The sequence below is a fragment of the Hetaerina americana genome, unplaced genomic scaffold (assembly GCF_022747635.1).
Source record: "Hetaerina americana unplaced genomic scaffold, ioHetAmer1.1.p SCAF_9, whole genome shotgun sequence".
In the NCBI taxonomy this organism is placed as follows: Eukaryota; Metazoa; Arthropoda; class Insecta; order Odonata; family Calopterygidae; genus Hetaerina; species Hetaerina americana.
The window spans coordinates 80,007,506-80,079,594 of record NW_027287538.1 but is presented as its reverse complement, the minus strand read 5'-3'; positions in this window follow the sequence as shown (position 1 = coordinate 80,079,594).

The following is a 72,089-nucleotide window of genomic DNA, read 5'->3' as shown; positions in this document are numbered from 1 at the left end:
GCGCTAGTACTCATCAGAATTGATTGTGTAACTTTTGTTCGGTGATTCATAAGTATTTAATTCGATTTTTTATTCATCAAATTCGGTGTCCTCACCAGTTTACCAGTTCATACAGGTCTCTAATATATCAAAGCATTTAAATTATTCAATTAATGCGTATTAAGGTCGCCCCTCCCCATGGACTAAAAACTTAGCGTGGTGGAAGAAATTGTGCATTCTAGTGACTCCTAGAGCTGCGCTGGTAGCAACAGTATTTGCACCTGGCAACATCACTCATTCCATTAGGAATACCGGTTTATACAGGCCTCTAATATATTAAAGCATTTGAACCAGCAGGGAGCAGCAGGAGAAATGTGACTCGTTTCCAGAAGCTTAAAGCTTGAGAATTGTAGGTTAGCCTTCATTTGTTTGGGCTAAAAAGTACAAGTTATTGGTGACTTGGTGTAGATCGCCCGTGACTTTACTAAAATGCGGTAAATTTGCGGCTCTTAGGGTCCGTGTTGCCGTGTTTTACAGGATAACGTAGGGTCTCTGATACAGGATGGAGGGCATCTCCCTAGGGCGATAGGGCTCGGAGCGGAAATTCGAAATCCCGCTATGCCAACGGGACTGCACGGCTTTGCTTGAATGCAAGAAGTGACTGGCGGATTGCAAACATGCCTGGGATACCGCCCCACAATGAAGGAACGTCGCATCCGACGACTGCAGTCTCACGGCGTAAAGGGAAGGTTACGCTGCCTCGGGGATTAGAATCTACGCAGGCAGATCCCACCCCCGTCTTCAAATGGTACCAAGCACCCAGCAATGGTGCAGCACCCAGCCATACTCTTAGGCCGCTGCCTAGGCAAAGCCGTCGGGGAAGGAGGGAATCAAATGATGCGTAGTCTAACGGGAGGGAGAGAAACGTGATCCTCTTGGTTCCCCAAATGACACGAGCGGTAAATCCACTCGCTGGGGGTGTAGAGTGTCCCAAACTGCGCAGTGTAGTACAGGGAGGGACTGCCGAGACCTCGTACCGCAGGCCCGAAGAAATTGTTCGTTCTTTCGCAAATCTGAATTTGTAGGTGAAACGGACCGAAGCTCAGTTAAAAATCCCAGTGCATTTAACCATTTGAACTATCGTCCCGCGGGTTGCCATGAGAGCGCCATTGAAGAGTTAAGCAGTTGTTGGAGGAATTTGTATGGGGATGTTGGAGCATATTTTATTGATCTGAGGCCTGTACGGTACATACTTAAGGAGCCTCTCGATCGTTTGAGAGCTCTTTTTACAAACGAGGCGTCGCAGAAGATACACAACCACACTTTAATGTAGTTGGTAGATCGGAGCGTCGGTTTTCCTCTGGCTAATTAAATATGAATAAACGTTTTGCAAGAATAATCAAAGTGTGTAATTACAGCTTTTTGAAAAATTTTGTAACGGCATACAAAATACGGGAGGGAGGTTTTTCGAAATTGTTTCAACATCTACAGAAAAAACCGGCATGCAGTGTCAGTCCCAAAAAGTAAGTAAAACGATTTTTCCTGGCGAAGCGGACAACTGGAGTGGGATGTTTTCAGGCGGGAGAAAGGCAGAGAGTTCTCGGAAAAGCACACGACCCGCGTCAGTTGTCTACGGGCCGTTACAGAATTCCTATCGCTGCTGGACTGAAGCCCTGTTCGAGGGTCGCGTCACAAATGCAGAATGTCACTCTCCATGAAGCGATGATAATTGATAAAATGTTGTGTTAAATTCGAGGAATCGGGTTCGCAGACCATGACCATAATTGAGGATGCTTACGGAGGTGGAAAAATGTTCCAAGCAATGGATATCTTCTTGCACTTGATGTTCTGGGAGGGTAGAGAGGAGGTTGGCGATGAGGAATGCCCTGGACACCTGCCATCGATACGGTGTGATGAAAATGCACAAAAAGTGAGAGCCATGCTCAATTTTGATTGACATCCAATGGGCAGGATGTTAGCAGAAGAGGGCAATATTCAGAAAACCACATTGCATTGCATTCTTACAGAAGATTTAGCCATGAGAAGGTTGCGTGCCAAGATGGTCCCCGAGGTGCTGTCGGAAGACTGCTTGTGTGACAATCTTGCCTTGGACCTCTTGGACCACCGTGAAAGATGCCTGAATTTTTTAGGAAAGGCGGTCATTGGTGATGAGACATGGGTCTTTGAGTATGACTCAAGTAAAATACCTTCGAGTGCTATTTTTGACCACTGAATTATGCCAAAGAGGCCATGACGAGGTGCCTGAACGAGATTCCCGTCGGCGCCTTCCAGGAAGTGTATCGAGACTGGCAGAGGCGCCGGCATTGGTGGTATAGACGCACGGAGGTGCTGTTTTGAAGATTTTTAGCAATATTTTCTTTAACCCGCAATACAATTGTTCCCAAACGCATCCTACTTATCTTTTCTATGAAAATTTATGACCAAATTTCTTAATTCCACGCCTAGTTTGTCACCTTCTTATTCACCATCAGTATAACTGCGGTTTCCTGTGACTTTAGCAATACAAAATTAATTAGGACATCTATTATAAGAAGAAAGCTACAAGCAATAGTGATTCCAGGAAAACACTTGTATATATTGGGAACATTCTCCGTAAAACCAAGTTAATTGCCAAAGCAATTTAACAGTAAAATCGACATATTTTCTAACAAATTACTATAAAGATTATTACCACCATGAAAAATAATGAGGGAATCAGCGATCGCAAAGCCATGTTAGAGAAAATGAGAAGCTCGTGAAAGTGATTAAGGAAAAGCATACGAAATACCTTTATTCGGCAAAGGTAACTTGCCGTTAATTAAATAAATAGTAATAATTAAATAATAATTGCCGTTAAGTTAATAATAATTAAACCGGTTAATGGCGTACGAAATCCCTAACTCTCTTGAGGAGCTGATGAGTTACACATTATTGTCCTAGGAAGTAATGGAAAACAAATCCAAAATATAAAACTAAATGAAGCCATATGGCCGGAGAGAGTCCTCATACTAAAGGAACTGGCGGAAAAAGTCACTAAAGCTAAATCTTTTTGGATGTTGGGAACATACTTTTCTGTAACCTGCAGGGGTTTAGGCCCGTTAGAAAGCAGATCATGCGAAACACAATTGGGTCCTTTTCTTTATGATTCTGTGAATTCATTTAAAGTGGATACCCAAGTAGATACTGTGTATTTAGACAAGGTAACTAATGATAAATTGATACATAATCTAAGATTTTATGGCATTAACGAAAGTGGCATATTGGATTTAGGACTTCTTATTCACTAGTTTGCAAGAAGTAGTCGTCGATAGTTTGAGTTTGTTAGAGGCAGACATAATTTAAGGATTACCACAGAAGAGTTATAGAGCTCCTTCCTACTCTTTACGCAAGGGATCGGGGTGGTCCAGTGGCTAAATTACAAGCTTCAAATTCCCCAAAGACCAGGTTCGGATCCTAGCGGTGGCTGGATTTTCCAGGGGCTTCCCGATCCCTACTTGGGGTGCTTTGTGAAGAACACTTTAGGTAAGTACACCGTCCGTCAGATGGGACGCGACAATCCGGACCCCTTGGTATTTTTCATTAAGAGTTGGCTAATACATCGACACCCAGGATTCTCTCCATCCTTTCTTCATTACCTAGAAACATCCTACAACTGCCGCATTACCAACGTATCCCTTCTGGTGCATATAACCTCTGCTGCCCTTAATAATGGCTGCTTCAACGGATACCCGCTGCACAGTGTACGGAGAAGAGTTATCAGACCAAACATAGCGCAGCAACAAGTCCAAGCCAGTGACGGAACCAGGGCAGTAACTATACGGGATGGTCAGAACACGCCCGCCGGAATATTGACGGAACTGTTGCCTATTCAAGCCGATAAACACGGTGAAAACCAGAATAAATATGCGGAGCCAGAGGCTAGACTATGGGGAAATTCTTTTTAAAACGTGCTCACATCTCATTTTAATGAGCATAAATTATTTATTGTACTGAACGTGTTATGTAAGAGTTTTCCATATGCATGACACTGGTTCTCTAGTTCTTTAAGAGCCTAAACGTGCGGTGCTCTAATGACAGATATGTAAATACACTTTTGATTTCATTCCTCCCTAATTGGCCTACAGTACATGCAACAGAATCAATTTGCTTGTTTTAAAAAAGATGGTAATTCACAGAACTACTGAGGATACGTGGAATCACTTGGCATCACGCGCTCAGCCATCAAAAAGTTCATTCCCAGTTAATTAATAAAAGATTTATAAAAGAATACGGAACCTAAATGGTACAACCTAACTGGATGTTAGGCATGCATTGCGACGTCAAAGGCTACGTCACGCAAGTATGAAAAATATTACAGATGATAACCCTAGCGACAAAGAGAATGAGATCTCTTCTGATTACAAGATATCGAGGGTAATGCCAATAGGATTTTTGGAACTCATAGACGGAATTCCAAAGGAAAGGATTAGCGGAAAATTTGAAAGAGAATCTAAAAGCACTTTGGTCATGGGTCAGAGAATTTCAGGAAAATATGCAGACTGTTGGTTCAAACAAAAATGATAAAAATGAAAGAGTAACTAGCAGTTTGGAAAAGGTTAAATTATTAAATTACTTTTTTCAAATCATTTTCACTAATATATCACAGAATACCCCAGGTACCTTACCAAATCGTGCCGGTCAACCGATGCCTAAAATTGAAATATCATGCAATGGAATACAAGGTTTGCTGAAAAATATTAAGCCTAATGAATTCTCTGGGCCCGATGAAATGCCCGCTGGTTTATTTGAGAATCTAGATTCGGAAATCACGCTTGTAGATCATAAGGTTCCCAGGTATTGGGAAACGGCCAGCGAAACACCAATATTAAAAAACAGAGACGGAAAAAAGAGAGAAAGGAGGAACCGAGCAATTACCGACTCATTTCCCTCACTTCCATTTCGTGCAAGGTTATGGCACATATAGTTGCTATTGCGATCGATCGTGAGGCACCTCGATAATTAGTATCCATCGATAAAAAATCAGCACGGATTCCGAAAAAGTAAATCCTGCGAGACACCACTTGCGCTTTTTGTTCACGATATTCTTACTCCGGGAGAGAGCGATGTTCAAGTGGACGCGATATTTCTAAATTTTAATAAAGCCTTGGACTTGGTAGTTCATAGTAAACTACTCGCAAAACTATAATAATATGTTTTGGACAAAAATATCCGGGGTTAGGTTAAAGGCTTTTTGAATGGTCGGCTAGAAAGAGTAGTCATGGATTGAGTTTGCTCAAATGTAGTGGAAGTTACTTCAGGTGTTCCTCAGGGAAGTGTAATCGGACCTTTTTTATTCCTACATTACGTTAGGGACAATCACTCCGTAGTTACTATTAACATATGGTTAATTTCCGACGATACCGTGGTTTACCGTGATACCCGTGATCCTGAAAACAAAATAGCTTTTTCATATGACCTTAATGCTATATACCACTGCTGCGACTTTTCGCAATCAGCATGACCTTAAAAAAATGCGTTGTCATAAATTTTTGGAAAAAAAGCAATTCCCTCCCGAACTCCTACTGCATTGGGGACACCAAAATGAAATGAGTAGACTCAATTAATAACCTAAGTTTTCCCCGCACTCGCGATCTCTCCTGGGTGAAACATACTAGGGGGAATATGTGGGCAAGCCAACAAAAAATTAGGATTTATCAGAAAAGTACTTGGTTAATGTGATGAATAGGTCAAAAAACGTTTTCTGTCGGTGGTTTGGCTCCTTTTGGAATATGCTTTTACTATTAATGGAATCCTCACGAAATTAAATTTATTTCCGATTTGGATCGAAAGCAGCGCAGAGGTGCTAGATTTGTATAACGTTGTTATGATAAACATAGTAGCGTATCCAAAAGAATAGAGCAGCTGGGCTGGGAATCACTCACGGAGCGAAGGTTTAATTACAGATTGAAGTACTTGCATAAATTAGAAGGAGATCTCTATAGCCCTGAAAGCCACCTAGTGGTGGCTTTCAGGATATTTATAAATAAATAATTTATTATTCATTCATTTTTAAATTCTGAATGTGGGTAACTAATGGTATGGTGATGAGAGAATATGGTTAGTCTGAAGGTAGGTTTACCATAATATTTCATTTTTGGACAGGGGCAAGATATTTTTTTCGAGTACGTAATTCAAAAGGAATGGGGGGGGGGGGAGAGATTTGGGTGGATAATTTTGTAAGGAACGGAATAAGAAAATCGAGAGGCATTTTTGGAAGGGTTGAATGCCTATGTCTTAATTTCTAATAGTAAATGTCTTTATGTATGTTTTTCGCCTGCGGACATCAGTGGGCTTGCCCGCGTGCATTGAGGGAAGGAACTTGTCGTGATTCTCCCGCTCTCCTTCTCTGCTCGCCCCACTTCCCCCCCCACCCCCTTCACTCGGAGGGACTTCCTCCACAACGGCCCTTACACCGCGAAGGAAGGAGGCAGCCGGGGGCTCCGGGGGAGGGGGTGTGCCGAGGATCAAGAGGAGCAAGACGACTTTGCCAAAGACGCAGTGGAGGGCGAGGGGTGACCTCTGCCCCCCCCCGCCCCCTCCAGTCCCTCCCCTCCTCGCGATGCGAGGGGAGGGGGGTGGATGGCGGTAACGAGGGTCAGCGGGGGCGCGGTGTCGCCTCTTCTTGCGGGGGTCCCTGGGAGGGGGGGCACCTCTGCAGAGTGGAGTTTATAAGGGTTCGCTCCCATTGACCCTCTTGGAGAGGAGGGGCGCAACTGGTATTAAAGGTGAAGTCGCGACTCTGTGACGCAATTCATGGAAAGTTTCGCGCCGCTCCGAAAGTCTCCCTCCCGCTCGTCCCAGCCAGAACAGCGGGACGAGACGGCGACGGCTGAGGTCATTCCAGTTTCATAATTGTTTCCTCTGTCGCGGCGTGTGTGACGGAGTATGAGGGCGGGGGAGGGTTGGAGTGAGGTTTCCTTCCAGGGCCTTTGGGAGCCCCTCATTCCGCCACCCCTGGCCTCTCCGTCCCACCCCCTTGGGGCCACTTGCGGTGCTGTTGCCTCGCATTACGGGGAAAGTTTTCTGGGCGGTGGGGGTTGACCGGGAGAATGCCGGCGGGGGTAGGTGGACCTCCTCCCCCATTCGGTTAGAGCGCGCGCGCCCGCCCACCGTCGCAGCTGTCTTGGCTTCTTCTTCTCACTGTGTGGTGGGACCCACTTCTGGGACTCCCAAGGCGGCCAGAGAGAACTTCCCGTTTCCTGCAGCTCCGACATCGCCCAGAGGCCTTCACTTTGCGCTGCCTCCCTCCCGGCCGCTGAGTCATATCTGCGCATGCTAATGGCCGCCAATGAGCGAGCACCGGGCAAATGACCAAACAGCATTCGGAATGACATGCCGCCGCTCTGGAAAACCGTTTGAATCTAGCTAGGCTCAAGTTTAGGGCGCGGCACTTGGCAATTATATGTTAAATAATAGAAGTGCGTAGTCATTAATGTTTGGTAAAAGAGCAATTCCCTCGCGAACGCCTACTGCATTGGGAACACCGAAATGGAATATGTAAACTCAATACCCTAGTGTTACACTCACTCACAATCTCTCCTGAGTGAAACACACACGGGAAATATGTGACCAAGCCAATAAAAAATGAGTATTTATTAGAAGTAGAGTACTGGGTAAATGTGATGAAAAGGTCAAAGAGAAATATTATCTGTCGTCGGTTAGGCCTCTTTTGGAATAAGATCCCAGTATTAATGGGATCCTCACGAAGTTGGATTAATTGCCGATTTGGATCGCGTGATGTGCAGAGGAGTTAGATTTGTAAGACGTTGTTATGATAAACTGAGTGGCTTATCAAAATATGAGAGCAGCTGGGCTGGGAACCACTAACGGAGCGAAAGTTAAATTATAGATTGAAGCTCTTGCATAAATTGAAATTGAGGTTTCTTTGGCAGTAATTTGGAAAATGTTATATAACACCCATCGCACTACGATAGGAGAGATCATGTCAATAAAGTTAGAGAGATCTTTCGTAAAAATTCTAAATAACTGATTGTATTTAATCTGATCTTCTCCAAATAAAATTCCTTAACTATTTAAGGGTGTCGTGACATTAATTTATTTTCAAAAATATATAGAATTTGTATTAAATGCAAAAAGAATTTGGGGCGTTAGCTCTATTCTCAACTGTCCAAACCAGCTTGAGGGTTGATCATTGTGGTGGTTGGTGATTTAATTATCAATTCATTATTTTGACATTGCGGACAGCACTAGAGGTCCCCCGCACTATTTTTTCCAACACCCAAAGCTCGGAAGTGTGATCATCACTCAATGTTGTCGCGCCCCGTCAGACGCAGACGCCTGTGGTACCCATGGACGGCGAGCGAACGTTCTCGGCCTTAACCTGACTCTGAATAAAATACTCATTTTCTCAGTAAGCCTTCTGTCGAATGGGCGTCAAACCCGCCTACAGAGTAAATGTCGCTATGAAAATGTAAACGTTATGTATTTCCTCCTCTCCTACTCAGAGATATTACTGCAATACTCGTGACCAGTTCGATGCTTGAGCTATCATAATATCGTTTTATCCTGAATGGAGTACTCGAGAATCGCACCCGAGCCCTCCTTTCAACAGCCCAAAAATCAACCCACTAGACTGCCCAATCCTCATTTTACATTATCGAAGTACTATAATTAGCTCCTATATTTGTACCTGTATTCTTTTCTGATGAGAGTTGCAGATTGATCACGTGAATCCCAGTGATCTCTCCAGACAATCAATGTGTTCGGGATGTAATTTGTTCCCCAGAAGTACATTGCGTCGCTCGTTGGATTGAACCGTGGGTTCCTTGGCGCCCTCCAACGAGAGCAAGCCAATGCAGAAACCTGGCTCCTCCGCCGCCCACTTCCCCGTAAATCCAACCTCGACAAATATCATCCATTTATTCCCAATGGCGCAGAAATATTGCCGCCGACCCGTCGACCACCTCCTACACTACCAGAGGAGGGAGACAGATTTCTAATTTAATTCTTATAATTTACTTTGCGCGCAAAGACGAAGTAGCTTCATCGCATCCCTTGACGGACACTAAGTACGATTCGAGCGGCTCAGGTGGGCCAAGAATTATTCGTGATTCACGCATTTCAGCCGAGCGGTGGAACGAGGCATCGCCTCCTCGCCGATCGGGCGTGACCAAGAGTACGAAAATGGCGAGAGTTGGAGGAGCGGTTAGGCGTGGGGGGTGTGGGGGTGCGAGGGGGCGCCAAGAGGACGCACCCCGGTCTCAGCGAACCCGCCCACCATCCATCGGAACATCGCCTCTCTCCACGGGGACAGACACACAATGGGCCATACGCTGACATATATTCGCTATAAAAGGCCTTCGGTCGGAGGGAGGGCCAGTTCCCCGCCACCCAGCAATAACCCCCACTGCATCTTCATATCGTCCCCACCCCCGCCGTACATACTCTATACGCACGCCCCTTTACTGCGATGACCTGACCTGACAACTTCTTTCTCCAATGCACGAGACCAACAGGCAGAGGAACATTTCCTAGGAAGTAATGCCAGAGGGGGGCGGGGAAGGTAGCATGCGATACTGGGGCATACACGCGCGCTCATGACTTGTAGGGGTGGATGTGGGTTTAAGGGCGGGAGAGGAGGAATGGGAAATGGATCGTCGCGAGAGGCGTGGGAGAGTGAGGCGAGGCATACGAGGATTCTATGGCCATCATCACCTCTATATCATTCCCACGATTAAATACTCTATTTCTTGTTTACTATTCTTCCATATCTCACCTATTAATCCATCAAAGTAAGGGTTCAACAAAATAAAATAATGCATAATATGTATATAGAAAAGCTATGTGATTTTTCGGGCACCAGATCTTCCCGGGAAACCATAACCGGCACAGGAAAAGGATTTGGCCCCCTTCCCTTGGTGTGTGCATTTCACATTGGCTCCGTATAGGGCTTACTATTGGGTGAACTCGCGATAACCTAACCTTCCTTCTAACCAACTCACCTACCTAACCGGCCTTCGGGGTAATAATTGTGTTTATAAATCCATCATCCTACTTTATATCAGGTCCCTCTTCATCTCTGAGTACTTCCTTCCTCCCTTCATCGCGTCCAACATCCCTATCCTGTTCCTTCCCTTTCCTCGTTTGCCCAACATTCTCCCCTCTATCACAGTCTTCAACATCCCACTGCCGGTCAATACCCCCTTCATCCACTTTTCCTGCCTCCATAGGATTTCTCCCAACAAACCCCTCTCTTCGCCCACCATACCAAGTACTTCCTCATATGTTTTTCTCTTTGTCCATTTCACCTTCTCCATTCTTCTGCACACCCACATTTCAAAAGCCTCCAATCTACGCCCATCCTCCTGCTCCAATAACCACGTTTCCGCGCCGTACAGAGCTAAGCTCCATATCAAAGTTTTTACGAGTCTTTTCTTAACATCCTTACTCAACGTCCTTGTCATCAACTCCCTCCTCCTTGTGAAAGCCTCTTTGCCTAGCGCAATTCTTCTCCTTACGTCCCTACTACTTTGACTGTGTTAGTCCAAGACACTAGCGAGATACGTAAACTGTTCTACCTGCTCTAGTGTTTGCCCTCCTATTTTAATGTTTAGTTTAGCCTTTTTCTGTCTAGAAAATCGCATAACCTTTGTTTTATGAATATTGATTTTCATCCCATACCTGTCGCACTGAATTTACAATTCACTGAGCAGTGCTTGCAACCCTTTGGCTGACACAAACTAAAACTTGGTCATCAGCGAACCTAACTGATTCCCCGCCCACTTTCATTCCTACCGTACAGTTCTTCCCATGCTTCTTTCATCATTTCCTCTGACTACAGGTTGAATAGCAAAGGTGATAATGGGCAACCCTGCCTTACACCTGCCCATCCGGATTCCCCGTTCCCCACTCGCACCTGAGCAGTCTGAGACATGTAAAGGTTGCGGATTAGCCTCCTTTCCCTCCAATCGATTCCTATTTTCTGCAATATACTCATTAGTTTCTCCCAATTGACTCTAGCATACGTTCTATAAAGGTTATCAAAATAATATAGCATAATAATAATAATTTCATCTGGCCCATTTAAGTTAAGTTGCCATTAATTACGACTTAAGTGCTAGTCCACGGATGCAACGGTGAAATCCTTCATTTGCAAATACCACAGCTATACAAATTCTGCCTCTTCTATGGAATTATTACTTATCCTGACGAAGTTCGGTGTGGATTGAAAAATTTATTGCAGTTTAGGATGCCTCAAAGCGCAGGAAAAGCACTGCGGTGACGAGATACCAAAATTATTCCTTATGGACGATAAACTTTCGACCAAATCGGGATTCTGGAGTGCCTGGGAGTATCGACTCCTTTAACGTGCCAAAATTATTCCGCTTCATTTACTGCGAGGCGATACTCCCGTTTTTCCTCTTTGAAATTTTTATGAGGGTGACAAATCGGTAAAACTTGGGATCAATTGTGCGTAAAAACCAAGAATTTCAAGAAGCGGGAACTATTCTTGGGAAGCTATTGGGAATCACTTTAGTTCTTTATGGATTGATCCAGATTCCTTTGAACAACACAATATGAATATCAAAAATTACGTAGCTATAGTAAATCTGGTTTCCTTTTTTCCGGGATTTACTGTAATATTTTAGTCTTTCACATCCGCGATGATATATTTAATAGATGATGTATTATATTTTCCAAATTTTAAGTGGTAATTAGGTTTTCTATGTATGTAGCTACTTTCTTACAAATAACGTAGTTTTCTGCGGAATTGGGTAGAATTGGATGATATCAATGGCCAAATGATTGGAATATTCCATTTGTAAAAAATTGACTGTCGACCAGGTTAAATGTGCGGCATCAACTTCAAGTGCTGAGCGGTGCAGCGCGGAGAGATCTAGCATCTAGAGATTTATACTCTTTTTTGTCATTTTATTTACACTTACGTGCGTATTGCACGGATTTTGTGCTTTTTCCGCACCTTAAGATCATGCAGAGCATTTAATACTGGTAGTCAATGCTAAAATCATTTGAAAATGACCCAAATAATCACTAATAACTAAATTTTACTTCTTCAAATGCTGACTAAAAATCGAGGATGCATTTTTTACATAACTGACCCAAACTCTTACATGTACTGATTTTTTAAAAATAATTTTAACTCCAAGGATCCGTTCCTGCCCTAACAAAATTACTGAACGGTAGTTTTTTCACTGCGAGAGGAAATTTTGTCCATGACTGGGTGTAAATCTTTTAGGCGTATTAAGTGTTTAATTTCCATAGTATAAATGAAAGAAACTATTCCCCACCAACAGCAATGGAAATACATTCAGGGCATCATTTTAATTCTCATCGCAAAAGTCCATCGACCCAAAATATTCTTTTCCAGGGTATTATTACATGCAAACTAGTGTAAATTCTCCATTCACACACTGTTACTTGCTCTTGTTCGTACATTAATTTCCTTAAACGATCTTAATTAAAACGATTTCAACATGGATTTATTACAATTCTATCGGGATGAATGGTGCTCCTTGTGTTCCCTATATAATTACTAAATACCTATTCTCTTAATAATATCAGCAATCATCATTGTTAGTTGTCGATCTATTTAAAATTGGTTGGTGATGACTGCTCTGTTGAGTAAAGACTCACCAAACAACAATTGCTTCAGAATGTCCCTGGCCTGCCAGAACTTGGTCTAAAGGATTCATTATTTCTTTGGGATGGAAAATACTTGCAACAGAACGAAAGTTCTGCGCTCGCCATTCTTCCCAGGGGCAGCTAACATAGAGAAATGTTGAAACAAAAGGCCATAGAGACAAACCTGAGGAAACCTTCTAGTTACGTTGCATAGATAATGTCATTTGGTCGCACGGTAGCTAGGAGCTTGGAATATTCCTCGACCATCTAAACATAAACCACAAGGCCATTAATATGGAAATGGAAGATTAACCATTTCTGAATATCATTATTATTTTTATTTATACAATGGTTACATGTCGACCATTTGGCCGGGCGGTAACATGTGGCGGCAAAAAAGAAGCGATACAAATAATGCAGGAAATATAAAAAATGCGTACCGCAGCATAAATGAGATACTCTCACAGAAGAAAAATGCATCAATTATTCCTCAGCCGAGGCCTAAACGTCCCAGGGTCACTCGGGACAAGAGCTCGGAACTAGGGTACTCTAGGCTAGAGCATTCCAATTTCCTATCACGCAATATACAGAAGGGGTATGTCTGCCTGTTTTGGAAAAATGCCTTCGCCGCTTTACCTTGAGACTATGGTCTTTTCTCCCCAAATAAATGGACTTTTCCGAACCTTCTGAAGTACCTTTCCACGCAGCATCTCCATGGTGAGCGGTCCGGCAGATACGAGGGTCATCCGGAAAGTAGTACCCGTTCGTGAAATAAAGACACAAAAGTAAATATTAACAAACATAAAAAATTTTATTTGAAAGAGGATACTTTAAACTACTTCTCAACATAATCTCCAAGCAAATTAAGGCATTTGTCATAACGTGTGACAAGTTTCTGTATTCCTGCTGCATAGTCCTTCGCCGCCAGCTCATTGAGATACGCGAGGGACCCATCTTGCACAAATTTTTGCATAATGCAGATGGTGTTTAACAATTTCATGAACAATTGTTCGAGAAACATTGGGAAAATGCTCACAGATGTCATCAATTGTGACGCGCCGATCGTTCCTCACGAATTCGTCAACTGAGCTCACCAGTTGGTCTGTAATGACAGACGGTCTCCCCGAACGCTCATCGTCGTGTGTGTTCCCCCTCCCCATGTTGAAGTTGCGACACCACCGCCGAACAGACGACTCGTCCATTACATTGTCTCCATACACCTCCTTTAATTGGCGATGAATATCACATGGGCGAACGTTTCTTGCATTGAGGAATTTAATCACTGCCCTCACTTCACAACTGGCGGCGTTCTCAATTTTTTTAAACATTGTAAACAATCACAGAAACAACACAGGCAATGCTAGCGTCACGCAACTTGGCTCAGAGAAGGCAGACAAGCCACTGAAGCTATCTGACCTCGTCCAGCGGCTACTCGCGTCGTCAGCACTTCATGCGGCACGAACGGGTACTACTTTCCGGATGACCCTCGTACTTACCGCAAGGAAACTTACGCGGACCGATATTTGGGTACACTTTTCTCAGGAGGCCTCATTAATGAATGCATAAATAAATCGGCTCTTGCGGTATTTCAGAGGTCAAATGACTTCACTTTGAGAAACAGCAACGCACATCCGTCCTTCAGAAAGTCGGATATACAAAATACTTCATAAAAACGATAAAGAAAAGTCGATGGAGACCCATAGACCAGAGAAGGAGAAATAAGAGGAAAGAGGCCGTACATCGGAGGCCACCAGCACCCTCCATGCAGCCGGGACGGAGGAAGAGATGAATAAACGTGACCAACGGAAGTACGACGTGACTATTAGATTCTCCATGACGACGAAAGTGGGCGAAAAGATGCTCAGTCCGAAGCACCGTTGTTAGGATCTCAAACGCAAGTGGGTGGGTGTTGCAGATAACGTTGAATTGTGTGCAAAATGAGGAATGATAGAGCGTCGAATGGCCGTCGAAGATATTTTTAACCTTAACCAGTCGGCATCCGGCCAGCCGTCAGGGCCGCTGGATGTGCATAATTGCGTCCTCAAGACCAAATTATTTCCAAGATACAGCACCATTCCCGTATTTAAGAATAAATTGTTTGGATAAGACTAGAAAATCTCCCCCATACTTATCGGACGAGCCGAAAAAACATTAAACAAAAAAGTGCAACTTAAAGTGGGAAGACGGATACCAACTGGCCTCGGTCTGAAAAATGAATCGTACAGCCGTCAGCCTATCAGAACTTCCGGTTAGGGCCGATACGGCTAACAGCCAATCAGATTGTCCATAGTCGACGAAATATGAGCACCGACCAAGTACCCTGAAAACCACTTCTACCTGAAGAAGCTTCCACGAGAGGGAGCGAAACTGTTGTAACCTGTAACAACCTACCGGACGGCAGTCTCCGAAAAAGGAAATTATCGGGAGGTTTTAATATCCTAACAATGTGTCAGAGCCTTGCCTATTTTCCGCAAACATACAGGCCAAATAATTGCTCTCATCCACCTTATACAACCTTCAGCCTCAATGATGTACTTTGGCTTTCGTACTTTTCGAGAATTTAATAGCATTTATTTTCATCTGAAACGCCTTTCCAAGAAACCTCTCCCAGAATTACAACGAGTAGTTTGGGGCCTAGTCGTTTGCGCTACAGAAGAATACTTGATAACCCGTAATTGTTTCAACCTTTTCTTACTAGAGGTAGTGCTTTAAAAAAGAACCAATGGAAGAGTTTATTGCTCGAGTCCTTGCAGCTCAAAGAGCTCCGTGCCCAGGTTTATTGATTTTTAACGAGTATTTTGCTTAGCCAGAGCTTCAAAAAGAATATACGACAATTGGGAAAAAAACAAACAACTAATTCCTATGAAATTATTATTAAGTCAAGATGCATTGAAAGTCTAACAACTTAATCCATGAGAGAAGAGAAAAGCATATCGAATTCACTGCCGTACCGTCCCAGTTCTTGCATTGACACTCAGCGACGGGTAGCTCTAATCGGGATTATCCATCACTTCTTTACTCGATGGATTTATTGAAACTACATTAATATACTAGATTTTAAGCTTCAATTTGTCTTTTATAATTTCCTTAATTTCTTCTGTTGAAGAAATAAAATTTCCCGTCGACGAAATATTGAAAAGTATTTTGTTTTTCTTTTCATTTATGGAAGGTCTCACGAAATTATGGCTAAAAAAAGTCGGTGATATAATCAGTTTATGAAAACGAGATAGCCGAGACCGTAAACTTGATTGACCCTAGGTTTGCTCAGGGGGAGAGGTGAAACAAAGTCACAAGTAAGGAGAAAGTTAAGGAACACAAACTAGGTCACTTTTATGTGTGTGGGCAACAGGGACCCACGCATGCCTCAGTCATACACAAAAAAAAACAATTGATAAAAACCTGAGAATTGAAAAAGCCTATGTGAATCACACACACTCGTTCGTGGTTTGCAAGGATTCCTCCTGTGCCAGGGACCCGTCAATCACACAAATTCCAGACAGAAAGGACATACGTAAACGCGCAATCACTAGCCAGACGGAATTCACGAACCAGACCTTTGTGAATCTTGCTCACTCACTCATTCAGGGTTTACAAGAATTCCTGCCATGCCAGTGACCTGTCAATCACACAAATATAAACAAAAACAAGGAATTAAGTAGCGGGCGTAGGTAAATGCCTAGAGAACACCTGATACCAGGTCAATGCACCAATTTAAGGGTGTAAACATCATTCGCCTTCCGGTCAAGGCGAATGATTCTCACACTCTGAAATTGTTGCATTGGAATGCATATTAGCGGAGGACTCCGTTAAAAGTTGCTGTTGCGTAGTTTCGTAGAGTCTTGGAATCTGACACCAGGTGTTTCGACTTCCAAGCTGGCCACTTCAGGGAAGAAGAAAAAATCCGTTAGGGAGGCATGAAAAAATGGATTAGTGTTAGGGGAAGGCGGGGAATGGGTATCTCGTTTTTGGGCAACGGAATAGGGGAGGGGAGAAGAGAGGGTCCAATACGTATTATAGGTTCATAGGGGTAGGCGAGGAAGAGTACAGCGAAGCATAACGGTGGATAAGGATAGGGGGGAACAATGTTTCCGTTAAATTATACTCATACCGTGAAGTATTATTCCTTAAAAGTTTTAAAATAATTGTTTCTTCGTCTTTAAACAGGTTCTGTTCCATATATACCAAGAAGTAGTTTTGCACTTCCATATTTCGGTAACGATAAAGTAAGATTGCAATCAGTTTAGGTTGCTATTGGAGACTGATGAAGATTTAATCAATATCTCAACCTAATTCCAACCTTAGCCGATGAATGTTGCGAACACAATTTTTTGTGCTAAATGCTCTCGGTTGCATGAAAAAATGCGAATGTTTCCACTCTTCGTGAGCACTTGAAGCACGATAGGTTGGTGAAGGCAATTGTGGAAGGCAGACTGAACGGGAAGAACTTCAGAGAAAGGCTCGTCGGATAAGATACATGAAAGAGATAAGGGCCGACGTGGGGAGAAATATGAAGGGACGATAGCAAAATTGAGGAGATAGCTACGTTCATCCAATCCCAAGAGAGGTGATCGTTAAGAATTGTAAGAACCTGCAGAAAAGTTAATAGGTACCTGTAATTAAACCATGGATATCGTAAATCCAAACATTCTCGCATATTCTTACCTTATTTGTATTAATTATTGGAATGTCAATCCCCTTGGAAGCGAAATCCCCACCAATATCTTGCCCGCTGCTGCTGATAATTGTACACCCTAAATAACTCCCGAGTATCTTCTTAGTTGCAGCCCATTGCCGTGACCTTCGGTTGTAGCTTAGCCAAAAACCTTTCGTGATATTTTCGCCCCTATCTGAGATATGTTTCTTTTATATTCGATGTTTTCAGGCTAAAATACTTATCAACTACTGGCTAATTAGGCACCTACCGAAGACGCCTAATCATCTTAACTAGTTGTTGGCAATTAAATTGATTGGAAAGATGCATAGGTATTTTTAATTCAGGGAACGTTGCTTTTATTGATTTTACGAAGCAGAGATTAGCACAGAAAATTAAATGAAAACTGTGCATAGAGCTTCCAACAGTGAATAATGATAAAGTTTAATTTTCATCATTAACGGTTACTTTTTTCTTTTGATCGTAAAAAATTTGTAGATAGTTCTAAATACCAATTTTCTTTCAAATGGGTTTTTCAGCATTTAAATTGAAAATTATGCCGACAAATGAATAACTAATCGCAGCACTTTTCTACTTTATAGGATCAGGGCCTGATAATGATGTAAAATCGAAACCGGATCGTAAAATAAAAATGTTATCAAGTGGAAAAGTGCTTTTATCAGTTATTCATTACGTTCGACTTCCACCACATCACACCTGAAGCTACTACTCTTGATCAGGCAGACTATTTGATATTTCTAATTTCTTTATTAATAAAGAACACATTTAGAAAATGAACACCAGTTAGAGTATTAATTGATGCCTAGTAAAGGGATTGGTATTTTTAAATGTGATATTTTTGTGAATTGTTTGTAAATATAAATGTTTCATGTATAATAACCCACCTATGGACTACAAACTCGACGTGTCCGAAGGGCTTATGCGTTCCGATGACCCCTAGAGCTGTGCTGGCGATAGTAATAATAATTGCTCCTGGTAGGGTCACCCATGCCAGAGAGGTCGAAGGTTAGGAGCCAGACGGAAGGTAGTCCGCGCAGCGCCTGTTCCTCAGTGAGGCGGCTGCAACGGCGTCTGACCCCAGTGGGGCGGCCAGTCAGTGATGGTGTCACCTTAAAAACACTATTAAGAAATGCAACGGAATAACACCTTGATTATCATTCCCAAGATTTATATTGTGGACACTACAGAGATTTTGAGTCCTGGCAACCACGGGGCTCGGCCCAAACGCCGTGTGTCGTGCCCCGCAGCGAGGGAGGCACGACTTCCGCGGTCATCATCCCACAAAACCCTTGCAAGGGAAAACCGGAAGCAGCAAGACAGAAGACGCCGAAGAAGAAGACCCATTTAGTTAGAATAGGAACAGTGAATATTTGGACAATGATGAGGACGGGGAAATTAGAAAATATTAAGCGAGAGATGGAAAGGGGAAAAATAGATATTTTAGGTCTATATGAGGTGAGATGGAAGGATAGCGGGGATTACTGGAGTGATAATTTTAGAATAATATACAACGGTGGGGATGTGAGCCAACGAGGGGTGCCGCAGTATTAAATGAAGAGGTAGGAAGAAGCGTAGTCCACGTAAAACAAGCAACGGATAGAATATTACTGGTAAAGATAAAAGCAGAACCGACGAACTTGGTTATTATTCAGGTGTACATGCCACCGAGCAACCATAAGGAAGAAGAGGTTGATAGGATATACGATCAGTTAGAGGACATAATCGCGTGTGTTCCTGCAGGGAAACATTTGATAGTAATGGGAGATTGGAATGTGACGGTAGGTGTAGGAAGAGTAAGTGCTGAGGTGGGGGACTACGTTTTAGGCTTAAAAAACGCTGCGGGGAGAAAGCAGTTCTGCAGGAGACTGGGGCTAGTCATCACCAACACTTGGTTTAGACACCACAAAAGGCGCAGGTATGCATGGAAAATGCCAGGTGACTCAGAGGGTATCAGCTAGATTAAATTCTGTTTCGGTACAGGTTTAGGAATTGTGCGACAAATTCGCACAGCTTCCCGGGAGCGGATGCGGACTCTGGCCACAGTTTAGTTGCTATTAAAAGTAGCATCCGTTTCAAAAATATAAGGCAGTGGCGGCGGGTTAGAAAATGGAATGTAGAAGCATTAAATGGATTAAAAAGGAAGGAGTACAAACAAGCGGTAGAAGAAATCATGGAGGATGGTAAAGAGCTTAGTACTATCGAAGGGAAATGGCAAATTATCAAGAAATGGTCGTGGAAAGCCGAAAAGGCACTATTGGAACCGTTAACGGAAAAATAGCAAGGAAACTGTGGATCACGGATGCGATAATTACAGAGTAGGATCAAAGAAGAAAATGGTAGAATGTTTACACAGAGTTAAGAAAAATAAGGTACGAGGAGTTAAATAATAAATTGAGGTGGGCAAAACAAATAAACAAAAGAAGAATGGCGGTACACGCAGTGAAGATATGGAATGTTTGCAGAAGGGTGAAATTCGTGCACTGTATAAAGGAAGGTTAAATAACTATCGGGAAGTAAGAAGGGAAGATCTATGCTAACATTTATATATAAGTCGGGTAAGATAATAGTTGACACTGGAAAGATCTAAGAGAGATTGAAGAAATATGTAGAAGAAATGTATAGTGAAGAACTTCGACCAACAAAGTTACAAATAGGCAAGGAACATGTCGTTGAGAAAGATAGCTTAGGTCCAGGCATAATAGAAGGCGCTATAGAAAAGGCATTAAGGGAGATGAAATCAAATAAGGCCATGGGGGTAGACAATATTCCTACGGCCTGCTTAAAGTTTTTCAAAAAGGTGGTAAAAAGTGACTATATGGACTGATTCGTAGAATCTATGAGAAAGGAATCTGGCCGGAAGACTGTGAGATCAGCGTTAGTTCCTATCCCGAAAAGGATAAATGCTACATTATGTGAAAACTACAGAAAAATAAGTTTGATTTTTGGAAGGCCAGGCATTTGATTACTTAGGGTCGATTAGTTTGTGTTCAGGAAGGAGAGAGGCACAATGCCATTTCAATAATGACCTCACTAATCGAGAGAAATATAAAATACAATCAGGACGTATTTGCCTGTTTTGTAGGTTTCGAAAGGCGTTGGATATAGTTGGGAAAACTCTTGAGTATATTGCAGAAAATAGGAATAGATTGGAGGGAGAGGAGGCTAATCCACAACCTGTAAATGTCACAGACTGCTAAGGTGAGAGTGGGGAACGGGGAGTCCGGTTGGGCAGTGGGTTGCCCATCATCACCGTCGCTTTTCAACGTGTATGTGGAAGAAATTATTAAAGATGCATGGGAAAAACTGGAAGGAGGGAAGAAATTGGGTTTGGAATTCGTAAAATCAGTTGGTATTGCTGATGGCCAAGCTTTAGTTTGTTAGTCAGCCAGTCAGGAGTTGTAAGCATTGCCGAGTGAATTTGAAATTCAGTGCGACAGGTATGGGTTGAGAATGAATATTAATAAAACAAAGGTTATGCGATTTTTTAAAAAGAAAAAGCCTCAGCTAAACTTTAAAATAGGACGGCAAAACTACAGCTGGTAGAACAGTTTACGTATCTCGGAAGTTTTTTGGGCCAACATAGTGGTCAAAGTAGTAGGGACATAAGGAGAAGAATTGCGCTAGGCAAAGAGGCTTTCATAACGAGGAGGGAGTTGATGACAGGGACTTTGATTTAGGATATTTAGAAAACACTCGTAAAAACTTTGATATGGAGCGTAGCTATGTACGGTGCGGGAACGTGGTCATTGAAGCAGGAGGATAGACTTAGATTGGAGGCTTTTGAAATGTGGGTGTGGAGAAGAATGGAGAAGGTGAAATGGACAGAGAAGAAAACAAATGAGGAAGAAATTGGAATGGTGGGCGAATAGAGGGATTTTTGGGAGGAAGTCTATGGAGGTGGAAAAATGGATGAAGGGCTTATTGATCAGCAGTGGGATGCTAAATATAATGTTATAGAATATTAGGCAAACGAGGAAAGAGCAGGAAAAGGTTTGGGATATTTGACTGGATGAATGGGGGAAGGATGTGCACAGGGATGAGGAAGGACTTGATGCAGACTAGGATGCTGGATAGTGTTTTCTTAGGAGTAACATAATATTTATTTAGCAGTAGTGTTGATGCAAAAACTTCCTCAACCGATACATTACTTAATAATATATAATCATTTGGTGGAATATATATTGTTCATAAGTTTTTTTCAAGAATACTGGACCAAATCACACAAAAATTCTTTTCAAATGGTATGGTCACATATTTATATTGACTTTGGTGGGCACGAAAATGCTATATTTTTAATTCATAATAATTAAACACCGAAACCCATTGATTTATTTAAATTATTTTCAAGATTAGAAAAAGGTATTGGACAACAACCGTACTAATCGAGTGATCTTTGGTGACCATTTGTCGTAAAATTGGTTTCCGATGGGAGGTCTTTTTGAACATCTCTTTTACTTCTCAATGGCATCAAAAACGTTCGTACAGCCATTTTTTTAATTATGACTTAGACGAAATTCACTCTTGCTTAGTGAATGCAAAATAACGGATACAAGTAACTTTAATCAAGCATCTAGAAACAATTATATGAATAACAATTATGGCCTATAATCTATATTGCCATAAAAATATTTCAGAAGTATCTCGTTTTTTCCGACGAAAGAGGACGGAATAGTATGCATTTTTTATGAAGCTTGGCGAAATGTGATAAAAAAACGTTTTGATCAATCTAATAGACTATAATCTCCTGTACACATTGAAGGGTACGAAAAGGTGGATTTCGAAGCACGGTATGGATGTGATTGTCGGCGAAAGCACAATATTAATTTTTCGATGGAACCAGAGAGTTAACACCTAACATTGGTCTGGGATTGGAAGCCTGTCAGATGTGAATAGAGGAATGGCATTGGATGAGAGAAGTATCGAAGAGATTTTGGTAACTGTGTGAATGCTAGTCGAAGAACGACATTGAATTATTATTAAATTTGATGGCTAAGGATAAAGAGATTCATATTAATGAATAGCGATTTCATGAACTGCAAAGTTGGTGCTTTAGAGGAGGAAAAAGAGATAACGAGAGGGATGGCGATAGAAGGAGAATAAAGTAGTAATTGACGTCTGGGAGAGGCTGAGTAATTGGGATTTCTTGGAAAGAGAAACGCATTCAGCGGAAGTCATTGTATTTAGAATTTGGAAATATTAGAATATCTCTATTAGCAAACCTTTTAAATGGTTTTGAATTCTTTACAACATAAAATCGATAAGTTGCTTGAAATTAAACTGCAATGAACATACGTGGAGGGGTACAAGGACGGTAAAGGGAGAGAAGAGGCAAAAAAACTATACATTATTCCACTCTGATTATATGCGTCCAACAGGAGCTGGATTACACAAATTATTCTTGTTTTTCTTAATTAATATAGATCTGAAGATGGAAAATCACAAATTATTTCAACATATTTGTATAAACAATTTTCCAAGCAGAAATAGTAAAGGATTAGCATGGATAACTTCTAATGGCTATTTTTTTTATTAGGTAATCTACCGGTTAAGGTAGGTTTTTGGATGGACGCAATTACTAATTAAATAATTTGTGGTCCGCAGTTAAACACAACCTCCTACTCTACATCTGATCCCTCTTCAGCTCTGAGTACTTTCTTCCTCCCTTCATCCCGTCCAACATCCCTATCCCGTTCCTGCCCTTTCCTCGTTTGCCTAACATTCTCCCCTCTATCACAGTCTTCAACATCCCACTGCCGGTCAATACCCCCTTCATCCACTTTTCCTGCCTCCATAGGATTGCTCCCAACAAACCCCTCTCTTCGCCCACCATACCAAGTACTTCCTCGTTTGTTTTCTTCTATATATATCTATTCATTTGAGCATAGTTTGCCGAATTTCAACGCGATTCCCGCCTGTATTGGATGGAGTAAATTTTTCAGACAACTTTGATCTTAAAACATGTTTCTTAATCAATGGTTTAAAGATATTTAAGTTGAAATATTCAGCGCAAATGAGAGTTTTCAAATATTTCACAGAATTTGCACCTAATCAAATTTCCCCATCTACTTCCTCTTTACTCGGTTTATGATTGCAGCATTTATTTAAAGTAATCAATTTGAAAATCTGTCGTAATTGAATTATATCAACTATATCTAAGTGAACAATTAGCAAATATTGACGTTGCGTGTGTGCTCCTCGGTGAAATGCCAGCTGGAGTGTGCTGAACGGAAAAATAAAAGGATTAGTTTCGAAGGAAAATGTTCTGATTTATTAGGTACAGCCGTCAACATTTTACTATCTGGGGAATAAAGGTATTCTGTAATGAAACCATGGTATACTTGCTGCAATGTTAGCATCACTCTGCGGCGTTCTATTAAAAGTAAAACAGATTCGATATCATCTATACCTGAAATTAGTTCTTTTTTCTGAATTTAATCAACGATATGACATAACTCATTATCTCTTAAAATGCTAAACTTTAGCACAATAGACCTTTATTTTTGGAAGACATGCCAATGACGTGATTCCATTATTATAGATATCGTCATCTAAATACTTACAAGGCATTTCCTACAGCTGAAAAATCAATTTGCACCTATTTTGACTTATCTAGATTGGGGAAATAAGTTCAAGAAAAATGGAAAATTAGTCTGATTTGGAATTAATATATTTTATTCGGGTAGAAAATTATAATTTCGGCAAAGGAGGGCTTAATGACTATAAACTAAGGTATTAGTGCACCCACGATAAGAATTAGTTTATCCTACACCCGCAGGTGAGTGTTGTTTGCGCTGTTTTTGTCATAATTTCTGCTACCAAAACCATCCTTTTGCGCTATTGACTAATGAATACCAATTAATAAAAGTCTTAATTGCAACGTATACGTACGGCTTACGATAATATTTAGTTGCCGTCCAATATTCAATTGATTTGGTAGAATACCTAGAATGGATTTGTAGTTCTAACTACATTCAGAGCTTCAATGAATCTAAATTCTCCCCTTCCCCCTGGCTCGACATATGTACGTTCCCAAGAGAAGGATTAGTTGTGAGTGCATGCATGAATCTGGAATTCTGCATGAGAATTATGAAGAGATAATTTCTGAAAATGCAATGGCATACTGAATGCATTAGTCAAAACCTCCGCGTCTGAAAGATAACGACGCGTCGACAGATGGGCTGCCGTCACATCTTCCAAGAGTATGGTTTATACAAAGTTTTCGTGGAACGCTATTTTACAAAGGAGCCCCGTGCGCCTCGCTACGGAACTCAGTCCGATAAATATCGATCAAAGCAGCACACACTCTTGTCTCATGTCTACCTGCAGGTTAATAGGCTCCTTAAGTCAAAGGCCGTGAGTTCCACGACACCGAATTCCTTTCCCTCCGTGACGCACATCGGAAGGCTCCGTAATGAAGAGCCTGGGAAAGTAGAGCACGCGTGTTCAGTTCTTCGGTGCGACATCACTTTTAGCGCTCAATTTCTCCAGGCGATAGCTCCAGCATATTCATCCGCCCCCGGGAATCCGCGCGGCCTCGATCGAGGCACCTGGGAAGGGGAGTCCGGAAAGACGCGGAGGGAGTGGGCCGCCCAACGAGGACCGGGGGCAAGAAAGGGGCGAGGAACACCCTGGCCGTGTTCGCGCGCCCAGGGAACGATCCTTTCTTGTTAAGACGCACGGCGTGCAGAAAGACAAAGGCGCGCGCTCAATCGAAGAAGGGGCGATTGGGGGTGTCGCTTGTTGCTCGGAGGATGCTGCCGTCTTCTCCTCTCGGGAGCGCTTTTATCCGTGGGAGCCTTTATCGGGGACAAGAAGACGACGGAACGACCTCGCTTATAATGCGACGAGGAGTCGTTGGGATTCCCCGTGGAGCTCAGGGGACGTGTTTCCGGGGCTGTTGATTCCACCCCTGCCCCGCCCTCTCTCTCCCCAATGGGAGGCCGGGCATATTTTGGCTCGGTGCTATGCTCCCCACCCCCCTCTCCCTCAATCCTTCCATTCCTCCCCGTGTTCTTCTTCTGGCATTTCCTCGTCGGGCTAATTTGTCATGCCGGTAATCTTCTAGGAGGTTAATATAAACAGCTGGTTTGCTTACGAAGACTTAAAAGAAGATTGAAAATCTTCCATTCGGAAATGACGCAAAATGAAAAGAGTAGATTGATAATGGTTATCCATACTTAAAATCAAAACAAGCATGGTTTATTATAAAGTATACTCCCGGTAAAGATGGCGTAGATTGAAAAAATGTCATCCCACTCGTGCTGAATACCTAACCTTCCGCTCGCATATGCGCCACTACCGGCGGAGCAAAAGCTATGTAACGGGGGACCTCAACAGCGCTCACCCCTTACGCTTAAGTCTCAGTGCGAGAATCGCTGTTATCGGAGATATGAAATACTTTCGCCGGGAGGGGAGAATAACTGATAAAAGCAACTCATTTTCCCTATTTTATTCTGCTGCGAGATTTCCAAATGCTCGAGGACATTGAGTTTTCGGGCCTAAGATTTATAATGAAGGCTGTCGTGAGTAAACTTGTGTGTAAATGTGACGAATCTGTCAGATGCCCGGCTAAAACGGATGAAGGTGTATCTCACCCCATTTCCCATTAACGTTTCACATCACTGTAATACTGAATGTATCCAATTAAAACAGAGGAAAGGTTTGATAATATACTCAAAGAACACGCGCACAAGATGTTTTATGCAGAAGATCGAACAAATGAAGGGCCGTTTTTAGTACCTTTATAAACCCTGTTTAAATATATGAAAATAGGTACGGAAGGTCAGCCATCGGTTCATCTGTGAGAGCCGTAAGCAACAAAGGAGTAATGCAGGATGTGCTCATAAATTCATTAGAAATTTAATATTTAGTCTATTTTTTACCACGAATTTCGAAAAGAAAAATCGAAAATAACGGCGGAGATGACAAAGAAGAGGACCGCTACGGTTGAAATGGAAACGTCGTTTTATGGAAGAAAGTTGGTATATTTTTTGAAAGAGTTGCAGAAAATAGGAGTACATATATTGGAGACATAGGTGACTTATCTACAACCGGTCATGTCCCAGTATTCTCAGAGTCAAATGGCAGATGGAGAGTGGGGATGAGCGATAGATGCAGGAGAGGTAAAAGTGTCCATTATTACCTTTGCTGATCATCGTACATGTGGAGGAAGCGGTGAAAGAGGCACGCAAAAAAATGGAGATAAGAATGAAAATCAATGGATAACACAAAATTTACATAAAATTAGTAACATTTGTAGATGAAAAGCTTTACTTTATCAGTAGGTCAAGGTTGCTTAGCACTTCGGAAAGTCAGTACGAGAAGTATGAGAGCATAGGATATAAAGGTATGCGGTTTCTTCAATTGAGATTAACTAAGTTAACTGTTACAATAGTACACTACAAACTAAAAACAGTCGGAAGGGTTTATTTATATCTGAGCCAAAGTTTTGGACCAAAATTGTCAACGAAAGACGAGCACATTTAAGAAAAAGAATTTCGTTGGGTAAAGAACATATCGCATGGAGGAGAGAATATATTAAAAGGATGTTTAATAAGGATGCTATCAAAATATTCATGAAAGTTTTGATGTACAGGGTGGAGACGTGGTCATTAAAGCAGGATGAATGGCGTAGGTTGGAGGCTTTTGAAATATGGGTTTGGAGAAGGAAGGAGGAGGTGAAGTGGATAGAAAGGAAAGAAAACGAGGAAGTGCTAGTCAGGGTGGGGGAGGATATGAGATTGCTGGGAGAAATCAAAAAAAGGCAGGAAAGATGGACGAAAAGCTTTTCGATTGGTAATGTAGTATGTTGAAGACTACTGTACATACTCTGTGCAGTACACTCTAGTACAGCTGTGAAAGGGGAGAACGTTAAGAAAGCGAGGAAGGGGAAGGAACAACACTGTAATATTATACGGAATGAAGAGGGGAAGTAATTATCTGATACTGATAGTGGCTTTATGGTTTTTGCAGACCCAGTTTGTGTTTTTTAAGAAGAGGTAAAAAATATACCGTTGCAAGTTTTTACAAATTCGTGCCCATTCAAAATCCACGTAAAACACTAGAATACAGGTAATAATAATAAATTTTTCTTATCTACTATAAGTTGACGATCAGGGCAAAATAAAATACACTAAAGACGCGGAATATATGTTCAGAATAATAACACGAGAATACTCTAAATGGGGACCGAAGTTTAACTTTGAAACAATATCCTATTCAAGGTGCACTAAAAATTACTGAACCATAGATCGAAAAAATGTATTTATTTTTGCAAAATAGGTTTATTAATTCTACTCTAGAAAAAAATGAAAAAATCTCTAAAAAGATCTCTTGGTATAGCACACACTATTATTAGTTCTTCAAGATTACTAGAAATTTTCCCAAAAGGAAGCCAGAAATGAATAAACCGAAATAAAACACCTTTCACCGTTGCAGTGAACATTCTTGAAGTACATGTATATTTATGAGAAACGTGTAGATTTTGAAAACTTTCATTTTGACTTGGTACCCTCGGGGCTACTTATGATATCATCAGAGAATATTGTGAATGCTGGCAAATTGTTACCTTAGTCGTCATTAAGACTTATGACGGGGACGGGTGGAACGAAAATGTAAGAGAGATCCTTAAAAATGAAATAAGTTCTATTATGTTTGTGTTTCCTAGAGCTCGCACTATTGTAGCGTATTGAGCAAGTGGAGGTGGAGTCCGAGGAATCAACCCGCTTGGTTCCTAGCTCTCTTATTTTGTCAATATTGCCTCGCCTGGCGATGTATATTTTGGAGCTTGGACTATTCCCACGACACAGTCAGCCAATGGACACAGTTTCAATACGTTTATTCTAGTATGCAGTCTTCCTGTCTCCAGGGACTCCCATGCCTGATTATCCAATAATTTTGAGCCATTTTCTTTCACTTATAACCATTTTTCACAAACTCGACACTTTTTCCAATTTTTATTCAGTTACGTGTACCTGTATTATATTAAAGTTTTCCGATATCAAACTCTGCCGATCCTTGAATTTTCAGCAGAATGAAAAGAGGAAGGTAATTTTTAGTTTATCCTTTCAACACTATGCCTTCCACCTATATGTGAATTGCTGCGATTAAAAGTTTATCACAAATTTGTTTCAATGCGGTAGTATACTCAGAACTCCTTTGTCAGAACTACTCGTTTGAGAATCAGTTAATATGCGTGTGAACTCATTCTAATACCGGGTAAATCACCGGAAAAAGGGTTGACCCGAGTAATTGAAAGTGTTCCTTGGGTAAAGGCCTCATATCATTTATAATTTGCAAAATCTGACACAGTATTTCTCTAGGAATAAGATAAAAATAACCTAATTCGTCAGTATATTCCAGTATTTACACACAGAAACACTGAGGAAGGCAACGAGAAATCACCTCAATTATCATTCCCAAGAAAAACACGATGGTCACTATAGAGACTTTGAGTCCTGGACTATACAGGGCTCGGCCCTTTTGGCCGAGTGTCGTGCCCGGCAGCGGGGGAGGCAAGGCTCCAGCAGTCGTCATCCCACGAAACCCTTGAAAGGGAAAACAGGAAGCAGTAAGACAGAAGACGCAGAAGAAGAAACCCCATTTAATTAGAATAGAAACAGTGAATATTTGGACAATGATGAGGACAGGTAAATTAAAAAAATATTAAGCGAGAAATGGAAAAGGGAAATATAGATATTTTAGGTCTATGCGAGTTGAGATGGAAGGATAGTAGGGATTACTGGAGTAATAATTACAGACTAATATACAGCGGCGGGGACGAGAGCCAACGAGGGGTTGCCATAGAGTCGAATGAAGAGGTAAGAAGAAGCGTAGTCAACATAGAGCAGGTAACGGATAGATTATTACCAGTAGAGATAAAAGCAGAACCGACGAACTTGGATATTATCCTGGTATACATGCCACCGAGGAACCATAAGGAAGAAGAAGTCGATAGGATATACGATCAGTTAGAGGACATAATCGTGTGTGTTCCTGCAGGGAAACATTGGATAGTAATGGGGGATTTGAATGCGAGGGTATGCGAAGGAAGAGATGTTGATGAATGAGGTCGGGGGCTAAGGTGTCGGCACAAGGAATGACCGCGGGGAGAAAGTATTTGTCGAAGAAAAATGGGAAAGTATCAAGAAAGGGTTACCGAAAGCCACAAAATACATTATTGGAACCATTAACGCTAAAATGACTAGGAAACCATGGATCACAGATGAGATAATAACAAAGATGATGAGAGGAGAAAATGGAAGAATGTAAATACAGAGTTAAGCAAAATGAAGTACAAACAATAAATTGAGGCGGGTGACAAATAAAGAAAAAGAAGCATGGTGGAAGACGCAGTGCGAGGATATGGAAAGTCTGCAGATGAAGGGTGAAATCGGTGCACTGTACAGCAAAGTTAAATCTTTATCGGGAAGTAAAAAAGGGAGATCTATGCTAACAATTAGAGATAAGTAAGGTAAGAGTTGACACAGGAGAGATCCAAGAAAGATGGAAGGAGTATATAGAAGAACTGTATAGTAAAGAACTTCGATCAACAAAGTTAGACATTGTAAAAGAATATGACGTAGAGCAATACAGCTTAGGTGTAGGCTTACTATACGATGAGATAGAGAGGGCATTTAGGGAGATTAAACTAAATAAGGCCGTGGGCGTTAATAAAATTCCCTAGGAACTATTGAAATGTTTAGAAAAATGTTGGAGCAAGAGGTTATATGGGCTGATTCGTAGTATCTATGAGGAAGGAATCTGGCCGGAAGACTTTGTGAGATCAGTTTTAGTTCCTATTCCGAAAAAGGTAAACTCCACGTCATGTGAGGACTGCAGGACGATAAGTTTGATATCCCACGCAGCTAAAGTTGTTCTCAGCATCAAAAACAAAAGGATAGAGGGTAGGGCAAATGATTACTTAGGGAATAATCAGTTTAGTCTAGGAAGGAGAGAGGTACGCGAGATGCCATTGCAGCAATGAGATTATTAATCGAGAGGAATATAGAACACAACCAGGAGGTATTTGCCTGTTTCGTAGATTTCTAAAAAGCGTTTGATAGAGTGAATTGGGAAAAACTAATAAGTAATGTTAGACGACAGTGAATGTAAAGTTGTTAACTTTTTATTTGTTTCCCATTTCAGTTAATGAGATAATTTTTCAAGTTAACTTTCACGTTTAAAAAAATAAATTTATATTAGCAATATCATTTTTTAATAATTTGAAGTAAAGTCAGTATTTATTCAGGGCAAAAGTTTGAATTTCTCCCTGCAGCTTGTTTTATGAGGAACAATTGAACTACTCTTCATCAAACGTCACTTTTGATGAGTTATGATCACGTTAAATTCTGCGGAGAAAGCGCGATGATCTCGGGAAAAAACATGAATAGTTGGCAAATATGTTTCGTAGAATGCGAAGGAAATGTTTTAGGTGCGGTCTGAGGTCGTTAAATCACGTCTTTAAAACTCTGACCGATAAAACAAATTCGAATTTATGAAGCTACTGGAATGAAAATATGAAAGAACAAGAACAAATTTGAGTCAAAAATTCCAGCATTTCTCTGCAACAGATATTATCGAGCTAGGATGTATTTATTACAAATTGTATGTAAAATTTATCTTCCAGATATTAATGGATTAAATATAAGGGTTTAAATAATTTGAAAGGATAATTTTAGCTGTTGTTTTATTAAAAGAAAAGGTTGGAAGTTAATGGAAAATAATTGGCATATTAAACTTTGCCGAAGCAAATCATTCGTATAAACCAGAATGTTATGTAATAGGGAATAAGAAAATATTGACTTTATATTATTTGAAGGTAGAAATTTTCCCTTAAAAATTAGGAATAACAAAATCACTGAGTAAGTATATTTCTGGGAGCGTATTTCCTGAATCTTTAGGTTGTGTTCTGTGCTATTTCATTTTTAAAACCAGAAATTTGATATATGGGGCTTAATTCTGTGATTAGGAGATTGCTAACCCATTATAGTCAGTGCGAATATCAAGAGGATGTTATTTTTCACCTATATTAATAAAAATATAGTATATGATACCTCAACGGCGCAAGCGTCATGTACCGCACGAGTCACGAGGAATCGGGTCTCCGTGGCATTTCGGTAGCAGTTCTATCGAGAGTGAGGATCAAAGATCGCGGAACGGCCGCAAAAGTTGGAAATGTCCCCATATGGAACAGGAGAGGCCTCCCGAGAATCGGTCGTCATCCACCGTGTGACTTTCCCTCGCGACGACCACGCCTCTTCTTTCCGACGCCCCACAATGCACCGCTCTCGAGTCCCGTCCCGGCGCTATTAAAAACCCCAGCGCCCTCGTTGGAATCCCAATGAGATCTTTCGAGGCCAATCGATGGCAACGATTGCTCCCCCCACTCTCCCTTACCCTTTATTACACTCTTTCCTCTCTTTTCCCACCTCAGTCCCGTCTCCCCCCTCTTTCCATCTTCATAAGATTTCCAAATCCGAAAAAATGGTGCTTTTTTGATATTGCACGCGCTCGCTAAAAAACGCTGACGCTATATGACTTTCGGGCGGTCGTCTCGCAGATTTTCTTTTATTATCCAAAGGCGCAATATTCCCCCCTTCCCATTTCGCCCCTTCCATCCCCCTACCCTCCCTTCTCCCCACCAAGTCCCTCCGGTAAATGGGATCCCCCCTTTCCATTTCGAATCTCAAAGAAATCTTCCATCCATTGAAGAGCTTGCTTTATGTTTATCATCGAGGCGAAACAGCCCGAGATCTTGGTCAGCTATATCGCCAAAGTCTTCGCAGAGAGAGAGAGATAGGTGGTAGGGCCCACCATTTAACGAGGCACCCATTCTCAGGCGGGCCTTACCCCTCCTCCAACTCTTTCGAAGTGTAACAGCAGCGGTCGAGGATTTCCCTCCTCGATCGGCTTTCTTACCAGATAAACGCACCCGGCACGCACGGAGAGCAATTAAACTATCAGGACTAAATCTTCTCCAAGTCATTCGCCTCGCTCGCAATTTTGGCATTCCCGGGCATGAAGGAAATAAATAATTCAGCGCGCAGTGAGAATCTGGCGGCAAAAGTCCGAAATTGTGGAAAGATTTCATGCTCGATTCCATCAACGACAACCATCGCGCCATTCTTAATTCGACCTCCGTTTGCTAACGGACATGAGTAGTTATATTCCGTGATGCGATTGGCAAACGCATATCGAAAAAATTTCCCCTCAATCTTAAAACCCTTTTCTCAGAGCTCAAAGTCATTTCCGATTAATCGTATGATAAATTCTGTTGAAAATACAATTATTAAGATTATGATATCCTCATTCCGCGTGATTTGAATCACCTTTACAGTTTTGCGTTGAATTAACCCACATTCCTAGTGAATTAAGATACAGAATCGTGGCTTGCAGTAATAGTTTTTAAGATTAAAAAAAATCCCGATAGTTAGAATTATTACCGAGAGCCAAACATAATACAAATTTATTTTAGAATATGCTTTACAACAATGGAATAGTTAATGCAGCCAACTGGAAAACGTATGTAAGGAGGAAGCTGCGCGATATTAACCCTTCTTTTTACTCCTCCACAAACGATAAATTATAAATTTAAGAATATGCATAAAAATTCCAAAATCTATATTCAACTTTTTAGATTGTTTTTCAATCTATGTTCGAGGTTCCCCGAGTAGTGAAGCTAGTGTAAAAAAGGGATATCCGATTTATATGGGATAGTTGGCAATAGTGATGAAACTCATGAAGATAATCACCAATGGGAATAGGAACTAACACTGATCTGCCAATGTCTTACGGATGAACTTCTCTTTCACAACTGATGGGAATCGGTTCATAAAACTGGCTCAACAAAGAGTCTCGCTGTGTTATCATGGAAGACTAAAAATACATTGCTACGGTTTATAAAAAGTCCAATTAAATAATGCTTAAAACAATGATTTGTTCAATGTGCAAAGGCACTGATTTCCATGATTTAAGCAATTCATGAAGGAACGGTGGCAGTTGGAAGACCAAGTAAAAATAAATGGAACCTTTTTAATTAGAGCCCTGTGATGGAAAGTGAAAAGAAAGCCAGGAGGTAAGAAGGGAGCATCTGAGATATAAATCGGAGATATGTATTTCAGGAAAACTATTATATGAACAATAGTAGAGCAGTAAGGGAAATGAAAGCAATGAATGCATAAAAACTGCACGGAAAGGAATTAGACCAGTATCTTAAACATAGAAAGAAAGCATGAAGTCGACGTGAATAGATTAGGCTTACTTGACGGTGAGATAGGAAGGACGTCAAAAGTATAATAATTAATTGAGGCAGTGGGAATGATTACAACTAAACCACTAACAGGTCCAACAAAAGGTGAGAGGAAGAGTTGTATGGACTATTTCGCTGCATTTATGACAGAGGAATATGGCGTAAAGATTTTGTGAGGTCAGTGTTAGTCCCCATTCCGAAAAAGGTAAAGGCTAAATCATGTAAGGACTACAGGGCAAAGAGCTTGATTTCCCACGTAGCGAAAGTTGTTCTCGGGATCATCAACAAAAGGATAGAGAGTAGGGCAAATGATTACTTAGGGGATGATCAGTTTGGGTTTAGGAAGGGGAGAGGTACGCGTGATGCCATTGCAGTAATGAAATAATTAATCGAGAGGAATATAGAGCACAACCAGGAGGTATTTGCCTGTTTCGTAGATTTCGAAAAAGCGTTTGATAGAGTGAGTTTGGAAAAACTAATGAACATATTGCAGACAAAAGGAATAGATTGGAGGGAAAGGAGGCTAATCCGCAACCTGTACAGGTCTCAGACTGCTCAGGTGCGGGTGTGGAACGGGGAGTCTGGATTGGCAGTGTTGGGAAGAGGGGTAAGGTAGGGTTGTCCATTATCACCGTTGCTGTTCAACCTGTATGCAGAGGAAATGATCAAAGAGGCATGGGAGGAACTCGAGGTAGGAATGAAAGTGGGCGGGGAATTCGTAAAATAAGTTAGGTTTGCTGATGACCAAGCTTTAGTTTGTCAGCCAGCCAAGGGTGCCAGCCAGCCAGCTGAGTGAATTGGGCAAATAGGTCAATAAAAATGGCATCAGAATCAATATAAATAAAGCGAAGGTTATGAAGTTTATGAGAATGATTGTGAATAAAACCAATGTTACGTGGTTTTTCTGAAAGGGAAAGGCCAAGTTAAAAATCAAAAACTAGACCAAGTGGAAGAGTTTACCTATCTTTAAGTAAAAAAATTGCCAAAACATTAGACGGAGAAATGCATTAGGCAAAGAGGCTTTCACAAGGAGGAATGAATTGATGACGGGGACATTGAGTATGACAGGGACTTGAGGGTGCTAAGAAAAGGATTTTCAAAACTGTGATATGGAGCATGGTTTTATATGGTGCAGAAACATGGTATAGTAAACAGGATTAAGGGCGTAGATTGGAGGCTTTTGGAATTTGGATGTGGAGAAGGATGAAGGTGAAATGGACCGAAAGGTAAACAAATGAGGAAGCTCTAGGTATGGTGGACGAGGAGAGGGGATTGGTGGGGTAAATCCCAAGGAGGCAGGAAAAATGGATGAAGGGCTTATTGATCGGAAGTGGAATGTTGGAGACTATAATGGAGGGAAGAATATTGGACAAACGAGGAAGGGGCAGGAATATGAGGGGGATGATGGATGAAATGAAGGGAGGAAGATAACAGAGATAAAGAGGGACTTAATAGCCAGTTTGGTTACTGGTGTTCATAGAAAATCTATCTTAACTGACAGATCATCAATAGTAACAAATATACCAATTTTTATTTAAATAGCATGAGTTGGAATAATTGAAAGCATAACTCAAGTATAAGACCTATATCATCAACTAGAGGTTATGTTATGAATAAGATTTTATGCAGGTAAAACTGTCTTTCAAGCGTTTAACTAGTTTCGTGTCGCAATCATAGCCTGAAGATATTTTACCGAAATGACGCTAATTAAGATTAATATCTTTCATACGTATTGATATTAGCTCAAAAACTGTTGACAAGGAGTAAGAAATATTAAAAGACGCTTCAGTTCCTTCTCAGATATTACAATGTGAATTTATTTTTCAAACGTATATCCAAATATGCTGCTACAATATATGTGCTCGCGGACTTTATAATCCCATCTACGGGAAAATCATTAATTGAGGACAAAAGAAGTAGGTGTGAAACAAGAGATAGCAAATACGGATGCTGGAAAGTGAAAAGAGACAAGCATATGTTACCATATAATAATACAAATATTCAATGAATACCTTGAGCTGCGACGTGCCATGCGTACATGTGTTTTAAAAGATTAATTGGAAAATGAGAAACGGTCCCTCGCAAAATTGAGAGCAAATAAGAGCCAAAATTGAGCTTCACTTCAGATAATGTCATTTCAGTCATTCGCGCATTCCCCCAATCCGCTTTTGACACTCCCCACACGAGAAAAGCCGTCGATCTTTGGTCGAAGTTCAATTTCGTAATGTTCAAATCTCATAAACAAATGAACCTGCGAGCCAAAGAGCGCGCGCATCAATGGCTGAGCGGGCAGCTAAGAGAGCAGCGGGTTATTCAGACACAGTGGGCACCCGCTGTGAAACAGCGCCTTTCGCCAAGTAGTACGCAGGGGTGGTGGCGGAAGGACACAAGTTTTCAACTGGTTTTAATATGCTATGGAAGAAATATTGCGAGTGTTTCACGACCATCTTATTTTCACAGTATTTAGACTCTCCCTATCTGGGAAACTTTCTGCCTTACCCGAAAAGTCGGGGCATTTCCTTCACGTGGTAACCTTGTTTTCAATATATATATATATATATATATATATATATATATATATATATATATATATATATATATATATATATACCTGTATATGTATATCAATTTAAAGATATTTCTCTATCAGCAATATCACTATATAACCCTATTGATTTTAAATTAGTATTGCAGAAAATTTAATGTTTTATCTAAGCACTGTTCAGGGTTACTGGTTTCTGGAATGCATATGACTGCCAATAGTCACGAGGTGACAACACCTGTTCTTTGAAACTGGCTGAACACCCTGGTATGGATATATTTTATTAATCAGGAATTTTGCATTTATTATGAGCCCACTGAACGTGTAAGTTAAAAAGCGGAGTTCTCTATTCCTGAAATGAAAAAGAGGAAAAAGTTGGTGCGGGGGATCTGGGTTTAAATGAGTGAATGGGTATTCAGCCGCTCTTGGTATGTTCTCCATAATTGGCAGAACATTTAGTGAAACCTTACTTTTGAAGTACTCTCCTGGAAAAGTAATTACTTGATACTTAAGTGGGAAACTGAGATATTCTTGCTAATCTTTGCTCTTTATTCCAGTTTCGAAAAACAAATGACAATATGAATACTGAACGTGTTAAAAATGCCTCCGTCGTTAAAATCATTTCCTTACCTGCACAGGAATTTTGATTTCTTGGATTCGGATAAATGTATACCCAAGATGGAAAAACAAATGATTAAATTTCTACTTTTCAAATTATTAAGTTTTACAATCAAATACTATCGTAGGTAAATGCAATGTACACCTATAGTGTCTAATATATCCGAATTCTTTCTCGGTTTCATTTAGGATTCACAAAGCAAGACTCTGCGCTGGCATACCATATGCCATTGCGAGAGGGTTTACTTACAAATAAATATGTTTTGTGCCCCCAACAATGCCTATCAATATCTATCAGTATCAGAGATTGAATAAAGTTTATGAATGAAAGAGTCAGATTTCGAAGAGAAGTTGAACGCGTTTCTTAAGCTGACTCCGCCTTCATCTTCAGCTAAAGTGATTTTCGACAAGAAGACAAGATCTATCAAAACGCCATTTATCGATTACTCAACCCAGTTCAAGGCGAAAAATTCTTCGGACCAGAAATAAACTGAGTAAAGCTCAGTATATTTTTCCATCAAACTCATAAACACATTTTTCGCCGGTTTTCTGAGATTTTAAAAACATATTCGCAAACATCCAGCAAAGCTGTCCCTCAAACTATTTTGTATTTGTGTGGATAAAATATTACCCTTTATATTTTGTAAATAAATAATGACAACGTCTGAAGAAATTTGGAGCATAGTTCTTTACGAAATGGATCAATACGAGAATCGTTGAAACGAATTCGGATTGTAGGAAGAGATGAGTAGGGCACGGTCATATTTTATGACGTTTCAAGGATTATGCCCAAAATATCATTTCTCTAATACGTGCAGGGAAGAATATATGCCAAGAATACCTAGGGCACTAAAGTGCTCTGCAATAATAAATATTTCTATAATGTGTAGGCTAAAGTTTCAACTGTTACTTTCAATACGTTGCTTCCTGTATTAGATTTAAGATAAAGCTGTGTATGGCGGTTACGTACGCACATAGGGCAGGTAATTAAGGAGAGTTGATTAATGACTGCGGCATATAGTTGAATGCACCGCAAAGGCCTGCATGGGTATAGCTTGTTTGATGTATCTGGGTGTAGAAAATATATAACAGGCAAATATTATATGTTATGCACCGGAAAGAATTTCCCGAGTCTCACGTTGAAATATAATAAGAACCTCTTACAAGGCTAAGAAAGGAGATGGCACGGATTAGAGCAAGGCTTTGGAGAAAAAAGTAGTCAAAACTTTGATAGATGTCCTGAATATTTCCGCCCGAGTTATAAAATGAGACGTAATACTAAGATCATAGGCTTTTGACCCATGGGTGTGGAGAAGGAAGGGAAGAGTGAAATGGGCAAAAGGGAAAACAACCGAGGTATGGGCAGAGTGGGGGGAGGAGATGGTATATTTTTGAAAAATCCAAAGAAAAAAGGAAAGGTTGATACAGAATACTTTGATTGGCGGTGTAATATAAAAGACTGTTATAGAAGGGTGATAGAAAGTATGCTTGATTGAAGAAAGGACTACCGTAGTGAAGGGTGCCAGTCTGTTTACTGCCAGGGGATATTCAGAGCTGTACGTTGATGTGCTCAGCCTGTGATCATTCAAAATATTCCTTAAGTGGTAGGCCACCAAGATACAAGATCATCATTTAAAAATAGGTTTCAGCAAATGGGACCCTGCCAATACTATGATGATGCCCATGGCGGGGATGTGGTCCATGACTATGTTTAAGGCAATACTGATACCTGTAAGTAGAATATCCACGAAAATTACATGGGATATTATTGTCGTTAATCCTACACCAGCGCATTTTAATTCCTTAAAATAGTTTATAATTCATAAAATAGCTCATATGATGAACGTATTACTCACAGAAAAGCAAATATTTTTATTTTTCATCGCCCATTAAATATTTATAATGGTCTCGTCTCCCATCGTTGCGCGATGGGAGACGAGACCATTATACCACGAGTGCGCGAACCCCAGGTGCAACCTAACGCCCCGTCGAGTGAGCAGAGAGGATCGCGGGAAACAATGAGCACAAACAACACGTATTCAAAGGGAGGAGGGGGCGAGGGGGGTCAGGGGTTAGGGGTTCGCGGCAGTTGGGCAAATTTCGGACGGGCAACAATGCTGCGGCAACAATGGTCGCCACCGTTCGTTATGAGGTGTCGCGACACGGGGCAAACACGTTCGACGGCAAACAGATGAAGGGATTATGGGCGCGTTAATCACTGCGTGTTCCAAGCCATCTACTCCCCCTGCCCCATCCATTCCTTCTTTCGCCTCCCGAGGATGGGGGGCGAGTGTTTTCCCTCGGAGGTGTCGTCCCCGCTGAAAGGTGCGACTTTCGCCGCCGACACACACCGGTGGTCGAGGAAGCAGATTTAAAGCCGCCCACCAAACACTGATGCGCTCGTTCGCCTTCATTCATTAGTGCCGGCGCCGCATCTAAGTCTCGCCCCCTCTCACTTTGTGCGCGCCATCTATGGAATGGCGCAGTCACGCGCTCCGCCGAAATCATGAAAATCCCGTGACGCACCGCTAGGAATTCAAAGGAACGGGCTGCGTAAATGATTTTCGTGCCGGCACGTGAATTCATAGAGGGGCGAAGTTTATCATAACCTTACGCACGATTTGTTCTCACGCACGCATTATTACTCAGTTACGCACACTCGCTATTCATTTTGGATAGAATAAATGATGTTTAAACTGAATCGAGTTCCCTGAATACAAATTTCAAACCGCATTCCAACAGTTTAAGTAGTTCCTAAAATTGTGATTTTCCAAAAATAAAAACTAATTTACGTTCTAAACGCCTGTAATATTCTCATCACTGATAATTATAAATGTCAAAATTGTATTCAATAACCAATCTAAGGCACAACAAATTTATTATAAATAATTAGAACTGGAAGAGAGGGAAATTATATTGTCATTAATTCAATAATCGGGCATTTTTGATGAGAAATGCATGTAGGAGTAAATGTAAAAGACTCATTAAAAGTGTATGTCATTGCCAGCCTGTTAGTCAGCAAGTACTGTTAAATTAAACATCGAAAACGCTATTCACCCCCAACACCATTACATCAAATGGCAAAGATTTTTGGTGTAACAGTGTAGCAGTTGAGAAGACAGGTGGTGTAAACCACTTGTCTTCTCAAATTATAGTGTGACAATGCTATCCAATTTTTTTAAATAACCTAGAAAGACATTTTCATATTTGGAAAGCGACTAGGTTTACCGAAAGAGGTTATGCAGTACTGCTGTGGCTTAGTTATGAATATATCATAAAATCAGTTGCTGGGGAAATGTTAAGGGTAACGTGAAATGAGTTTGAGTGAGGATCTAAATGACGTGACAAGATGATTAAGTGAATTTTGTATATGACCAAGCCATGGTGAGTCAGATAGATGGCCAAGGGATTGAAGCCAATGTTGAATGCTTTACAAGAGCAATGCGAGAATAATGGGATGAATATTAATCAAAAGAAACGATGTTCTCGAGAAGTAGGCTAAGTATATGACTCAGCCAGGAGTGAATGGAGTGGATGAGGCGGAGCAGTTCAATTACTTAATCAGTGCTTGTTTTTTGGATTGCTTGGGGGGTAGCAGTTCGGACATTTTAGGCGCGTCAGCATGCAAGCCGAAAACACCACACCGGTGAGCCCCCAGCCACCCCACTCTCCGGATCTTGCTCCAGTGGACTTTTTTCTCTTTCTTTAGTGAAATCCACCTTAAAATGATCCCAATTTGAAACTATTGAAGACATCTAACGAAATAGTATCGCAGACTTGAGGGTTATTCCGAAAGAAGCGTTTCAGGCGGCATTCTAAAGCAGGGAAAAACTTTGGGAGCGATGTATTGGCATTGTCCAAAGGATGTATTTTCGAGGCAGATAAAGTGATCAAAGGGTTAACTAATCAAATCAAATATATGTTCAAACAGTTTATTCTTTTAACACATCTCATAAGAAGTACTAACAAGGAGAAGAGAATTTATGACAGGTACGCCGAGTTAAGGTGCGAAGAAAAGATTAATGAGGACTTCAAAATGGAGGGTACTGTTTTCTGGATGTGAAACTTGGTTGTTGGGATTAAAGGATGAGAGTCGATTGGATGCTTTTGAGAGAGGGTTTGGCGGAAAAAGAGAAAATTAGATGGATAGGGAGGACGTTTTAAGCAGAGGAAGTTGGTGGGGAAATCCAAAAAAAAGCCGAGGGAGAGAGCGGGCGGGGAAATACTGAAAGTTGGTGGGATGCTGTTTGCCGTAATAGAAGGGAAAGCGTTGGGTAAGATGGGGAATGTAAATTGAAGAGAGCTTGATGCTTAGTCGATAAGAATGCTGGCAGATAGAGAATAAAAAGTATAAGCTAAACAGGGGGACCTTCTCGTATTGCGAAGAGATAAATTGGTGTTCAATGCTAACTTTTAAATACGTAGTCTGCCTTGAATAAATGAATGATCGCAAAATCAGGAGAAAAATAACAATTTTAAAGTACATGTATAACCATTAAGATAGGGAAGGCCTTTCAAATTATTAACTCGTGCCAAAATAACGTTTGCATCAATTGGGCACAAATTTAAAGGTGAACTATTTTCGCGTCTTTCTTTCCCCATATGTTTTCCCTTTAATGGCGAAAAAATCATAATTTTGGATAGCATGTGTTCTAATTACGGATGAATAAGCTCCCTCGCCTATCCTATACGCATGAATTGAAATAAATAGTGGGAAAAAATGACCGAGTACATAGAGCGGTTGGCTATTCTCGGAGAGTCTTGGCTTCAAATCTGTGTCGCGACTCTAGACAACTAGAGCCAAAGCCGCGAGGTATTCCGGGCAACGGATTTTCCTGAGGAACGTCGGGCACACAAGTAAATAACTAGACCCCTCATACACTGATGATAAGGCACACGCTCTATGAAGCTTAATATGAGGTAAGCCCTCACCCGTCAATTTAAGCTTCAGGTTGATAGCAATGTTTCTCGTTCCCCAATTTTCCTCTTTCCCTACATCTCCCATAATTTCTTTTATCACTTACTCTTCTCACCTAGTGCTTGCACTCCCTGCCACACACCTTTTTCATACATCGCGGGGTATTTATTTTGATGTTGATGATTAGCATGTTGTGCATTCATTAAGCACATGAATGTTAGGAAATAGTATTGTTACATGCTCCACTTTAAATCTGCAAGTTACTGCTTTATTTGGTTCCGTTTTTGAATTAATAAAAATTGGAAATAAACAACCTTGGAAAGCAGAAGAAGAAGAATCGTAGCATTTTCAAACTAATAATGCTTTCTAAACATATCAGCTTATACGCATTTTTGCGCTGCAAATGTTAAAAATCTAGGGAAGTTGGTAGGTACTTGTGAGAGTATCTGGCTGCTGGAGTGGCAAATGTGTTTAAATTTTATTTAATTAAGTACTTTCTATGTTTTATACTCGTACAGCAATGATGCTAACAATTTAAGTAGAGTAGCGATTCCTTTTTTATCAATAGTAACTGGAATAATATGAAACTCGTGGCCCGTTGTAAATATATGTAAAGGACAATCAACTTCGTTGGCCAATTCCCTTTAATTGTGTCTTGACAAAAAATGATGAAGCAAAGCAAAAAATGGAATCGCCTTTTCCTGCATACTCTCTTTCATTCAAATTTAATGTGATTACGTCCGTTTAACAATAATATTTATGAAGTGGCATCAATATTGTTGGAAAGACACTAAATAATGCCCTCCACACATGACGGCATCAATAATTGAGGTCGCTTGCTGGGCTTCTCAACTGTGATTATGTAATTAGGGCTCATGACTTCGTCCAAATCGATAGCACACGTGGGATCGTTTCATGGATATCAAACTATTCCTATTGACTAGAAGAGATCAGCAGAAATTGGGTAGATCAATCTTGAGTGAGAATGTCTCTCTCTTAAACCTAAAGCGTTTAACAGATAAAAGTAAGGAAATCTAGCATATTTAGTAGGAAAGATCTGGTTGATTTTCTGAAAGCTACTTTTTATTTTTCAATTTCTTATTTTGCTTTGTGTCAATGCAAGTATTCCACTAAAATGTACTCAAGGAGAAAGAATTAGGTAACAAGATAGTTAGGTTGCATACGGAAAAAACTATAAATACAAGTATACATGCACATTTCATTAAAAATGTGATTTTGTTGTATTATGATGTCTCCTTCGCTCTGGACAGTTAATTACTTTTCCCGATCAGCCAAGAAAATCTGTTATTTCCTTCTCAATTGAGAAAATTATTTACAGCTTCTCTTTCACCCTTTCAAAATTTGGTACGTTTTTAAATTTTAAATAAACCCGATAGTTTTAACAAAGAAATTATGAATTGACCGGCACGCGTAGCAGTGGCGTTATTGAAAATATAAACATGTCCCCTTCCTTTCGGACTTCGCAGATTTAAGGTCGGACTCCCGGTGCTCATGGCAGGAGAAAGTGAAGAGGAGTAAGTTTTCTGAAATACCCCACAGAGATCCTTTCCGACTTTTTAAGTTTAAGCATTCTCCGGTAGGAAACGCTGTTGAGGCTCTTTTGCCAAGCGGACTGGATCCCTTTTCACTTAGTCGGCGATGACATCGCGAGCGTAAGAAGACGAAGTCCGCACTTCTTACGGGCAGCACAGGGAGTGGACCTGGGTCCATCTAATTACCCACTTACCACTTGTGTTTGGTAACCATTATTACAAGGTCCTTTTGTCTTAAACCAACCTTACGGGATAATCAAGGGGTATTTTGTTCTCATAGAACTCAACGCGAAAGCAATAGGAAATAATAAATGTACGCCAAAAAACGTTAATCATGTTTTTCCTGAAAACAGGGACGCTAATGCAAACGTTAAAGTTGGAGAACATCAAATATGTTCATTTTAACTAGCTAGGTATTGTATTCATCCAAGTAGGTCAAAGTTGAAGGAAATGACGAAGGAAGAAATGCGTTAAGCAAAGATGATTTTGAAAGGACGAGAGAATCGATGAGAGGAAATTTCAATACTGATGTATAGAAGAGACTAGTGCTCACTTTCCTAGAGAAGGTATGGTTGTAGGTTGGGTAAATAAGGCTGATGAGGCAGAAAAATAGGCGTAGACTGGAATCCTTTGAGATATGGGTGTGGAGAAAAAGTGTGAAAAAGAGGCGGATGAGATAACAAAAGAATCAATGCGCATGATTGGGGAGGAGAAAGGTTCGTCGGGGTATTCCAAAGGGGGGGGGGTTGAATACGGTGGACGCAGAACACTTGGACAGGAGAAGCAAGGCATAAGGCTGTGGAAGGGGGTGGGGAGAGAGAGTGGACGGAGCAAAAGGAGGGAGATATTGGACCGAATTGAGAAAGGAACCGGCTGTAAATTTGCATCGCGTTCAGTGAGGCGTAGAAATTCAACGGTGGTGAGTCCATCCAAAATATCTCTCAATCGCTCGATGACCACTACGAATTAATGACGTGACCCATAGTGCAACGAGCAAAACTCAACAGTAAAAAAGACACTGAGCGATGCTTCACTTCTTGTTTACTCTTCAATCAACCATCTCCGGAAGTATTTTCTATGACCTTCGTAACACCTGACGTTTTAATGTGTAGAAATATTCCCAAAGGCACGATATAATTTGGAAGGAGAACACCGCACACATTTAAAACTAAACCATGTTTCTATTTTTAAAAAAATTTATGAGTATTATTTTTATACTTGCTACCCTTTCCGAAGGAATTGATTACTCTGATCGGAGGGAAGCTAGGCTCGGAAGGGGAGCCGGACTTGGAATGTTGGTCAGCGTGAAGATAGTTGCAATGATCGGCAATAAAGGCCGGCAGTTTGGTGGAGGGAGCTCTTCTTGTTTCGATTTTAACTTACCGAATGTGAATTTTCGGTTCTAAGATAAACTTCTGTATCTCTTTTGTCCAAAAAACTTGAACGTACGGGAAGTTTGCTTCTTCCATTCCCTGGAGAGGTAATCAGTGAATTAAGACAAGTTGTTGGAAGACTATTTCTGAAAAATAAGAAATTAAGTGAAGAAATAAACCAAACTAAATAAACGACCGCGTAAAATATATGCTTCTAACACGATTTCTCGTACACCCAACTTTATGTTATACCCAGAAATATTCATAAGGTTTCTATACTATGCCAAGGGGTCGTAGGTCACCAGACAAGAGAGGCATTGAGATATTTATGAAGCATTAGGAGTGAGGAGAGGCGATTATGGTGAGTTGATTTCCCTCTCCTTTTGTCTTTGGCTGGAACGGAGGTTGTGAGGGATATTTGTCGGAGGCTTGCCGGCGGAGAAGTGACACATTCCGACATGAACTTAGGTTTTCACGGTAACTGGTCGGGGGGGGGGGACCTGTAGCTGTAGCCCTGCTTCCCCGGCACACTATAAACAATGCAAATTTAAGTCATAATAATTGACAAAGAGTCTTTATGTGATGTTATAGGTAGCGGTGAGGCACAGGAGATCTGACTTAAATATAAACAATGCAGCGACGCAGTTGTCTTCCTGGAGGCATATCTAATAATGATAGTTGCTTATGCATCAACGCATTCCAATTACTTCAAAAGTTTAAAATATCTAAAAGTCTATTTGTAAAATATAGCGTGATTTGTATTCCCTCAATCGACACATTTTAAGAAAGAAGCGTAACATATGCAGCGGGAGGGAGACATGCCGAGCATTTTACATTAATTGTAAAATTGTGATTAGGACTTCTGGATTTAATTATTCTTCAACCATCTGAATTCTTTGTTTATTTTTTGTTTTGAACTCCATTTTGGAAGTGTTTAATGCACGGTTTCATGTATGCTGTTGTTGTGTGATTGTTTTTCATCAGAACTGCACAGAAGTAAAAACATAATTTTATTGATTGCAAATTTTCGAGCTCGTTATGATTAATTTTTCATAATAACACTTTACGACGTAATAATTTGATTCCTGAATCATTCCGGCTTGCTGTAATTACTCATTACTTAAAATCAAAACTTTACATTTGATTCAACTCTTCATTATCTATCCAATGTATTATTTTCAGCTTCATGAGGTGAGTTTTAAAACCTCTCTATATAATAGATTTTTCTACCGATTAATTCCTATAATTATTCCATGAGACTTATCAATAAAACTCCAACCAAATGATTATAGAGAAATTTGACTTCACCATGAATAATCTGTTATTATTAATATAGATTTTTGCCGAAAAATATCATTGGATATTGTTACTGAATATAAAGTTTGATGTTAAAAAATTGGTAACCAGGTTTCCTAATGATTTTCCTTGGATTACAGGCAAAGGCACATAATCTCTTTGGAAAATGTACTAGTTTGCCAATGTTGCTTTTATATCAATGCAGAATATACCGAGTATTACCTTATAAGGTCATCAATAAGAACAAATTTGTTATTTCATAGGTAAACAATTTCGTGGTCTGCATGAATATTAAATGAGCATTGAAGTCCATCAATATTTGTGGTTACGGCCTAACAGATCAGCAATATGATATTGGAATAATATATTATCACCCCATGAACCATATCGGTAACAACTGTGATTAATATATGAAGTTTGATTAATTATTTTTTTTCATATAAAAAGGTAGCGTTAACATTTTAGTAAACACGGCCGAATATCATACAGCCTTTGGCGGAAAACACTTATAAATGCATGTGAGAACAATTATTATGATTTGGCCAAAAATTAAATTAATTTAACATTTTTCAACTTGCTTTTAGTATTACCTAACTTCCCTTATTTTGAACATAATTATTTTAAGATCACTTTAGTGATTCCCTGCTACAATTGTGAGTATAAACATTCACAAAATCAGGCTTTGGATTTAATCACAAGATCTAAATGGTGAAGCTTTGAGATTACCGAGTTTAAAAACTCAAGCTGAGGACTACGTAAACCTCACATCACAACCGAATTCAATGAAAAATGCAAAAAACATTGCGCAGGAAATACTCTTCTTTTACAGGAAATTCGTTCATAGTTCTGAAGAGTGTTGTCTTCAGTTCTCCAACGAGTAAGGCATTAGCTAAGAAGAATGGGGCATATGATGCATTTACTTCCATGTGAGTCAAGGTATATTTTCGTATGTCAAGGCTGTCATTTGAGTTGCGGCCTAATTACTGTGGCACAAAAATTCTTATGCAGACACTATTTTAAAGTTTTCATATCATCACTGAACAAAATTGTCATTTTTTTCAACTTATTCGAGAAAAAATAAATCAATAGGATTTATTAAACAGAAAACAAATAAGTAAGCACACATATCCAGGAAAAGGAAAAAATTGATGTATTAATCTTATTAGAACTTGGGGAAGATACTGCTTTCCCTGAAGACGAACGGCGGAGGCAGACGGAGACAAATGATCCATCACCTCCTGCGTTCATGGCACACTGGCGATACTAGAGGGACGGAGCCTGGGGCGCTCAGGTTATCAACAAAGAGCATGCGGAGGGAATGAAAAAGAATGTTAGGATGCGAAAAAATGACGCGATGGAGGTTTGAGCAGTTCGAGTTGATCCACCGTAAATGGGAAGCGGGCGACCAATGAGGGCACTGAGAGGAAGCTTCATGCCAGAGATGGAAGTGCCGCGGCACGGCGAGGGATAGAAATATCGAGAGGAAGAGCAGCCGCGAAGAGAATAAATGCGGCGAGCCAAGCGAAGGGAGAGATCATTTGGAAGTTCAAGAAATTCACATTTGTTGAGAAAGAAGGAAACCGAATCAAAGCATTTGAAATTGGCAATTCTGAAGCATGAAGGGTGAGAGGGCAGAGGGATGTTTTAAATGCAGCAAAAGGCCCAGTTTGGTCAGGACTTCGGAGCCCTATGTTTTGCTTGGTGAAAGGAGAGAGAGTTCATGTCAAAACAATTGAAATATCAATTAGATTTAACAATAAAAATAAAGACGATCGAACGTATTATGAATAAATCGATAGGGAAGACATGCACAGTAAATGTTTGAGTCGTATTAATTACTGGTGATGATGATGGGGACGAAATTGTACGAATTTGGCCCAAAGGTGCAGGCCTCACCGCCCGCACCTTTACACGGGACCCTCTTACCACGTGAGCGTGGTAGGAGTCTCGGGTGTTCCTTCGGCCGCACCCCTCCCCCCACTCCATAGTGGAACACTCCCCTGCTGCCCCCCCCCGCGAACCGAATGAAGATTCTTCTCTCCCGTGCGGCCCCATTCAAAGTGCCGCCGAAGAAAGGGATTCAATCGCAAAAGAAGATTTCGATCCCTCTCCCCCACCCCCTTCCACCGCCCTCCAACCCCCTTCAAACCGAATCAAACTCTCTCCCCCACCCTCCGCCATCACCCCCTTTCATTCCCTTTTCAAACCTTTTTTCTCATTTTCGACTTAGGTGCGCTCTTCTTCCCGTCCTCTCCCGGGGAATAAAAAGCGGAAATGAAATCCTTTAAAAAAAATCGCGATGACACCCATTCCCCTTTCCGCAGGCGAAGAAATCACACGCCCTCCCCCACGGAACAGAAAAAGTGCCAATAACTACCCATCTTCCCATCTACCTTCTACCCTTCACCAATGAAAAACACCCCCAGCCCACCGCAACCCCCCTCTTCATTTGGAATCACCCCCTCGCCTTCGATGAGATGAGATTGGAATCCAATTATAAAAGAAGGTCTCTTAAAATCCTCGCTCCCCCCGTACTCCCCCTGCAAAGGGCCCTTAACCCACATGAGATCACTCCGAGGGCCTCCTTTCTCTCGCCGTGGTGGGGGGGGGCACGCCTCCCGACCCCGATCACCCGGCTCCTCCTCCAGCCCTCCGTACGCATCCTGCCCGAGAACGATTATAATTCCCGCTGTCGCCACTGTTCCAGAGAAATCCCCTTTTAAAATATAGTTTGCTTCACTCCAGAACCCACCCCTGCTCTCTGCACGGCGCCACATGCGGCGGCAATGGCGCCGTGCGGAGAGCTTGGCGCCTCATCCATCGCCAGCGAAATAGTGGAAAGCTGGGATGAAGATTCACTGCCAAGAAATCCATTGGTGACGAAAATATGAAGCCGAAGAGAGGGAATAGTGGAGGGAACATTTCCATTGCGGTAAGGATTCCCAGAGCAGAGCGCAAATTCCAAAATTTTAAAAGTAGCATTTTTTCACGCCGATTCGTCGTGTAGATCGCCTTCCAATACAGATTCAGCATCACCCTACAATTGACGAAACGGCGAATTGAATGCAGTTGATTGATGTGTAAAATTTCATTTTTCTTATTATTCTGGATTATTTTCTATAAAATGAAATGATAGAATTAAAAGTTTCATTTCCAGTAATTAGAACATACCACTACTACTTAATGGAGGTATATTTACAACGAGGGGTATGTTATCAATTTCATGCAAGAAGCTTTAACCAATGTCTGTAATGTGCACCTGAATCAGTTTGCTGCTGTAAAAATTACGGCTGATGTTTAAATACAGGGTCGCACCCAAATGTGGTAGGACTGATTTTTTTACAAGGATTTTATTGGCGATTTACTTACATCGACTTAATAATCTTCAAAGTATGCTCCTTGAGCTGCTACACACTTATTATAACGTTGCTCCCATTGCCCGTACGCCCGCTGGAAATTTTCTTTGGGGATGTCGTTGATGACCCTAGTCGAAGCCTCTTGAACGGCCTTTATCGAGTCAAAACGTCGTCCCTTGAGCTGTCTTTTCATCAGGGGGAAGAAGAAGAAGTCCGGTGGTGCCAGATTGGGAGAATAGGGCGGATGCGGCCACGTGGCAACGCCGTATTTGGCCAGGAGCTGTCTGACGACGAGCGCGGAATGGCACGGCGCGTTGTCATGATGAAGCACCCCGCAGTTTGCGATGGCCGGTCGGACTCTTTTCACGCGTTCTCGGAGGCGAGTGAGCACCTACACGTAAAAGTTCGCATTCACTGTCTCCCCTGGTGGGACAAACTCTTTGTGAACCACTCCATTACGGTCGAAAAACACAATCAGTATCGTTTTGATTTTTGATTTGCTCATGCGAGCCTTTTTTGGACGTGGGGACGCGGAAGTGTGCCATTCCGCGGATTGTCTTTTCGTTTCGGGGTCATATTGAAAAACCCATGTTTCATCATCAGTTATCACATTGTCCAAACAATTTTCATCTCGGTGCAGATTGGCTAACACTTCTTCGGAAATGCGCTCACGCGTTGCCTGTTGGTCGACACTCAGAATTTTCGGAACCATCTTGGCGCACACCTTGCGCATGGCCAAATCCTGTGGAATAATGTGTTGGACGTTGGATGCAGACAGACCCAATTGGTCTGCAATTTCTTCACTGGTTTAGCGTCGGTCTGTGTTCAGCAGTGTCCTCACTCTGTCCATTCGTGTCGGTTCTTGCCGTCGACGGCCGTCCGGAGCGATGGTCGTCTTCAACGAGCTCCCTATCCTCTTTAAACAACTTGTGCCACTCAAATACTGTGGAACGGCTTAAGGCAGTGTCCCCATAAGCCTGCTTGATCATATCGAGGGTCTCAGTGGCCGTCTTCCCGAGTTTCGCACAAAACGTCACGGAATAACGTTGCTCTAAATTCAGATTCATTTTGTTTTTCGACGCGGACAAAAAACTTGCTTCACTAAAAACGGTGTCCTCACTCAACGACAGCCCGCAGGCGACAGAGGTTGGTGTCGGTCTGTTGCTAAGAGCCCGCTCCACCTTACCCGGCCAGGCAGACCCCCCTTCACCGTTCCGTTCGTGCCAGAGAACATCAGTCCCACCACTTTTTGGTGAGACCCTGTATATACAGCATCTAACATTTCAACAAGGGTTATTCGATTATCTAATGAGGAAATGTCAACAGAGTTAAAGAAATAATTGCAATTAATGAAGTAAATATGAATATCTTGCGTCAATACCTTATGTCATTTTAATATTATTTTCAAAATATTACTGCTATTAGTATAATATTCAGGAAGTAAAACATAGAAAGGGTATACTATAGAAGTAATGCGCATTCTGTGGGAAAAATATATTTATTGATCGTATCTGTACATATGCTTAAAATTCTTCAAAATGCTTTCCCCTTACATCAATACACGTGCGGAGACGTGCCTGCCACACCTGGAAGGCGCCCTGACACTCTTCCAGACGGAAGTATCTCTCAGGCACGTTGAGTAACATGCGTTTGGATGTTTTCCACGGTCTCGCAATGCTTTGATTTCAGCTCTCTCTACGGTCGGGGAAACATAAAAAAAGTCGTGCGGAGCCAATTCGGGAGTATAATAAGGCCGGTGGACCACCGGGGCGCGGTACGTCGGGTCGGGACGTTGGTAACGATGAAGGACGTGTGGCTGTGGACGTGGCGTTATTGTCTTGGTGGAACTTGACCGTGTCTTTGATGCCAGCCATAACGCGCGCGACCCGATGTTTTACTATCTTGAGTACCTAAGCAGGTAAAAGGCTGAGTTACAAGTTTCTCCCTGAGGTACGAACTCAAAATGAACGATTCCTCGGACGTCAAAGAAGACAATGAGCATCGCTTTGATGCGAGACTTGCTCATTCGCACTTTCTTAAGGTGGGGGGATGATTTCGTGTGCCACTCGCCGCCCTACCTTTTCGATTCTGGGCCGTATTCAGACTGCTCGGAGCAAAGTGATGACCGGCTGCGTTACAAGGGCAGACCTCCCACCACATTAACACCGATAGTCACGTCATAACAAAATCATGCGCATTATTTTCATAATGGGCCATGTATTTCACCATCCACATAATGACTATGACCCCGAAAATTGTTGGGTGGTTGCTGTCAATCTGGAGCGTGAGTGCGGTTCCGCTCATTTTGACTGAATGAGAATTCCCTTTTGGCAACGCTCAAACTAGACTTCAACTTGTGTCCTCTTGACTAATTGTGTTTCTTTTCGAGGTTTCCAGTGTTTGTACTCTAATGCCGTTTACTTTTAGACCACCCCGCCATTTTCCTGAGTTTTCATATTCAGTTAAAAGATTATAAAAAAAATGTTACACCATATTTTTTATCATTCGTATATGCATTACCACGGGTTAGGTGGAGGATGGGACTACCTAGTCTCTATCTCACCCCTTTAAGGATGTTTTATTATGTTTATTTAGAAAGTTACAACAAGGAAAAACTCCTATTATATGCATTAATTTCGTACAATTACTCGGAATGTTAAGAATTGGGCCTTATTAAAAGATTTATTGTCTACAAAATACCTGGTGAAACTTTTCAAACGTGGATGTCTATTTCATCAAAGGCACTATAACTTTAGAGAATGCAAACTTCACGAAAGGCTATATTTACTGAGCAGGAATTGTCAAATTCATCGTTTCAGGACTTGCAGTTCGATCATTTCGAATTCCATTCCGCACTTCTATTTTGTCCATTTCCTGAGATCCGCTTTTTTCCACTATGCGGACGAACAAAAGAATTGATGGATCTAAACCAATACGCGCTTTTCATGGAGTAGAAAAACACATAAACCTCAGCATCACGGGATTAGACGATCCGGCCCGGAGGAGGTATCTAACATGGTATCAACGAGATATCCCAACCTATGCGCAAATAATGCCCCCGCCTGCTTCGTTCCGTCATCTTCTCTTCTACGGATTCGCTGCTCGAAAATAAAGAAGGCACTAACATGACACGCGATTCACGAGAAACGCGCAAAAATGCACTGGGAAACGAAAGCATAAAGAAATAGTTCGTCATTCGAAGCACCAAAACACAATGATTCCCATTTATTTAGATGAGAATTGAAAATTTCTCCCTTCCATCTCCTATACATTGAGAGACAAAAAATAGGAAGTTGTCTCGAGCCCTCAAGGAGATAAGCAAGGAAAGACACTGCGAGTGGGATGGCTCGGTATTTTTGTAAAAAAAGTGAGTGTTTACGGCGAGAAGAGGCTTTCTTCCTCTAAGAAGATCAAGGCGTGGTACCGAGCGACGGAGGGGGGCGGCGGCGGGTGGGAGAAGGGAGGGTGGACGGGGCGGGAGCGTGGGAGGAGGGGGAAGGGGAGGGCACCGTTTTATTTCGACGCTTGGGAAGGAGAATGGGACGAGACGGACCTCGGTTGAAATATTGAATCTCCATTTCGTTGAATGATATTGGAAACGCCACGACGGGATTGATTCAAGATCGGTGAAGGAAGAAATCTCAGCGGGCCAACGGAAAGAGAGGAAGTTCACTCGCTGTTATTGACCTGCATACATTGAAACCGGTATTCTTTTTTGTGTTCGGAAGTACGAGCAAATCTGGCATTTATGTTGCAATTAGATTGGCTAACAAAATATCCAATCAAAAGGAATTCCTAATTATGAGACTTTAGCTTTGAAATATGCTGTGTTTTGCACAAGCATATGAGCTTGGAAAATTTTTGGGAACTCGCGAAACAATCGCAATCAATTAACTTCGGACCGACTACCGAATGAAAGGGCGGATTAATTTTTAAATAAACCAAAAACTTCAAATTAAAGGCATTTTCTCAAATCTTTTTAAATAATGCGATGAATGTTTCAAGCAAAGAAAAAATCTATGGCTATTTCCTCGTCTCTCTGTAAAAATTCAATGCAATATTTTATTTATATTTAATAAAACTTGATCTAGATATTTTTTTTAAAAACACAGCAGAATAAAGAAATGATAGAGTGCAGTGTTCTCAGGAGAATATATGGCACAGAGAATACGGAATTAATTATCTCTTAAGTGAGATAAAGGCTTCAAAAGATTTCACGCACGAACGCAGGAAAAAAAATTCTAAAGAAAGAGTTTCAGGCGGCACTGAAAGGCACCGAGGCCATGTGACATTGGAATTAATTAACGAAGGAGAATTGTGGGTCGGAGAAGTAATCGGCATTATTTAAGCAACGAAAGAGCGCTGGTATGAGGACAGAAGAAACGGGCGGAATGAATACTTACGAGGTTGAGATAACTCACGAACTGATCTACATTTTGAAAAATTGGTCCCACTGCGGTGTTAAAACGAAATTCAATAATAGACTTAAACATTAATTTCAACATTCAATTCCTATTTTTCTGTAGATACTTTAAACATAGAAGGCAATATCGTGTGGCTAATAAATGGATGATTGCCGACCCATATCTAAATGCTGACTCCGGCTATCTCCAGCTTAGCTGGAGCCATGTGATTTTCTGTAAATAACTCTGTGGTAAATACTCTAAATGCATTGGTAATAAGATAATTTCATTCGCTTTACAACTTAGGGAACCTTTCTCTGCTCAAGTATTTTACACGGAGGATATTGGGAATTAACAATCATCAGTATGGCTCAGAGAATTACCTGTTATGGTCTGCAGGTGATTGGACCTTACCCATTACTGAACTTTGAAAATATCGTCAAATGAATGGCAGGCTAATTGGCATCAAAAGTCTTATTTTATAGAAAGTTCATAGTCTTATTCCGTTATTCAACTCATACCTCAATGGAATCTTGAATTTTCGAATAATACGACGTGTTTTTCATGTTGGCTGTTTTGATCTGTATTTGGCAGTATCAAGTTGCAAGATTACCACTTTGCAAATTTGGAAATATGTGCTACCAGGGAAGACGTACAAAGAAATCACATTAATCATGAAAGGAAAATATAAAAATACATTTCCATAAAAGTAGGATGATTCTCATGAGAGTGAAGATATCCATCGATTTGAATGAGCATATTAGCGTGAAAAATACCCAAACGGAAGTAGGAAAAACATTTAAAATCACTAAGAAAAAGCAAATATCTTTAACCAAAATCACCAAATTTAGAATATATGAAGTTTAATAATTCCTATGGATTTCAAAAGCGTCTAATTTTGCTGCTATTATCGGGAATTAACGTGGAAAAAGAATTCCTCAGTACTGTTGTTCTGACCAGATAACCCCCAATATTCTCGCTTCAGTGCAATCAGGAGTTGATATAATTTGCATAACGTTATGCTAGTGATAGAAATATTTGTGTTTCACCAGAATTGAAGGGGTAAGATTTTAAACTGAATATTATTTTAAGATAAACGAAAATGGTACTCCAGATCAACTGTACCTTCAAATATGGTTCCACTACTTTTTCTGAGACAAGTTTCTTAAATGAAGCTTTGCATATGATTTCATTTAATTTCCTCTGAATAGAAAGCAATGCTAGAACTAATGCTATGCTTTTCACTGGCACTCCTCGGTAAACTAACTGATGTAGATGGTTTAAGATTAGATGTAGACATAGATTTCAAAAAGAGAAAAAATAAGTATATAACTATCTTTTTAAAACTACTTTAAAATAGTGCGTATCAAAAGGTTGGTATGCCAGTCATATACATATATATTCCAATTTCGGGATCTAACGAATGTTCGATTTTATATATGTAAACTATGATTCTGTTTCCTAGCTCTGTAAGATTTTAACTTCTATTCAGGACATGTTGAGTATATTTTCTCGAGTGTAATAACTGCGGCGACTAAATAAGTAAGTAATCAAGCTGTTATTGCTCTTAAACCTGGGCCCGTGGTAGCCTTAGTTTATCTCAGTATATGAATTTAAGTTTCACGATGTGTAATCACGTTACTTCTACTTTTATCATTGAAGAATTTCGTCGTGCGATTTTATTTTTGATTAGATTACCGGGGTTAAATAGTATCCATTCAAATTGAGGGCGGTTTCCGCAGCAATCCTCCAAGAAACGATTGCATTCATTTGCGAGAAAATATTATCCTTGCCGGAAGTTTTTCCACATTATGTTTCTAAAAGTTAAGATCAATCTATTCCTCTATCCCCTAGCCCCTTGCTCATTCAAATTGTCGAGTAATATTTGTGAAATGAGGACATTTTACTCCGGGAAATGATCAAAAAGACTAATCTAAAAATTTCCCCCCGATCTTTTTATCATAACTGATGTTCTACCGGTCATTGTAAGTTTTAGATCAATAAAGAGTTAAAACAAAACAAATAAAAGAGCAAGGCTTGCCTCTCCTGACAAGCAAACCCTGACATTCGCCATTACTATAAGCCCTACTTTAGTTCCGATTACTGCCTTCCCCACTTCATTCCTTCCGTCACACCCCATCACACTCTTCCTCCTTCCTCAAACGCCAAATCTCTCCCCTCTATCGCAGTCTGCAGCATCCCATTTCCAATTTAAAGGCTCTGCATCCATCCTATGATTTCTCCCTTTTCCTCCCAAACCGCACTTAGAACTGGTGAAGTATTTTGAATAATTTTAAGCATTTTCCAAGTACACTCAATTTATCTATTTTCCCAGAGAAATAAATAAAATTATGCGCATTACTTTTATAAATGTCCATGTGTGTGTTTTTGCATAATTATTACTATTTACCGACCTATTGATGATCTATTTCTAATATCTTGTTCGAATTTCTCTTCTCAACGCAAACATTTTTCATTTCCCTACTACCTTAAGCCATTTATGTATAAGATACGAGGGGGCATCTCTGCTTTATGCGCTCCTCTTTTAATATTTTAATTAATTTTCTTTCTACTGGAAAACGGCAAAATGTTTGTTTTGTTTATAGTTAACCTCATGTAAGACCTTTTCTTTTCTCTTTCTTGCAAACTACATAACATTTATTATGCGGGGATCGAGATGTTGCGGTGGCTATCGTACTGGCCTCTCACACAGAGGGCTCGGGTTCAAATCCCGGTGGTGTTGAATATTTTTCAGAGGCATCTCGATCCCTACTTGAGGTGCTTTGTGGAGGGCACTTTGAGTGAGTACGCCGTCCGTCAGATGGGATGTCAAGCTGCGGAGACCTTGACGCCTTTCGTTAAGAGTAGGCTGCTAATGCCGACGCCGGGTTTCTCTCCACCCTTCATCCGTTCCTGTCCATCTCCTATGGCGCAAATTACCTCAGCAGTCGGTCGCCTCCCCCAAATACTATTACCCTTTATTATGCATACATTCTCATCTCATATCTGTTACACTGACTTTCTAATACGCTCAATAATGCTTGCAACCCCTTGGCTGACCGGCAAGCTGAAGTTTGGTCATCCGAAAACCGAACTGATTTTACGGCTTTCCCTCGGACTTTCATTCCTATCTTCATTTTTCCCATGACCTGGTTACCTTTCTTTCCGCGAGTTTCTTGAATCAAAGGGCGAAAATAAGTACTCCTTGCATGCATTGAGTAGTTAGAGGCGTGATTTGGTTTAATCGAATCGAATATACTGAATAATTGATAGTAGCACTATTCCACGGGATAAATTTTTCCACTGGAATATTGCTTCTATCAATTATTCCTAACATACGTACCTATTCCATCACTGCTCATCCCGTCTCTCCATTGGCCACTGGCAACTGAGCAGTCTGAGATATGCGCAGGTTGGGGATATGCTTGCCATACTAACAATCCACTCCTTTTCTCTACATCAATTCATTAATTCTACCCTATTCACTATGTCAGAAATTATATCGAAATCCACGAAACGAAAAAAATACTTCCTCAATTTATTCTATCTCCCTCTCTTGTAATGACCTCGTCAATGCATTACGTGTGCCTCTCACATTTTTGAACTCAAAATGATCATCTCCCAATTAAATTTAGCCATTCTCCATATATTTTTTGGATGTTCTTGTGTAACACATAAACTGCCTTTGAAATCTTATTTATTGTTCTATAATTCTTATATATACGGCTGTATTTCCCTTGTTTACGAAAGGAACTAACATTGCTTTGAAGTAACCTTCCGGCCAAATTTCTCCCTCATAATTAGTAAAAATTAGTCCCTAACAGTCTTATTTTCATGTTTTCCAAAACCATTTACAAGCTCCATGAGAAGGATATCCATCTCCATGCCATAAATTGATTTCGATTCCATTTATCTATCTTGCAATCAAGAATGCCTGAAACAAAGTGATCTCCCACTACGTCATGATCACTTTCTTTGTTTAAAATTGCCAACTGAATGTCTTCGATGCATAGTAATGATGTATATCCGATCTCTCTTCAATATTTGCTGATTTAACTATTTTGTTTGCAGAAAATTCTGTTTTTTACTCTCTGATAATGCTTTCACCATTTTATACTGTCCACCAATTTCACCCTTCCTCTGTATATTTTCCACATCCTTTGTATTCCACCACTCTTCCTTTCATTTTATCCTTTTTCCTTCTTCTGTTTACTACTCAACGGTTAGGAAGCCAGTACATCTACCATCAGACCAGCTACTTTGAAATGCATATGTCGATATTTCGCTAAGCATATGTGATCAAATCACCGATATATCAGTTAAAATCCCACGGTCCGATTTTGGATCCAAAGACCTTGCATGAAAAAACTTAGAAAAAATTTCCTGAAAACTATTCCTCCGAGAGAAAAAAAACATCGGACGTATATATTTAGGGTGCCAAACGGAAATAACCCTTTGGTGGGAAAGAGCAGCGTACGAGTGAATGCGCTCCTAATTCAAAATAAACAATAGATTCAATTAAAACCACTACAATTGATATTTCATAATAAACTCTTGTAAAATATTAACCATACACTTATACGGAACATTAATCTTCTAGGTTGAAAGTAAAAATCTCAACATTAAGAAGCTCTTATCTAGGAATTTGGATAATGGAGCCAAATATTCCCATACCGTCTATTTGGTATATAACCCTTGCTTGCAGCACAGTTTATGGCCAGATTACCGTTGAATTAGTCAAAGCGCTCACGAAACTTATTGCCTGCTATTATTACGATATTTGAAAGACATTAAGGTGCTGCATTTGGAGTAAAAGTCAAATTGATGAACGGAAGACAGTGAGTTAAGATTTGACATGAAGAATGGGCATTGAAGGGTAAAACAAACGAACGATTATGAGAGCAGATGGTTTTTGGCCGAATTCAACTGTAGAACAGCCATTCGACCTCCATCGTGAGCACCCCCCCTGCCAGTGATCCTATAAATAGGAACTGATGTTGAATAATTGATATATTAATTTAATTACGGATGCAATTCTATTAAAGTGAAGATTTCGTTGGGATTTTAATTCTCGACGACATGGGAGGAATTCGGAGAGAGAGGGTTGGCGTAAGGGCCACCTGAAAAGAGTGAGGGGGGGATTCAGATAAATCAGCCTATTCGGCTCAGTAATTTATGGACGGGCCCTTAATTCTAATTAAATGCGATAAATGCTGCCGTGCTAGCGGGCGAGTGAGAAAACGAGGGCGAAGGGGGGAGGGGAAAAACGGGGGGGGGGGCGCCGCGGGTTGAGGGGTCAGGCCGGCTTGAAGAGCTTCCGTTGACCTCCCCTACCCCCCTCTCTCCCCCTCCCATCCGCAGAGCTCTATGCTAACCAACCAATCGTCGACTACACTTTCGCCTCTCTTTCTCCCCTGTGGACCAAGCCTTACTAATCCCGCTGTCTTACACCATTACGTCACATCAGCTTTCGAACTAAATTCGCAACTTGAAGATTGATAAATGGATGTTTCTTGAGCCTTTGCTTGCCTGAATCATGGCTGGAATTCCAGTCCACAGACGCAAGCACCGTTGCTACGTAGGTGGCATTCCATTTTATGAAGTTTTAGACTTCTCCGCGGGATGAGTGCAATTGATGTTACACCTTTGTCCCCTTCTCCTCAGAGATACAGCGAGGGACCTCGGAGTACGTGGACTGCGTGCTGGTCTTGTACTCCACGGTTTCATCCCTAAGAGTTATATCATTTTTTTTGGCTCTGCGGATAGGGAAAGCATGTTTACGATTGAGCTCGTTTCTTGAGCCTTCCAACTTCTTTATCTTCAAAACTAAATATGCATCGTCATAAATAACCCGCGATCAATCAAGATGTATATGGCTGAGGTGCAAACACCCGGCGAGATGGTTAAGGGATAAGGGAGGATAGAGATAGGAAGGGAAAAGGAAAAAAATATTCTCCGCAAAACTTCGAAAAACGTGCAAATTTATTCATATGCTGGCAAAAGGCTTGGTTCAAAACAAGTACTAGTTTCACCCAGTAAAATAGTACCCTGTTCAACATGTGAGGAGAGGAAAAAAATGAGCCGCAACCATTTCTAGAGCTCCACCGCTACAAGACTGGTCATGCAGAACTGAAAAGTATAAAGGGGGAAATGCGGTCGATTGATGGCTATGCAACTCACGGTCTCCAATGGTTTTGTTCGGAATGACTAATGCACATGCGCACATCAGAAATTTTATTTTTGTTGCATTCGTGGTGTGAAATATTATACTTAGTATTGTATATACCATCTAATAAGATACCTTTCCTCCTGCGAAGTACTGCTGCTCGCCAAACACTTTTCCTTAATCCAACGAAGTTTATTTATTAATCCTTAATAATTTGATTCGGCATCAACTATGCTTTGAAAGCGCTCTGGTCCGAATTTATTGAAGACGGAGATTTACACTTATTATGTCTAAGTTCCACTTTTATTATTTCTTATTATCATTTGCGTAATTAATAATGAAACATAAAACCAAAATTAGCAATAAATTTGATCAATTAAGGCTGGTGAATTTGTGAAATAATAATCGGAGATTCCAAAGCCCGGAAATATGGTGACAATGAATCTCCAATCCTGATGCACCTCCAGAACACATTCATTCCATTCAAGAGCAATATGAAAATTATGGTGACATAGGGACTCTCTTCCGAGAACCTGTCGATTTAAATTTAGTAAGTATTGACTCATTAAATATTCACTTTCAATTCGAAAATATGTGATCAAATAACAAAATATTAATTAAAGCTAGAATTTCTGCCCTTAAATCTTGCATGTATCTTCGTAAATTACTTATAATTTCTCTTGACTTAAGAGTTAATTTGGAGTGCCTCCTTACTAATCGCCAACACTTTGACATACAATATAGTATTATGCTTAATTTTTTTTTAGATTCTAGTATCCCTTAATGTACCCCTTAAATAATATTTTATTTATTTTATTTGAAGTTGGTTATATCTTCAACAAAAACCAAAGATATGTGATTTTTCTACATGTTCACAATTTCACCCGTAAGCTGAGGGAGTATGACAGGTGGTGCTATGGCACATTTATGGACATAGAGGGACGTTTACGCAAACATTTAAATCTGCATAAATATTAACAACTTATTTACTTACATATATACATTAGCACTTAGTTAGAATAGGAACGTGGAATGTTAGGACAATGATGAGGACAGGGAAATTGGAGAATGTTAAGCGAGAGATGGAAAGGGGAAATATATATATTTAGGTCGATGCGAGGTGAGATGGAAAGATAGCGGGGATTACTGGAGTGATAAGTTTAGAATAATATACACCGGCGGGGACGAGAGCCAACAAGGGGTTGCAACAGTATTAAATGAAGAGGTAGGAAGAAGCGTAGTCAACATAGAGCAGGTAAAGGATAGATTATTACTAGTAGAGATGAAAGCAGAACCGACGAACTTCATTATTATTAAGGTGTACATGCCACCGAGCAACCATAAGGAAGAAGAGGTCGATAGGATATACGATCAGTTAGAGGACATTATCGCATGGGTTAGTGCAGGAAAACATTTGATAGTGATGGAATGCGACGGTAGGCAAAGGAAGAGATGGTGACGAGGTCGGGGACAACGGTTTAGGCACGAGGAATGACCGCGGGGAGAAAGCAGTTGAGTTCTGCAGGAGACAGGGGTTAGTCATCACCAACACTTGGTTTAGACACCACAAATGACGCAGGTATGCCAGGAAAATGCCAGGTGACTCAGAAAGGTATCAGCTATATTATATCCTGATTAGACTCAGGTTAAGGAACAGTGTGATAAATTCGCACAGCTTCCCGGGACCGGATGTGGACTATGACCACAATTTAGTAGTTATGATATGTAGCGTCCGTTTCAAAAATATAAGGCAGGGGCGGCGAGTTAGAAAATGTAATGTAGAAGCATTAATAGTTTGAAAAGGAAGGCATACAAATAGGCGGCAGAAGAAATCATGGAGGATGGCAAAGAGCTAAGTACTATCTAGGAGCTAGAAAGGGCTGTCTAAAGCCGGAAAAGACTATTGGAACCGTTAACGCTAAAAGGACTAGGAAACCATGGGTCACGGATGAGATAATGACAAAGATAGATGAGCGGAGAAAATGGAAGAATGTAAATACAGAGTTAGGAAAAATGAAGTACAAAGAGTTAAACAATAGATTGAGGTGGACAACATATAAAACCAAAGGAGCATGGTGGAAGACGCAGTGCGAGGATATGGAAGGTCTGTAGAGGAAGGGTGAAATCGGTGCGATGTGCATCAAAGTTAAACTTTATCGGGAAGTAAAAAAGGGAGATCTGTGCAAACAGTTAGAAATAAGTAATAGTAATAAGGGTAAGGTAATAGTTGACACAGGAAAGATCCAAGAGAGATGGAAGGAATATATAGAAGAACTGTATAGTAAAGAGCTTTAACCAACAAAGTTAGACATTGAAAAGGAACATGACGTAGAGGAAGACAGCTTAGGTCCAGGCATACTACACGATGAGATAGAAAGGGCGTTAAGGGAGATGAAATTAAATAAAGCCGTGGGGGTGGATGACATTCCCGCGGAACTTTTAAAATGCTTAGGAAAATTTGGGAGGAAGAGGCTATATGCGCTGATCCGTAGTATTTATGAGGAAGGAATCTGGCCGGAAGACTGTGAGATCAGTTTTAATTCCTATTCCGAAAAAGGTAAACTCCACGTCATGTGAGGACTGCAGGACGATAAGTTTGATATCCCACGCAGCTAAAGTTGTTCTCAGGATCATAAACAAAAGAATAGAGTGTAGGGCAAATGATTACTTTGGGGATGATCAGTTTGGGTTTAGGAAGGGGAGAGGTACGCGTGATGCCATTGCAGTAATGAGATTATTAATCGAGAGGAATATAGAATATAACCAGGAGGTACTTGCTTGTTTCGTATATATCGAAAAAGCGTTCGATATAGTGAATTGGGAAAACCTAATGAGTATATTGCAGAAAATAGGAATAGATTGGAGGGAAAGGAGGCTAATCCGCAACCTGTACATGTCTCAGACTGCTCAGGTGCGGTCTGGGAAACGGGGAGTCAGGATGGGCAGTGTTAGGAAGCGGTGTAAGGCAGGGTTGCCCATTATAACCGTTGCTGTTCAACCTGTATGCAGAGGAAATGATCAAAGAGGCATGGGAAGAACTGGAGGTAAGATTGAAAGTGGGCGGGGAATTCGTAAAATCAGTTAGGTTTGCTGATGACCAAGCTTTAGTTTGTCAGTCAGCCAAGGGGCTGCAAGCATTGCTGAGTGAATTGGAAATGCAGTGCGACAGGTATGGGATGAGAATCAATATTAATAAAACAAAGATTATGCGATTTTCTAGAAAGAAAAAGGCTAAGCTAAACATTAAAATAGGAGGGCAAAAACTAGAGCAGGTAGAACAGTTTACGTATATCGGTAGTGTTTTCGACCAACACGGTTCAAGCCAGGCAAAGAGGATTTCTCTAGGAGGAGGGAGTTGATGGCAGGGACGTTGAGTAAGGATGTTAAGAAAAGACTCGTAAAAACTTTGATAAGGAGCGTAGCTATGTACGGCGCGGAAACGTGGTCCTTGAAGCAGGAGGATAGACGTAGACTGGAGGCTTTTGAAATGTGGGTGTGGAGAAGAATGGAGAAGGTGAAATGGTCATAGAAGAAAACAAATGAGGAAGTACTTGGTATGGTGGGCGAAGAGAGAGGTTTTTGGGAGAAATCCTATGGAGGCAAGAAAAGTGGATGAAGGGGGTATTGACCGGCAGTGGGACGTTGAAGACAGTAATTTAGGGGAGAATGTTAGGCAAACGTGGGAAGGGAAGGAACAGGATAGGGATGTTGAACGGGATGAAGGGAGGAAGAAAGTACTCAGAGCTGAAGAGGGACTTGATGTAGAGTAGGGTGTTGTGTTTTGCTAGGGATAACAAATTATTTAATTAGTAATTATGTCCATCCAAAAACCTACCTTAACCGGTAGATTACCTAATGTTAATAATAATAATACATAAGCACATGTTCACGCACGCACACTTCGCTTTCTCTGTTGTTCTGTTACTGTTCAATAATTAGCCTGTTTGAGTTAAGCTGTGAGAAAAAAAACCTGAACTAATAATTTAAAAGTGGTTTCGGTTAAATTTGGTGTTATTATACTTCGTGAGAAGGAAGAAAGAGTGGGTACAGTTTTTAGTCTGATATTTGCATAATCTACTCTCATATTTAGCCTGGTTACCTGCCAAAGTAATGAGAGGCCATAATAATCCTCTCTTAATTGGTAACTTTGGGTGTTCATGCATTTCAATAAACCTATTTTTACCTGCTCTCTTGTGACTCAAGGGTCTCTTATCCCAATTCCTACTGAATATGAATAACGTTTATTTTTCCTTTATAAAATACATTTCATCAGATCTGGCGGATTTTGTCTGCATTTTCACAATTACTTATATAGTAACAGTGTTCCTCACGAATTCCAAATACTTTCCGAAGACCAACTCCAAATATTAGCTAACTAAGGAAAAGTAAATTTGTCCTTTAATTTTTCATCAAATTTTCTTAGAATACTTATGTCTAGAAACCTAGTTTTCTAAAGCTCACCTGCAAAATCATCTGGTATGTTTACTCTGAAAGGTTTAAAACATGCATAAAGCTTGTTCTATATTACTTTACTTAATTTTCTGGCATCCGATTAAAAATCGGTAAAGAAAATTAATTTTCTAATCCAAACACAGCCATAATTGAAGGATAAGCTCAAAATATGGCCCAAAAGGCAAACGCAGGCGTGGTGCAAACAGGTGAGGATCGAAATGTGCAAATCACCGAGGAAACGCGGAGCCGATCTTCGAAGTTATTCGACGTCAGAGTCACCAAAGAGGAGAAGATAATATCTCTCTACCTACTCAACGCTTCAGCTTGTGAATAAAAGAGTAGCAGATTACGGGCTTATAACTTTAATTTAATTTCATTGACTTTGAATTTTTTCACGGCATATCATAAACAGCTCTATCAGTACCAATTAAAGAAAAAGCGAATAGCAAATAGAGTAATGGATGATTGTATCAGTACATACAGACCACTAATTCGCCCTTTCCATTTTTTAATGGTTTTGTAAAATCTTAAAGGAGGAATAATCTGTACCATTCTTAATTGTATGTAAATATCTAGGATACATTTCAAGATCCGAAAGCCAATACATGCTCTTGTAAATGTACTCTCATTTTACGTAATCAGTAGCATGCATATCAACACAAAATGCATTGAATTTTAGCATTTTAGGTCATGATATATGGCAGAACGTTCCAAGTTTAATTATATTTGTACAGTCCATCAAAGAACCCAAGCTCCAACATAAGCCATTGAAAAGAAATGAAATTATTGGTTTTGCAATTCCACACATGTTATTTAAAAACAAGACCCAGATTTCGACGTTGAACGTCATAATGACGATTATGATCGAATGCCATCATGACGGTGATGACGTTCAACGTCGAAACCTGGGTCGTGTTTTTGAATAAAATGATCGAAATTACAAAGCCAAAAATTTCATTTCATTTTAATATGTTAAACAAATTCCATTGAGCCACGCCGAAGACCACAAACTCCAATATAAGCGTACGTAAGGGATGCTTAATATAATTAATGATTACGGTGAGACTCAAATTTGGCTTACAGTTTTCTTGCTGAAAGCCGAGGCCAATAATAGATTCTACGCATAGAAATGATTTACGAGGTTACAACCCGCAGAAATTCTCCAACCGTGTAATCTGGAGACGTTATGTGTTCTTCTGCCAACGATGGGTTGTTGGAAATGACAAACATGACAGAGTAGCGCGCTGTCAGGCAACGCTGGAGAAATCAACGCATGCATGCAAGAAGTCCACGTAGTCTTCCGAAGTCTTAGGGCTCAGTGAGAAGCTCGGGAGAGTGCAGGAGGTTGAAGCTCGCGGATCTCGCTTTCCACGAAAATATGAAGGCTCTTTCTAGGGTGGGCGTGCATTTGCGTGTCGAGATAATGTTGGAGGAAGGACAAACAAGACCCCTTTTTCATTCACCCTTCAACTTTTCCCTAGGCGGCCGCAGGGGGACTCGCACTCAACAATGAGAGTGCCACTGCTTCTCCGGAACCCAACTAATTACCTTCGCGAGAGATAAGGTGCCCAGAGTCTGTAAATTTCCTCCGCATGCTCTCCCGACCCACCCTCGCCACCACCCCCACCCCTCGCACCCCCCTCTCCAACCCTCGCACCCCCTTCCGCCCCCTCCTCGTGACGTCATCACCTCTCTCCGCCTCGGCCCACTTTGAACAGGGTGATAACTCACGAGCACACTCCTAGGTGGCGGGGGGTCGCTGGTAGAATGCCGGCGAGGTTCCCGCCCCATTCGCCGACCGAGAGGGAGAAGGGGGCGGCGGTCGGCTCTCTCCCCATAAGGTTGTCAGCGTAATTGTTACGTTATCTTTTGGCTGTGGAACAAGGGGTGTAGATCATCTGGGGTCGCTGGAATGAGAGAGCGAAAGGTTGGAGTCAAGGGGAAGAAGAAGAAAAAAAAGAACTACCTCAAGCGCCCCTCCGATTCCAATCCGGCCACCAGGGCGGCGCTAGCTCTGGAACGGAGCGGCCAAAGCAACCGCCGACAGCGCAACCCGACAAATAAGGGTGGCGGGAACGGGAACGAAAGGAAGTGCTCAGGTAAGTGGGGACTGTGCTGGATTCTCAAGTCCTCTTCATTCTCTATGGAGAGTCAGCAATTGTTCTTGCTCGTGTTTCATATTTCCGGTTTTCCACAAATTGAAAACACCGCTCACGTTCCGTTATAAATATGTGAAAATAATTTTTTGTAAAAGAAATCCGAGCACACTAATGTTAGTCGACATATTCCGGATTCAAAAAAGAGAGTTAAAACATGTATTAATTTTTCAAGTATTAATTTCTCAAATTTAATGAAGAACTTGGCCGCTGTATTGAACCTCCTCCTGAAAATTTGCGGGCTATTTTGATTACAAATCCGATCACACATAAAATAAATCCGAATAATCACAAATGAATTGATGTTAATATACCACGCATTACTAGCTTTTATGCCATTAATGATATCCAATTTCTCGTCAGAATATACCTATATTTTTGGATGAGTACTGAAATACAATAAATAAATACATAATGGGAAAAACATCATGCGTTAGGTCCAGTCTAGTAGATCAGTCGGGATAAGAAGCAACCCTTTTTAACCTCGAAGTCCTACAGTTAGAAGAGAAGGATACTCAATTGGATAAAATATTCTTAGGCCTCAAGAGGTCTAAGAATATTTTAGTAATTTGCTCTGGCAATACGACTCAATAATACACGTAAACTGATATATATGTATATATATATATATATATATATATATATATATATATATATATATATATATATATATATAGTATAAACAAGAAGATATTTTGCTGGATTAGAAAATTAGAATGTTATCTTAAATGATAGGTCTTATTTGAATGTATGAGCTCGTGGGAGGTGTTTCTAACAACAGGTCCACCGCAGAGGTTTAATGTTTTCGTTCCATAACGTTTCCATGCCTGCATCAACGGCGTATTTGTGAAACGTAAATTCTCCACTTGATCACGCACTAATCGTCAGTCATTTAGACTGAATGTGGAATGGATGAAAGGAAAGGGAATGGAGTATAGATATAAATCTTTCTAAATTGCAACACAATGAAATGCTTGACAGAAAATAGGTAACCGAGCACAAAATTGACGCGTCATAGGCAAATGTTTTGCACATAATGGACGGGAGAAGCAAGGCACTTGGTGTCACACTCACAAAAACTAATCCTGGAGCGAGCACGCTAGGAATCTTTGTGGTAATATCTTGAAGAAGCTTGGATTAATTTGACTAGTCTTAGGAAAATGTATTTAGAGAGTAATGGAGAGGTATTATGGTGAAGGAGATTGAAGAGCTGCAAAGAAATATGATTAGGTTTGTGAAGAAATGACACGCTACATAAGAAAGCAAATGTAACACGGTTAACAGAGGGATTATGACAGGAGTAATTCCCATGGACTAATTGACGAGACGCGGGTGCAGACTACAAGAAAGGTAAAGATCACTCGATTCAACTTATTACGCCGAGGAAATCATTAATACTTTACATTATATCGTCAAATTTTACCATTCTGATAAGTATAACTGCTGTACGGATAAATTTAGGGACTCTAATTCCACGTGCGTTATTTGATCAATGACAAACAATGAAAGCAATTAAATAAATACGGCCCTCTAACACTTCCCGTGTTAGAGGGCCGTACTACAGGAGCTTCGTTAGCCTCCGATGAGCTCAACCCATCGACGGATGCCTTTTCTTTGTTGTTGCTAGATAAGAAGCGTCTGGTTTAGCTGGTGACTTTATCGTTAGCTACCGTATTATTTTAGCTCCAGTATCAACTTCTCGCGATAGACTTAGCTGAAGATTTTCTTGAAATCTAAATACACCGCATCAACTTCTTTAACCCCTTTCGCCATTTTCACCGCTTTTTACACTTGCATCAACTTGTTTTAAACCCGTTCTGGTTAGGATTAAGTCATACGAGTGTTCCTACAGTCGAGGATATATTGCTTGAAGTAAACATTCGAAGATTTTGAGGGATTTCCAAGCTAAAACATTCGTCTTTATTGCTGGTGTCATCTCTATCGCTGTCTTTCTGGATGGAGGTTCCGTGGCACTGAAGCACCTTCTGTTGGCTTGTAAAAATTGTTCATAGTGGGAAGCGGTTTCTTCAGTTGGTTCCTTCAGTATTCTCTCGGGAATGTCTTCAGGACTAAGTGCTTTGTTTTTTATGCATCGGAAGTTTTTCTGCTCTTTCATTTTGATAACAATGCAAGTGTATTGTTCATGTGCTATTCTTTGTGTGCAACGGACTCCGTTTGTTTCCCATGAATTTATTTTCTAGACGTTTTGGAAGAAATTGTTTAGAATTTTGACCATAATTACACCGCATATAACACTAAAACCAATTTGCCTTTGATAATTGTACAACGAGACGTTTCACTGTTTCCTTTTATTTCCCTCACATATAAAAGCCACTTGAATCAGATCTGTTCTCTAAATATTCGAATATTCTGCTAATTTCATATTTTATGTTTTCCACAGCTTCGTTATCGTTTATGCTCGGCATTCAATAATTCCTAAGTGTACTTTAGATTCTCGTGGTTTCTTTTTGAACGTTTTTTTTAATCTAACGTTTTTCCTTGTTTCCTGGCTATATTGCTGCATCTTGAATCTTCACCATCACGTTTGGGTTTTCAATTAATACAAATTCCTATTCCTTCACATGATATTTTTAAACATTTTCACCGTGTTTCATGTTTCATCTCTGTGAGATTGATTGCTATTTTTTAAATTATTTTTCCTTAATTTTGCAACGGTGAACGTACGTGTGGTTTTAACTCCTATAAATATAGGTTAATGGACGCTAATTCTCCGAGTTACATTACATTTTGTGACTATTTATAGAGTATAAGGCAGAGATTTTGAGACGCTGAGCATAATGCTAATTCATCTCGGCGATTCAACTATTCATTTCAATTAGTATAAGGTGAAAATATAAAATACCTGAAAAGCATTTACTTTGGTAAAATTCACTTGAAGATAATATACCTAATAAATAAACAGGTATTATTAAATAATGTGAAGAAATTGATACGCCTCAGTTCAAGCCCAATTGGAAAGTGATCTTACTGCCATATATCAGAGAGACCAGGGGGGAAATGAGACATAATATCCAAAATTTGGCCCAAACATTTCTTTATGCTTGGTAAATTTTCTATGAGTAATAGCTTAAGAAGTGTAAGCTCTTGTCACTAATTCTTGTCAAATCACAATTCAACTTGTACCATTCACTTGACTGATGAAAAAGAGAAAATTCCTTTGGCTTTAAAATTTCTCTTTTTAATGTCATTCGTCTATTCTTATAATCGTTCAATTCGTATCATTTCGTAAATTATTCCGGAACGCCTAAAAACACTTTTACGCTTCGCTGACGCTACCTCGTATCGGTCGACGTAACTCAGCAATATCTTATTCAACTTTAATACTTCGAAACCTCATTCATAATTCATTTCTTGAGTAAGCGAAATAACCAAACGAGTCACTTCAGAAGGCAATTGAACTGCAGTTTAGTGGGATTAGTCAAAACAGAAAACTAAATGCTACCATGTCATTTCCCGCGGTTAAGATTTTTTAGAAATAATTCGATTAACATGATGAAAATTGCGTCGCCCGTTCCACGTCGCCAGGCCGCAAATGTCATCGTTGGTCTCCGCGATCAAGAGCCCGGGGAAGGGCCCTCGAGACGGACGACTCGCTCACTCCACGCCCCTCCCGCCCAGGGAGAAGATGGCACCTGCCGCGCTGCCATCTAGCAGTCGTCCATGAAAGCAGAAGATATACGTCATGTGAATAATATATGTACACGCATTTTTAAACCACAATTCACATTGAAAAGTAAATAGGACAACTGTGCCATTAAATGAACATGAGAAACGAAGCTTGCAGCTTGATTAAATCCAGATGAAATACGGTAGAAGAATGTGAATACTTATAAAGGAATAGGTCAGGAAGTTTTCCCTGTCCAATATCCCCTATTATTATAATTCAAAGATAACAAATAAGTTAAAAGATATCGGACTTGTTCTAAAGAGAAAACTATTATGCTTTATTAATAGCAAATATATTTTTAGAAACAATCTTTTAAGCCTAGTTATCCCAGTAGACAAGTAAATGATGAATCCTATTAAATATCGTAAAAAATACATTCTGGATATAACGGAAGCCGAGATTGACTAGGGTAGAAAATATTGGAAAAAAAAAGAAAAAAAAGTTTTTTAGCTTGAAGCTGGATCACTAGTGACGGTAGAAGCAGGAAAGATAACAGAATATCCCGAGGAAATAAGTATTCCACCGGGAGAGGGGAATATCAGCTGCTGCCGTAGCAAGCGAGGATGTAAGAAAGACGTTGTTCGCCTGATCGCGTCCACTTCTCACGCATGCATATGGAGCATGTCGTGCTATTCGACGGCAGTCGGGCGCGGAGAGGAACAGCGGAGAAGATTGAATGCGATGGAAATAGACGAAGGGTAGCGAGCGGAGTGGATTTGGAATGAAGACGCCCTGCAAAGGGAAGAGAAAGAAACAAAAATGTTTGGAAATTACGAAGGAGAATTGAAAAAAACTTACTGAGCATTGCCTGAAGAGTAAAATTGCACTCGTGCTGAAAAACTTTATGGATGGGTACATAAACCTGTATATTATATTTATTCCGCAGTTTAAGGTAGATGGAAGGAGACACACTTTACAATGGTTCTTTTCAATGGCTCAAAGAAATACCTGACAGCCGACATTAGAATAAACCCTCCATTAATTTCGCATGCTTCTTTTGCGTCTTCATTCCGTCCACCGTTCCTCTTGACCCCTATACTCCTATCATATCAATTCACAATCCTTCACACGCCTTGTCTAGTGTATCACATCTATCACAACTTTCAGCCTCCCATAGGTAATCAAAATTCTCAGCGTCCATCTTTTCTTCCTCTATTTGATTTGTCCCGAAAATCCTCCTTTTCCTCCTAGCCTAGTACGTTATCATTTATTTTTCTTTCTATTTAGCCTTGTCCATCTTCAACTACAGCTAAACTTATTTCAGAGGTCACCAATCTACGTTTATAATCTCGCTTCAATGACCATGTTTATGCTCCGCACCAAATTACAATCCCCATCGAAGTTCCAATATTCGTTTCCTTATCATCCGTTTTCAGCGCCCCATTCGTCATTTACCTCCTCGTGAATTTCTCTACCCTAAAGAAATATTGTCCCGAATACTTGGACACTTTCCGTTGGGAACACTTTTGATATAGGTAAACTATCCCACAGGTTTATTTTTTGAACTCCTTTTTAAAATCTTAACTTCGCTTTCTCCTTTTTCGAAAACCGCATAATCTTTGTTTTATTTACACTAATTCCATTTGATACCTATCATTGGGATTTTCCAAATCACACATCAACGCATGCAACACCTTGGCTGACTAAGTAAACAGAGATTGATCATTAGCAAACCTATCTGATTTTACGTACTCCCTGCCGACTTTCATTCCTATCTCCAGTTCCTCTTTTAACTATTACTCCACATGTACGTGAAACAGCAGAGGTTGGCGCACAACTGACAACCCAACCTTACTCCTCTTTCCAACACTGCCCATTTGCCATTTGTACTTGAGCTGTCTGAGATATGTAGAGGTTGCAGAAAAACCTCCTTGCCATTCAAGCTATTGCTATTTCCAGTAATGTACTCATTAGTTTTTCCCATTTTACTCTATCGAATTTCACAATGAAATTAGCGAAACAAAAGATATAATCTAATTGCGTGACCTTAATACGTGTTACGGCATACCGCGTGCCTCTCCCCTTC